Genomic DNA, 72,089 nt, shown 5'->3' with positions numbered 1-72,089 from the left:
AACTCAGCCTTGAATACATTCAATGACATGGACACTATTGCTTGATGGGCAGGAGAATTCCAACCACTAAGAGAGAAAAAAATTGTTTTGAGAAAAGAAATTTCTCCTCATCTTGTCTTAAATGGGACTTATTTTCAAACAGTGGCCTCAGTTCTAGATTCTGGGTTACTCCAGGGGAGGAATCATCCACTTAGCGTCTACCCATCAAACCCCCTCAGAATCTTACATGTTTCAATAGAATCACTTCTCATTCATCTAAATTCCAACAGGTATTCTAACCTGCTCAACCTTTCCTCATAAGACAAGCCTTTCATACTAAGAATCATCTAATGAGTCTTCTCTGAGTTGCTTCCAATGCAAGTATGTCCCTCCAAACTGTACAGACCACTCTAGGTGTGGTCTTACTAATGCCCTGTACATTTGTGGCAAGACTTTCACACTTTTATACTCCATCCCCTTATAATAAAGGCCAACATTTCATTTGCCTTCTAATTACTTGCTGCATTTACAGGCTAGCTTTTTGTGATTCATATCTGAGGACAACCAGATCCTTCCATCCCACAGCACTCTCCAGCCCCTCTCAATTTAAATAATATTCTGCCTTTCTATTCTTCCTGTTGAAGTGGACAGCCAAGGCTGGCATGGTGGCGCAGTGGTTAGCAATGCTGTCTCACAGTGCCAGAGACCCAGGTTGGATTCCAGCTTTGGGTGACTGTGCAGTTTGCACATTCTCTCCATGTCTGCATGGGTTTCCTTTGGGTGCTTTGGTTTCCTTCCACAGTCCAAAGATTTGCAGGTTAAATGGATTGGTCATGCTAAATTGCCCCTTAGTGTCCAAAGATGTATAGGTTAGGTCGTTTAGCCATGCTAAATACAAAGGGTCATGGGTATAGGATGGGGTGGTCGGCCTGGGTGGAATGGTCTTTCGGAGAGTTGGTGGGGACCTGACTGCCTTGATCTGCACTGTTGAATCTCACATTTTACCAAATTATACTCCATCTGCCAATTTTTTGCCCATTCATTTAATCCATCTATATCCCTTACAGATGTTTTGCATCCTTTTCACATCTTGCTTTCCAATATATCTTTAATTCATCAGCAAATCTGGTAACAAAACAGTCGACCCTTTCATTCAAATCATTAATGTATTTCATTAATAATTGAGGCCCCAGCACTGAACTCTGCTAAATAGTTTGCGCCCCAAAACTGTCCCATTTATCCCGACTCCCAGTTTTCTCAAACAAGAGGAAGTGGTAGTTTGTGACAAAGTAAGCCATGGGTGATATTGGGAAGTATGTAAGCTGTAAATCTGGAAAAACAGCTCATTTACTTCATGGTATGGGGAATTGGTTTATTTTGGCTTAAACTGGCAGTCATAATTCATCTAGTTGATTCATCCTGCAAGTTATGTTATGGAGGAATAAGGATTGCACATGGAACAGTAGCAATACTCATGTTTTATGATGACTTGAAAGAAAGAATGAAAGGATCCAAATGTTCATCTGGGAATCTATTAATTAAGCATTCACCCATGTTTAGTTTGAACTGATTACATAGATTTGCAAAACATGTCTTTATAAATCATTCATCTCATAATACTTACTTTCAATTATTCTGTTTACTTGTTAAAGCAGATAACACTTCAATAAGCAAAATGGATTTTTTTGGTTGCAGTAAATAAACAACATTGACATACCACTTGCTGCTAAAATTAAATTTGTAGTGGAAGACAGTATTATCTCAATGTTATCAATACTATCTTTTATATCATACAATTGTACATAAAAGCAATATCTCGCACAGCGTACAAACATGCCCGAAAGCAAGGACACACAGGTATCGCCATGCAAATACATTTTGACACATGACAGGCAAAAGATCCAAAATTGAGGTTTAAACATCAGCTACAAACCAGCAAAGGGACAATTCTATATTAACTGTGGATCTTCTTAATTATCTCTGAATGATTCAAGCAAAGTTCGTCAGCAATTACAGACTTTCCTTTTCTTTGAAAAACAACAACTGAAATTAAACCTGTGGATCACAGAGAGGTGTGATGTAATTGGGACAGTGTGTTTAATATTTAAAGTTAATTTTATTAGTGTCACAATAGGCTTACATCAACATTGCAATGAAGTTACTGTGAAAATCCCCTAGTCGCCACATTCTGGCACCTGTTCGGGTACGCTGAGGGACAATTTAGTATGGCCAATGCACCCTAACCAGCACGTCTTTCTGTTTGTGGGAGGAAACTGGAGAACTCGGAGGAAACCTATGCAGACATGGGGAGAATGTGCAAACTCCACACAGACAGTGACCCAAGTCAGGAATTGAACCTGTGTCCCTGGCACTATGCCACACGATTTCATAATCCCAGCTAATACAAGCAAGTTGTAACCTTGAGGGAAGCACATTACAACATAAACACCTCAATCATTTAGCATCTTTATATTTATAACATAGTGAATTGTGATTCAAATATTATTTTCTGCTTTTTAAAATATCAGTATTTCAGAGTTAATTTCGCATGTTCTTTTCAAAACATCTGCGCTGTTTCAAGCTGTTTAACTATTTCACAAAGGATCTGACACATGGTATGCCAGCATGTTGGCATATTATTAGGTCTGCTTGCATTGGACAGAAAAGATTATGGGGTGCTTTGCTAGAGATGATTCAAATTACAAAAGTTTGGAACTGATAAGATAAATATGGATTGTTTCCAGTGATTGAGGGATTGAGAACAAACGGATTTATATGTACAATTAAAAGTAAATGACTTAAGGGAGAGCATAGGGACAACTCTTTATACAGAGAACTGTGGAATGTGATACCACAGTTAGTGATTAAATCAAAGACCAAGTTAACATTTTAGAATAGGTTAGCTAGGTTGTTGAAGGATAGAGAATAAGAGAACAGAACAGGCCTATTGGTTGAGCACTGTTACTCATGTGGAAGATAAACACCAACACAGACTGGTTGGGGTGAATGGTTTATTGCTGTACAGTAACTTCTATACAATTTAATGTCACTCTATGCAACATGCAGAGACACTGTGGAGTCTAGATGGAGTCTACCATCCGTAACCTACACTGTTGCGATCATCCTACTAAAATGCTGAGCATAAGTTATGCATGTTCTCGAGGTGGGGGGTAAATGAATATCTCAAAGTCTACTTCCTTGCACTGAAGTAGTTTAGACACTGAAAAGGATTAGTTCAAAAGGAAGCAAAAAAAAGATACTAAAAAGGAAAGCAGAAACTTACATGAGGCTTTAAATGGTGCAATATTTTCCTGAAAAGAAAATTCCTTTTGTAAATAGCTTTATTAAGTTTTAAATAATTTCTTTGTAGTTTGCATTCCTACTGAGAGCATCTTAACAAACAGTTTCCCGAAATGCATTACTAAACTTCTAATGCCTTTCAAGGAGATCAGGCCTTTAATGTTCATTAAATGAATGGAATCCCAGTCTGAACACGTCCATTATTTTAGTTCTGAATCCCAGAGGCAGGGGTTGCAGCTGGATGGAGTGGGTTGCTGTGGCAAATCAACACAGCAAACAAGGGCCTACACTGTATGACCTCCAAGAGGAGGCTGGAGATTAGGGTGGGGTGGGATGCAGTGGGAAGGGAAAAAACATATGTGATGAATTTTCATGGTCAGGTAATATAGGGGCAGGCAGTGTATGATAGAAAACAAAACCTCATGGTTGTATGAAAATGATCGCTGCTCAGCCCACAGACTGCTGCATACTTCCCTATGATCTTGTATTACTTACAGATGATCTTGTCTGATCTCTGGTAATGGAAGTGTGTTCAAGTGCTTGCTTTTTAATAAGTTCTACCCTTTACTTCAAACAATGACATGTGATAGGGACAAGAGGTGAAACGGCATTTTACTCCAGTTCAAAGGTAAAACATTAGTGTATCCTGGAACCTATCCTGAAATTCGAATTACTGTGAGTTAATTTACACCAATGCAAATAACAGCAGGTCAGGAACTACAAAGCCTCACATTGCCAATTTAGGAAACTGTGTGTAATTCATTTAATGCAGCGTTAACCCATTTCCCATCTGTCCTTGCAGCTTGATAAATATTGTCAATTTTTCTATAGAGTAAAAGAGATTATAAAGTGACTTTGTCCATAGGTCTAATTTCACCTCCATCACTTGCTATAGGACAAATCATAGCAGAATTGAAGTTTTGTGTTAAAGTAATTTCAGTAATACACAGTAAAATGAAATCGTAGGTTTATGACAAGCAATAAGAGGACTATAAGTGTTTATGCAAACACGTGTGAAGATTGTGTGTTTCGTAATACCAAAAGGTTAGATTGTGTTTCTATTTCCTTTTTGATCTAAGCAAAATACTTCCAACTGCCTGACAGCTGAGTTTAATGGCTTGGATGTAATAGAAATCAATTTATTCTGTGCTTTTAGGTAATGAAGCTACTACCCACCTTGACATGATAAATTACCTCCAGTCTACCAGCAACAAAATGCTCAAAGGGGCTGAAGTTATACAATACAAACTGTCTAGTAGTTGATGCTGTATCACTGTCTGCTTCCGTCTATGATGGACCATTCTGTTGGCAGAGGCGGGCATTCCTGAATATTTGCTAATTCTAACAATCTGGGTAGTGCTCACTAAAAGTAGAGACTTTGCATGTGGAGTTTCCCATTTCAATATTGTATCTTCCAAAAGCAATGCTACAGTGAAGTCATGAAAATTGAATAAAGATGTTGGGCCAGAACTTGCTGGTAAGGCGAACTGTGCTTGCCATTACTTGTGTGCAAATGTGTCAGTAGATGTGTGATTAAATCCAAACGTCCAAAAGTTGCTGTACGGGATGCACCATTCCACAGTATCTTTTGGAAAATGGCATCGCTGTTCGGACTGGAGTTTACGTTTCCCGTCAGTGGATTTGTCCGACCTGACTGTGGTTTTCTGGGTAGATGAAAATGGGTGGAGGTGAGCCGTGAGGCAGTCTCCCCAGCTTTTAGCCTTTTGAGGACTTAAGTAGTCATTTGTAGCATGAAATGGCTTTGGCTGGTAGGATTAAGGAAAATCCAAAGGCATTTTATTCCTATATTAGAAGCAAGAGAGTAGTTAGAGGGAAAATTGGTCCTCTTAGGGACAAGAGTGGAGAGTTATGTATTGAGTCGGAGGGAATGGGGGAGCTCCTGAATGAATACTTTGCGTCGGTATTCACAAAGGAGAGGGGTTCGGAATCGTGCGGTCTCTTGAAGGGAGCTGAGGATCAGTTGCAGGAAATATCTATTGCGAGGGAGGAAGTCCTAGGGCTTTTAGGTAGCGTAAGGACGGATAAAGCTCCGGGGCCTGATGGTATTTATCCCAGGCTGCTTAGGGAGGTGAAAGATGAAATTGCTGGGCCTCTGGCGCAAATCTTTGTCTCTTCTTTGGACACAGGTGAGGTCCCAGAGGACTGGAGGGTAGCAAATGTGGTACCGCTGTTCAAAAAAGATGGTAGGGATAACCCTGGAAATTATAGACCGGTGAGTTTGACATCGGTGGTAGGGAAATTAATGGAAAAAATACTTAGGGGTAGGATGTATGAGCATTTGGAGCGTTGCGATCTGATTAGGGATACGCAACATGGCTTTGTTAGAGGGAGGTCTTGCCTTATGAATCTGGTGGAATTCTTTGAGGAGGTGACAAAAATGGTTGACGATGGGAGAGCCGTTGATGTCATCTATATGGATTTCAGTAAGGCGTTTGACAAAGTCCCTCATGGTAGGCTGGTAGAAAAGGTTAAGGCGCATGGGATACGAGGCCAGGTAGCTAGGTGGATTGAGAACTGGCTGGGTAATAGGAGACAGAGGGTAGTTGTGGAGGGGACCTTGTCGGGCTGGAGGCCAGTGACCAGTGGTGTGCCGCAGGGCTCAGTACTGGGACCTCTCCTCTTTGTAGTATACATAAATGACTTGGAAGAGAGCGTAGGTGGTGTGATCAGCAAGTTTGCTGATGACACCAAGATGGCAGGGTTGGCGGGTACTGAACTGGATTGTCAGGTGATACCACAGGATATAGATAGGTTGGTGCATTGGGCAGATAGGTGGCAGATGGAATTTAATCCTGACAAATGCAAGGTGATGCATTTTGGAAGGAATAATGCAGAGAGGAGCTATGTGATAAAAGGTAGACAGATTAGGAGTATAGACATACAGAGGGACCTGGGAGTGCAGGTTCACAAATCCATGAAGGTTGCGTCACAAGTGGAGAAGGTTGTTAGGAAGGCTTATGGAATGTTAGCCTTTATAGGAAGTATAAAAGCTGCCGTCTAATGCTTCAGTTGTACAGAACGTTGGTTAGACCGCATTTGGAGTACTGCGTCCAGTTCTGGTCACCTTACTACCGGAAGGACGTGGAGTCTCTGGAAAGGGTGCAGAGGAGGTTTACCAGGATGTTGCCTGGCATGGAGGGGCTGGGGTACGAGGAAAGGTTGGAGAAACTGGGACTTTTCTCCTTGGAAAGACGGAGATTGAGGGGGGACATGATAGAGGTATATAAGATACTGAAGGGAATAGATAGAGTTAATAGTGAGAGACTGCTCCCTAGGCTGGGTACAAACACGAGAGGTCATGATTTAAGGGTGAGGGGGGAGAGGTATAATTTGGAAGTGAGAGGAAGGTTCTTTACGCAGAGAGTTGTGGGGGTATGGAACGCGCTACCGAGTAGGGTGGTGGAGGCAGGAACGTTGGACTCGTTTAAGGTTCAGTTAGATAGACACATGAGTGAAATGAAGATGGAAGGTTATGGTAGGGGCTATTAAATAAGGTTAGAACCTCGGGAGACACCAGAAAAGCAGGCTTGTAAGATTAACGTTTTTGTCTTTTTATTCCGCAGGTGGAGGTCCACCTCGTGTCAAACGAGGGGCATGCACACGGTGGGTCGTGCGTGGGCTGCTCTTGGAAGTTCCAGGAGTGGCCTAGTACTTCGTGTCGGTGTGTGTGCTTGATCCTGGACCGGTAGACGGGCGCCGCAACAGCTCGGTGACTAGCACTGCTAGCTGTGCAGATACATGGATTTGGGCCTGTGTCTGTGGGAGTTTGCGCATTCTCCCTGTGGTTGCGTGGGTTTCCTCTGGGCGCTCCGGTTTCCTCCCACACCCCAAAGATGTGCTCTTAGGCTGATTGGTTTTACCAAATTGACACTATTCTCCCCTGAATCTGGCTAAGTTAGGGGTTCCATTCGTAGACACGCAGGGTAGAATAGGTGTAGGGTGATGCGGCGGCGCGGGCTCGTTGGGCCGAAGGGCCTGTTTCCCGTGCTGGGTTGTTCTTTGTTCTTTGTTCTTTTATTTAATGGCCAATTAAGGGTCCCATCCTTTTGCTATCAATATTTACCAGTTTTTGGGGGAGGCCAATGTCAACTGCTAAGCCTGGCAACTTTAGCTGTGGGGACTGGTGTTGAGTAAGAGAGAAAGGACCTTTTTCTCAGCTCACCCCCGCTCCCCCCTTTGGTGGCAACCCCATTCCAAAGTCATTTCTCCCCTTTAGCCCTCTCCCCTGGCCTTTTGAACCTGACCCCTCCCACCACCCACCCCTCCTCAATCTTTCAAGCAGACCCCTAACCCAAACTACCTAGATGTTCTTGGCAAGATGGGACTGCTTGTAATCTCACCAGTGGCCCCCACTCTGGTTGCCGCTGCTGGGGACACAGTGCTGTCAGCAAATTCAATTGGCCAGTAGCTCTCTAAGGGGGACATCCTCCTGAGATAGGGGTGAAAGTCTCATCTTAAAGCTATTAATGCCACTCACAATTTTTAATTGCTATAGAGCAGCCATTGGGGTCATGGGTCAGCTCACTACTGACCTCTGCATCAGGGGGGAAGGGGTGGGTGCAGGCACTATGGTGGCCATAAAATTAATCCTGCTGTTACATTATTGTCACACATTGAATGGTATAAAATTGCTGTAGTTGCACAGCAGATATAAACCCACCATAGAAAATTCTGTTTCTTAATTTCAAAACCCTTTTAATGATGTGGTAATTGTGAATTACTACTAATCAATGTCTGTGCCACTGAAAATGATTACAAGTGCAGAATCTCATTGCATTCAGGTTTTAATTGTTATTGGAGAGTTTTGAAATAACAAATTTAAAATTTACATTTTTTTGGAACTTTTCATTTCTGTCAGTTCTCTCCCTCCTGTTTCATTCTTTATTTCCTTTCCTTTCTTTATCTTTCTATGCCTGGCTTGACATTGCTTTCACTCACTCTCCTTCCTCGGTCCTCTTCCTGCTTATTTCACAATTATTCAATGTAATTGGTAATGGAGATACATCGTCGTCTGTCCTGTCCACTAAGGTCTCAGATGTTCACGTTCATTATGACACTATCAGCTTGCACTTTAAGTAATTTGCCCAGCAAAAAATTTAAACTCGCAGTGACAAATGTAATTAATGGGAGATGCTGTTGGATGCCTTGCCCCTCTTTGGCAAATGGTAACCTGATACTTTTGCAAAAGGACGGTCAATAGTTTAAAGAAATAAAGTTAAAGAATCTTCGGAAAGGGCTCAAGGGGTTCAGGTGGGCTGAATAATTTGTCCATTAAAATCTACACACTTTCTATTGCTCATTGCAGTGCATATTGTATATAATTAATGGAAATGAAATTCTACTACAAAAGGATCACAAACAGTGGATTGGCTGCATGTTATACCCTGCATCTCCCAGCCATCCACACCGGTCTGAATTTTCATTTCCAAAGGTATAAATAGACACCAAATAATTTACAGTCCCTGCTTTTAGAAACTGATCGGGAAGGTACTATTGTCTTCCAAAATCAGAAGTGAGGGGAGAGTATGGGGTGACAGCATATAAAGCTGCTGAGAAGACGCTTTTCAAATTGAACACAGACTTTGAATCTCGCCTGGAATTTGGGAATGTGGTTATGAAAGGAATTCTCCTTCAGTTTGAATTTCAATGGCCAGCTGTGTCAATGGATAGTTCTGTCACTTAATGTTGACATTGTCTTTGGGTTCAACTGAGGAATTCATCTCAGGGTCTTTTAGGAGGATTTACTTTTATCCCAAGTTTGCTGATTTCAGAGGATGAGTCAGCTACCTTGTATTTTGATCATGGAGCATGTCCTCATATTCATGATGTAATGTAATGTCTTTAGCAGGTCTCAAGGTGCTGAGTCATTATCCTTCAGTCAGAATACCTGTAATGTGTTATCAGTGAAAGGCATTGCACTCTCCCATTTTTTACAAAAGGCATTTGATGCTAAATCAGTGTTAATTTTAAAACTGAGATAGATAGATTAGCCAACAGTTAATGCATATGGGGCAAAGATGAACGTGCGCATTGAGATTGTAGATCAGCCATGATCTCATTGAATGGCGTAACAGGTTTAAGGGACTAAATGCTTATTAGAACAAAGAACAAAGAACAACCCAGCAGGGGAAACAGGCCCTTCGGCCCAACGAGCCCGCGTCGCCGCATCCTCCTACACCTACCCTGCCCTGTGTGTATGTGAGTGGAACCCCTAACTTAGCCAGATTCAGGGGAGAATAGTGTCAATTTGGTAAACCAATCAGCCTAAGAGCACATCTTTGGGGTGTGGGAGGAAACTGGAGCGCCCGGAGGAAACCCACGCAACCACAGGGAGAATGCACAAACTCCCACAGACACAGGCCCAAATCCATGTATCTGCACAGCTAGCAGTGATAGTCACTGAGCTGTTGCGGCGCCCATCTGCTGGTCCAGGATTAAGCACACACAACGACATGAAGCACTAGGCCACTCCAGGAACCTCCAAGAGCAGCCCACGCACGACCCACCGTGTGCATGCCCCTCGTTTGACAACAAGGTGGACCGACATCTGTGGATTAAAAGAGACAAAACGTTAACATGTAATTCTACATTTCCGGTGTCATCCCGAGGCTCTGACCCTATTTAATACCCTCTACTATAACCCTCCATCCTTGTTTCGCTCATGTGTCTATCTAAGTAAACCTTAAACAAGTCCAATGTGCCTGCCTCCACCACCCTACTCGGTAGCGCGTTCCATACCGCCACGACCCTCTGCGTGAAGAACCTTCCTCTCATATCCAAATTATACTTCTCCCCCCTCACCCTTAGATCGTGACCTCTCGTAATTGTCCCCAATCTAGGGAACAGCCTACCACTATTGACTCTATCTATTCCCTTCAGTATTTTATATACCTCTATCATGTCCCCCCTTAATCTCCGTCTTTCCAAGGAGAAGAGTCCCAGTTTCTCCAACCTTTCCTCATAACTCAGTCCTTCCATGCCAGGCAACATCCTGGTAAACCTCCTCTGCACCCTCTCCAGAGCCTCCACGACCTTCCGGTAGTAAGGTGACCAGAACTGGACGCAGTACTCCAAATGCGGTCTAACCAACGTTCTGTACAACTGAAGCATTAGACGGCAGCTGCTATACTCTATACCCCTTCCTATAAAGGCTAGCATTCCATAAGCTTTCTTCACAACCTTCTCTACTTGCGTCGCCACCTTCATAGACTTGTGAACCTGCGCTCCCAGGTCCCTCTGTATTTCTATACTCCTAATCGGTCTACCTTTTATCACGTTGCTCCTCTCTGCATTATTCCTTCCAAAATGCATCACCTCGCACTTGTCAGGATTAAATTCCATCTGCCACCTATCTGCCCAATATACCAACCTATCTATATCCTGCTGTGTCACCTGACAGTCCTCCTCGGTATCTGCCAATCCTGCCATCTTGGTGTCATCCGCAAACCTGCTGATCACACCACGTACGCTCTCTTCCAAGTCGTTTATATATACTACAAAGAGGAGAGGTCCCAGTACTGAGCCCTGCGGCACTCCACTGGTCACTGGCCTCCAGCCCGAAAAGGTATCCTTGACAACTACTGTCTGTCTCCTATTGCCCAGCCAGTTTTCAATCCACCTAGCTACCTGTCCTTGTATCCCATGTGCTTTAACCTTTCCTACCAGCCTACCATGAGGGACTTTGTCAAATGCCTTACTGAAATCCATATAGATGACATCAACGGCTCGCCCATCGTCAACCGTTTTTGTCACCTCCTCGAAGAATTCTACCAGATTCGTAAGGCAAGACCTCCCCCTAACAAAGCCATGTTGCGTATCCCCAATCAGACCGCAACGCTCCAAATGCTCATACATCCTACCCCTAAGAATTTTTTCCAATAATTTTCCTACCACCAATGTCAAACTCACTCCTATTCCAGTTCCTGTGGTTTGCGTGTCACACTGGTATGCTGTGAAGACCCCCAAGTGTACCATGAAAAAAAGTTGAAAATGATTAAAAATTCATGTAATTAGACTTCATCTTCAGCTCTGTGGTTGGCATCTCCAGGACCCAGTGAATCTCAGGCCACTTGTGCATGTGCCAGTAGGTAAAGACCGCGCGTGTATCAGCTGCTTGCACCTCGCAATGGGCATCCTCACTGAAATTTGCCACCTATTGCTGCCACTGTTGCAATCTTAAAGTAGGGCAAGGATGGCAATGCCAGTATCTGCAAAGATGAGAATGGCCATGAACTTTTCTGGAATTGGCTGCTCCCATGCTGGAGCAGATGATTTTGTCACATCTCTCAATTTGTTCTCCACTGTTACAGAAGGGAGTTCACTGAGACTCCATATTCCAAGACGGCTGAGTATGTTCTCACTTGCAAAAGAGGAGCAATTGAAGCAAGCACATTGCTTTGCAGGATTGCAGCCTTCTCCTTGGTTCAGTGTGCAGAAGTTTCAAGATATGGGTGTGAGGCTTGCAGCACTGCTCAGCATGTGAGGGTGAGATGGATCTATGAATGTTAGGATCCAGTCGTTATGATACATGTTTGGGCCAACCATATGGGAAATAATAGACAAGAGGTCCTAATGGTAAGTACCAGGAACTAGGAGCTAAATTAGAGAGTAGGGCACCAGAGGTGATAGATAATCTCTGGATTAGTACATGAAAATGAGCAGAGGGCTGAATGGAGTAGCAAGTGGACAGGTATTTAACTGATTGATATGAGGAAGAGGGGCTCCATTTCATGGGATACTGGTATCAATATTAAGACAGGGAGGAAGTGGCACGTCCCACCTGAATTGATCTGGGCTAAATGGATAAATAGGGTGTTTGCAAGAACTTTAAACTAGTAACTGCTGTTGCAGGTGGTAGGGACGGGATGGAGGAAAAGGTGATATAGACAACAGTCAGAAATTTTACTTTAGCATCAAGGTAAAAGCAAACTAAAAAGATGTAAAATAATGAAAGCAGGAGAGAATGAAGTAGGGAAAGTGCTGTAAAACATTAGAGCAGATGGTAGATTAGATGTGGGGGAAAACAATAGGTAACTGCAGCTGTTAGATCAGATGAAATTGTGGAACCCAAATAAGCACTCTTTAGACAAACACACAGGCTGGGATTCACTGTCCTGTGGCTGGCATTTTCCAGCCCCGCTGCAAGGAATGGGCATTTGACTGAGCATCAAATTCTCCACTCATGCTGGCAATGATGGTGGGGCATGCGAGACTGGAGAATTCTGGCTGTGGAATGTAAAGAAAAATTGAAATTAATTGCAGAAGCAAATTCAACTTGAAGGGCATGACCTATTAACTATTACTATGGAAAGACTGCAAGATGGTCAGGACTGGGAGGCAAACATTCCAGACTATAAGATCTATAGGAAAAATAGGGAAAATGATAGATGGTGCCTTAGTCGTTAAGGATGAAATCACTTGAAGATAGGAAGAGATGTAACAAGATATGATTGTCAGTGGAGATTTTATGGTTGGTATTCAAAAATAGAAAATGATTTAGTGCAAGCTGTGTATAGGCAGCCTGGTAGTGGCTGTGAATTAATAGCTTGTATAAATGCTGAAATGTGATAAACATGTAGTTCAGGTTTAAATGGGGGATTTAAATTTCATATAGATTGGGATGAGCTGACCAGCATGTGTAATGTATTATTGACCTTTTCTGGGATAGTTTCCTGCAACCACGGCCGAGATTTAGTGCCTGTGTTTGCTGCACGCACAAATGGTAATGCAGGGGCCAAATCCCACCAGAGTGAAAAAATAGGAATCTCACTGGTGAGATCGCGCAATGCAATTGTCCCTGCGCCATGCCACTGTCATGAAGAAGTTCCTGCCCGGCAACACTGGGAACCTCATTTAAATGGATTAGGATGTAATTGTAGGGCTTCCCTACTGGAAAGTCCCCCCACATCGGGATTCCCCCCTCTTTAACATGACGTCATAATGACAAGGTTTACAATCTGGAGCAATGTAAACCAGGCAAAGCGGGCATGCCGAGATGCACAGGTAAGTACAACCCTCAGGGGCAGAGGGACAGACCCAGGCAGTGCCAAGGGGCAATGCCAGAGGTCAATGTGGGGGGCACTGCCAGGGACTTGCCCCTTTGGACAGATCCATGTGCGAGGAGGTTCCCTTTTCCTTTTTGGGGGCGGGGGGGGGGTGGGTGTTCGGCGTTGCCGATGTCCCATGGGGAGGGCAGGGAGCTGCGGGGGCGTGGGATCTCTGAGCTCATTTTTTAACCTAAGATTGGGGCATCCTTTATAACGGGCCCCTGATCTCTGGAAACCCGACATTTCGGGTGTTTTCATGCCCTGCCCAGCGGTGTGATAGTGTGGGACGTCTCTCCAGGATGTTTTATCTTCTCAAGCGTTGGACAATACACCGAGAAAAGTTGGCTGTGCAGCCGGTGAGCTGCTTGCTGCTTTTCTTGCCCGAGTCGGCACTCAGAAAAGGGAAAATTCTGCCGTTTGCATCAGTATTTACAGTAGAAGAAGAAAATTTTAAAACTGCCAGTTTTAAAATTTTGCGAACTAAAGTTATTAAGGTATATGGGAAAGAGGGCAGTATATGGTGCTAAGTCGCAGAGCAGCCTTGAACAGCAGAACAGGTTTTCTCCCACACTCCAAAGATGTGCGGATTAAGTTGATTGGCCACTTAGTCAGGATAAATATGTGGAGTTATGGGGATAGGTCTGGATGGGATTGTTGCTGGTGCAGGCTGAACGGCCTTCTTCTGCAGTGTCGGGATTTTATGATATTAAATATAACACCACAATACATTCTGCATTTAATAAAAAGTAAAGCATTTCTGTCTATAGTTAATTGTATTTATGTCAGATTTTATAAAATTATGCAAAGTGAGTTGTTAGCTGTGGCTCCAGCTACTAATTGTGTGTGGAGGGATTGGCATCTCACCTTAACACAGGCTATACTGCCTAGGCATGGCTTTGTTGTAGCAGTGGTATATTATCAGGAGACAAGGTAAGACTGAATCTCAACAGAAACAACTTGGACAGATATCTTAAGTCATTTGCCACCAAAATGTGAATAGTGGTAAGTGCAAAGCAATTCATCTTTGTTTAAAAAGATATAAAAAATTTACTCCATATGCATTCAGAATCTGGAATTGAACTTATTAATAAATTCATGTATGCACCTTGTGAAACAATAAAAACAGATCAGGAATGGTTGAAGTAAGTTTCTCAACACAACAGCAGCCAACTGATTGAAATAAATGACTGAACAGTTCAATGGATACATGGATGGTATCAATTCAATGAGATTCTTTCATCAAATGGAATGCATATGTTATGGAAGAAGTGTATTAACCGCTTAAAAATATCTTCCTTGGAAATGATAATCATTAACTGAAAAGAGAAAAAACATGGCCGACAGCTTAGTTCATTTGATGGCTGATGTGTTGGAGGGCCGAGGGGAGAATGAAATGTTGAAACAAGGTAGCACTGTTCAATGAGGTGGGCGTTGAAATGCTCATGCTACTAACTGAAGAAGGCTCTTGGTGTCCTTACCAACACTTAACCTGCAAGCAACAGCTCCCAAAGTAAATTTTTTGGTCCTTTGTCTTAGGCTATGTATGAAACATCTGCTACATCTTTCTATGCAGCTATCACTGCATTTCAATATCCTGTAATTGTATGTGAGCTTAAATGTTTTTGACAAATATTTTTGATAGATCTGAAATAAACAAAGGTCAGACAAACAGATTTCAGTGTTACTTGGACCTTTATTGTATTGAATAGGAGAATGTTTAAGGGTCTATAGCCAGGGCACTGAGTCCTCTGTGCAATGAATATCAGAAAGTTGGGTGGATGAGAATGCCACTGATAATAAAACCTGCCCACTTTCCACCATTCATGGAACAATTGTCAGAGAATTTCCTTTACAAGTCAGTGCTCCTGCTCTGTGCTCTCTCCAGGACCATGGGCACTGATTCAACATAATGGCCATTAACAATTTGATTAACTGATGATTTGTTCCTTCACTTATAGAATTATTACACACCTTGGTTTTGATTTTTACTAGGACTGGAGTGGGAGGGGAAGGAGTTATGGGGCTGGATTTTCATACCCTCCATGCCAACCTACATTCCTCCACCCACCCCCAATGGCTCCTCATGTACTTCTTGCTGACCAATGCCATTTCAGTGCCCATTTACCAAGCGTACACTCTGTGCAGACCAAAGGGCACAATAGTATTAAAGTAATGTGTAAAAAAGCTTTAAAACATTAATTTATTCATAACTTTCTTACAAGAGCTTCCTTTTATTACAACCCCATAATGGTGCCAGCCAATCAGCCCTTTACAGTATCACTAGCACTTGACACTTCTTTACCTTGTGTAAATAAACATTGAACAATCAATAAATGTAAGCGAGAAAGCTGCCATTCAAACAATTTTTTTCCCTCGGGTGCAGCTGTTTCAATACAAATAATGTCTGGGTTCTCAGCCAAGAATGCATAAGCTTGGGTAATGCGGGGCAAGGATTGGACCTTTTGAACTTATCCAGACTTTGGTTAGTTTGATGCCTGAGGGGCTGTGAACCACAAGACATTGAAAAGTGGGACCAGTAGCATGAAAACTGGAGAGGGCTAAGAGGTGCCTCCCTCTGAAAGAAGCCATCCAGGTCAAATGGACAGGATGCAGCCTTGTGATCTCCATCCATTGGGACCTTTATCCCGCTTTGATGAAAATTGGGAAAGGGCTCATGAATCCTGGAATTGAGTCCAAGCCGCCATCTTTGAAGGTCTGTGGAGTCTCCTGGAGTCTTAATAACTCCAGCCCATGATCTAAAAATACAAAAAGTGCAGCTTTCTTTAAACACTGAGGAGATTTAGTTCCAAAGCATATGACATTTTCTTTGTTCTCCCGAGTTATCCTGTCCAAAAATCAGCCCAATTGATAGGCTTGGCTGCCAGTTGGACAGGGACACCTATGACACTAGGCCTCAGCTCAGGAGTAGTGGTGAGGAGAGGGATTTCAGGCGATAGATTGTGGGGTGGGCAAGGGAAGAGATGGGGGAATATATAGAGTCATGCAGCACAAAAACTGGCCCTTTGACTCACCATGTCTATGCTAACCATCAAAAACCAATCTATACTAATCCCATTTATCAGTACTTGGACTTTAGCTACTCTGCCTTGGTGATTTAGGTGCTTGTCCAGATGCTTTTTAAATGTTGTGAGATTACTTGCCTCCACCATCATCTCAGGCAGCATGTTCCATATTTCCATCACCCTCTGGGTGAAAAAATGTTTCCACAGATCCCATTTAAGCCACTTACTCCTCACCTTAAACTTATGCCGGCTGGTCTTAGTCACCTCCGTCATGGGGAAAAGATTCTTAAGTTCTACCCTATCTATGTCTCCCATTATTTTGTATACTTCTATTAGATCCCTTTCAGCCTCCTCTGCTCCAGGCAAAACAAACCCAGCCTATCCAGTATCTCTGCATAGCTGAAACTTGCAACATCTTGATGAATCTCCTCTGCACCCTCTTGAGTGCAATCACAACTTTCCAATAGTGTTACGAGCAGAACTGCACATGCTACTCCATCTGTGGCTTAATGAATGTTTTATAAAGTTGTACCAAGACCTCCCTGCTCCTATTTTCTATGTGCAGTGGCTAATAAAGACAAGCATTCCATATGCCTTCTTCACCACCCTATCTACCCGTGCTGTCACCTTCAGGGATCCACAGACTTGTACACACTTTGTTCCTCATTACACCGGAAGGAACTTTCATTCATTGTGTATATCCTATCCTTACTAGAACTCCCAAAATGCATCACTTCACACATATAAGGATCAAATTCCATCTGGCATTGCTCTGGGGGCTGATGTGAAGGTGGACGTATACCATATAGCTTGTTGGGCCATGTGGAAAGACTTCTGCTGCCACTGGCCCACAAGTAATGCTGTAGAGGTTGTAACCTTCTGCACTCAACTCTTCTTGCCTCCTTTTGCCTGCCAGCTTTCCCAAGGCCTGGTTAAAAATTAAAACCTTGTTGAAATGGAAGCGCACAGTCTCCATAAAATATTTCAATGACTGATTCATCTCATGAAGACATTTTTGCCACCTGCCCCACATCTGTCTCCCTTATTGTGTGCAAGTGAGTGAGCTTGAGGTGGGTTGGATTCGTTTTGAATTTTTTTTGCATTGTTTTCTTCCCAAGTGACAAAAACCCACCTGTTTCTGAGTATTAGAATTCCCCTTTCTCTCTCATGTCCTTATTTGAATTCAATATGAAGAGAAAGTAAATCATTTGACCAGAATTACATATATTTTACTTTCTGGTGGTGCTAGATATAGTAAAAGTAACTCTCCCCGATAGAGAATGGCAACAGTATTTTTTTTCACAGCTTTGCAATTAGGATGGAGTAAACGTGTAGAATGAATGATCAGCTTGGAGTTGTAACATATAGCTGCTCAGAATTCAATCTGTTGTAATCTCACAATCTTTGAGATAGTGAGCAATATGCACAACCTCATTGTTTTCTCTAATATGACACGTTCAATATTGAGAAAACATGCAAGGAAAATATGAGGAAGGAATTCCCTTTTAAATGGGAAAGTCAACAGCTGGTGAGTGACACTTTGGTTTAAGAGATTTTGTTACTCCCCCCCAACCCCCCCACCCCCCCACCCCTCCAACAAACATTTCTTACTTCTCCACTAGGACAAGTTGGCCTCTTACATGTTTTCTTTGGGCGAGTAAAGTGCATGGATGTGGCATGGACTCTGCTCACATGACTGGCATATCAATTCTGCCGTGTCCTCAGCTAGTGGGAGGTGTACTCAGTGCAAAAAGAACTGGGAGGACAATCCATTGCAATAAGTGTCAGTTTGGTGCAATGTGAAACACAGACCTCTTGGATACTGCTCTGTTAGCTAATGGCATTGGATGGATATTATTTCTGAAATGCGCCGGACTGTTGGACAGCTTGAGAGGTAACATTTCTATCATTGCTTATTCGAGCCTTTTAAGTACGATTCAAACCTTATGTGAATGCACTTCCTCTGGCAGCGTACAATAGAGGGCCGAGAGTGCTTTTGGCATTTCCCTGACCTGCGGTGACTTCTGCTTTATGCACCCTGTCAGCTGAAAATAACCAAATCGAGGAGTTTGCATTTTCATTTGGGGCAAAGCTCTCATGAATGAGCTAAAATATGTTGATGTCACAGAGGTTCAGTGAAAGGCAGCAAAAGAACTTGAGCATCGTTGTGGAAAATATCAAATGGGCAATGGACCCCTAGCTGAGTGAATGTAGAAGGAAAACAACAGTAGGTTCACACTAAGGTCCTGACAAAATACTGCAAGCATTTTCCCTCTTCCAACAGCAAAGCAAATTTTAAGTAAATTTCACATTTACCAGTGCTTGAGTTATTCTGATGCCAATGCAAATACTTTTAAAAGTCCTGCTTTAGAAATAAATAAATATTTCTTCTTACCTTAAAAGTTAATTATTGTGCATTGAATCTACCAAAGTAAACCAATAAAATATTAATATTGCATTCAGAACTCTCTGAACAAGTACTAAGAGGATTACCCGAGTCTTCTAAACTTAGAAGGCACTGCTGCTGATAGTAATGGGTGCATTGTACCATACGCCTTGGTTTATTATTTTAACTGAGGTTAATCCATTTACTGGAGAAGGTTAAAGAACTGCATTACACTTCTGGCTGCTAATATCACAAATTATAATTTCTGAGCTAGAGGGTTTAATTACCCTCTTGCCAACTAACTGATTGGCACAGTGGCGGCACGGTGGCACAGGGGCAGCACGGTGGCACAGTGGTTAGCACTGCTGCCTCACAGCACCAGGGACCCAGGTTCAATTCTGGCCTCAGGTCACTGTCTGTGTGGAGTTTGCACATTCTCCCCTTTGTGTGGGTTTCCTCCCACACTCCAAAGATGTGCGGGTTTGGCTGATTGGCGATGATAAATTGACCCTAGTGTCAGGGGGATTAGCAGGGTAAATATGTGGGGTTATGGGAATAGGGTCTGGATGGGATTGTGGTTGGTGCAGACTGGATGGGCGGAATGGCCTCCTTCCGCACTGTAGGAATTCTATAACTTGTGGGGGGTGGGGGGTGGAGGCGATGGCCTAGTGGTATTATCGCTAGGCTATTAATCCAGAAACTCAGCTAATGTTTTGGAGACCTGGGTTCAAACCCCATCACGGCAGATGGTGGAATTTGAATTCAATGATCTGGAATTAAGAATCTACTGGTGACCATGAAAACCATTGTTGATTGTCGGAAAAACCAATGTGGCTCGCTAATGTCCTTTAGGGAAGGAAATCTGCTGTCCTTACCTGGTCTGGCCTACATGTGACTCCAGAGCCACAGCAATGTAGTTGACTCTCAACTGCCCTCCAAGGGCAACTAGGGATGGGCAATAAATGCTGGACAGCCAGCGATGCCTGTGTCCCACGAATGAATAAAAAAAGGACAGAACATGAAAAGACCTCACTGTCAACGTGACAGCGATAGGTCTGTTTTTTGACTCTGTGCTGTTAGCAGGGAACCTCACCCAACAGAATTCATATTGGAAATTTGGGAGCATGTTACTGGTAACTTTATGACCATGTAATAGTCAGAAATCATACACGTACACAGTGTTTCCCCACTGGCACCACTAAGTCAGACAAGAAACAAAACCATCAGCAAGTTCTTAATCCTGTTCCTGCTGGTAAAAAGTAGCACACAAAGAAATGACATTTATTTTGTGAAGTATTTTTTACATGAAATTTAAGAATAATTTTTTTTACTTCAGTGCTGATTAGAAAGAAAATCGGTATCCATTGCTAAAGTCCATCAGAAAAAGTTGAGTTACAATTTCAACACAAATCTTTCTCATAAAAACATTGATGGTGTTCTATGTTTTGCAAGTCTGTCCTTGGGTTCCTGGACTAGAAAAAAAACACACTGTACCCAATTGAGAATTAAAGAAACGTTATCATTTATAGTCACCATGAAGCTGTCCGATTAGTGACAAATTCATTGCTGACTGAAGCTCTTGTGGGAAGAAACCTGCCACCCTGAACTGGTCTGGCCTATATTTGACTTGGGTTTCACATCAACATGGCTGCCTAACTCCCCTCGGAAGCGGCCGAACTCAGGCTGAGAATAAATGTTGGCATTGCCAGTGATGTCAAAAGAAATAAATATTTATCCATATAAACTCATTAACAGTGATGTGAAAGCTGCACACATGTAAGAGTTACATTGAAACATGCCCTTTGACATTCAGGGAAAGTGCTGAAGTCTCATTCGACTGACTGCAACATGAAAAGTGAAAATGAAGTTTCTGAATATTGGATGTGAAACATTAACTCTGGGAGGAATCTGATGAGGATTTGGCAGCGTGTTAGTACTGGTGAGAAAACTGGCGTGGAACTATCCAGCCTCATGGCCAGTTTTCTCTCCAAATCTTGCCATTTTAACTGCCTAGAGAAAGTGTGGGCATGGTTTGCACTCTGGCAAAGCAGGGACCCTTAGCGCCAGGAACTCCCTTTAAAAACACTGATCACTGAAACAAGAATTAATCTTTCCCTTCCCCTGGCCTTCCCCCACCCTCTGATCATCCCCAACATCATCTCTTCCCCTCCCCCCCCCGATCATCGCTAACATCACCTCTTCCCCTGATTGTCACTGGCATCACCCCCTTCCCCCCACACCCCTGATCATTACAGACATCATCTCTCCCTCCCCTCCCCCGATCATTGCTGGCATCACCCTCTTTCCCCCCACTCCTCACGATCATCGCTAGTATCGCCCTCTTTCCCCCCACAGCCTGCTATCATAGCCAGCATTTCTCCCTTTCCCCCCGATTATTGCTGACTTCGCCCCCTTTCCCCCCATTCCCCCAAATCATTGCTGACTTTGCCTCCCTTTCCCCTGATCATTGCTGACTTCACCCTCTTTTTCCCCACCCCCACTCCCCTCCGATCGTCACTGGCGTTGCCCCCCACTTCTGACTCCCATTATTGCCAGCATCTTACCTTTCAATGAAAAATGACTATTGACTTCACTGAACTGGAAAATGGATTGTCAGTAATTCCTCCAGCCTGATTGGCAAAGCCTAGTTCAAAATAGGTCCCAATTGTTTTGTCAGATACTGGGACACATATTGAGGAAGTGACCTTACCAGAATTTGGCAGTGTTGGTTCTGATGAGAAAAATGGAGTGAACCGTGCCAACAGATCTGACGTGAGATCTGACAGATCTTAGTCTCATTGACAAAACGTTAAATGGCTATGAGAATAACGCCGCACTCGCAGCAAACTCTCTCTGATTCGCCCATCGTGGCTCCACTTAACTGCAGCAATCACTAGTGAGTTCCATATAAATGGATCCCCAGCACTTGTTCCACAGCAACTGTAGGAAGCCCGCACCATGTCTCTCAAACAGAGCCCTGACAGGCTTCTCAATGGAGTGCAGCAGAGGCAGGATGCACATTACCCTTGCTCCAGGAAGATCTCCCACCAAGGTGACCAACCCTGCCTGGAATGGCAGCCCTGGTGAGTGCAAGCCCGCTGCAGAAGAGGATGGGGCACCAGTGCCGCAAGAAGATCTTCGCTCAGCAAGAGTAAGTGAGACGAATGCCGTCTTTTTCAATACCCCCTTGCAAATCCCTCGCGCCTCCAAATTCATCTTTCACCCATTCATCTTTCACCCCATTCACTATACTTCTCTCCATTCACTGCAATGCTCCTCACACTCCAGCTCCTACTCAATACCCACACCTGACACACCTCATTGTTATCTTAAATGCCATTCTTGTCGCCTTTACTCTCCCTATCTGTACCATTCGACAAATTCAACCATAACAAGCGCGGGCAAGTGTGCCCAGCCAGACTAATGCTGGAGCCCAGAACCCTCATATCATTTGGGGAGACAGCGCTCAAACTGGTCAGGGAGGAGTTCAAAGTTTAAAAGTTTAGTTTGTTAGTGCCTCAAGTAGGCTTACATTAACACTATGATGAAGTTACTGTGAAAATCCCCCAGTCGCCACACTCTGGTGCCTATTCGGTTACATTGAGGGAGAATTTAGCATGGCCAATGCACTCAACCAGCATGTCTTTCAGACTGTGGGAGGAAACAGGAGCACCAGAGGAAACCCATGCAGACATGGGGAGAATGTGCAGATTCTGCACAGACAGTGACCCAAGCTGGAGGTCGGACCCAGGTCCCTGGTGCTGTGAAGCAGCAATGCTAACAACTGTACCACCGTACCATCTGCTGCCCCCCACTGCACTGGTAGTGAAGTGGGGGCAGCAGACAACCGTGAGAATCCTCAAGCCATGCTGTCATTCCTCCAGTCTCAAGTGAGTAATCAATCTCCCTCCTTATCTCCTGTGATGCATTAATTCCATTTCCCTTCTCTTGCAGGCACGATCATTTCTCATCACTCCAATGGCAAGGTGAGCTCAAAATTGGAAAAAGCGATCTCGCTGGCACGAGTCATGCTTTTCCGAACTCTCAGCATTTTGAGCCTGTGCCGCCAATCCCGTGGACGATGAATGCGAGCTCAAGATTGTGTTCTGGGTCTTTGGCTGAAATCTGTGTACATTCTTCACAGTAAAGTCCGTCTGAATCCATCAATTTGTATCAACCTCATTCTTCTGTTTTTGATAGATTTTGGTGTTCTTTTTTAGGGCATAATCACACTGTAAACCTCCCTTTCCAAACATCAAACCTAAAATATCAAACAAAATAACCAATGGCAGGAAGTAGGAGTACTTACCCAACTGAGTTTTCTGAATTTTGGCAGTTAAAAACTGGGGAATTGGACATTAGTTAATGAAGCAAAATACTGCGGATGCTGGAAATCTGCAATGAACACAGAAAATGCTGGGAATACTCAGCAGGTCAGGCCATATCACTGGAGAAAGGAACAGTGATAATGAGCGGATTTGACTTTTACACAAATGGACAGGTGTTCTTCCTGATCCTCTGTAAAAATCGGACGTGCCGATGTTGGGTCAGGTTCTCAGTGTCAGCACACCTGACTGGAGTATCGCAGAAGGCAAGTGGGGCAGAAGCTGGCTGGCCTTTCTGATACAGGATAATTAAAAAGCTAGCTGTGGAAACCAGTTCACTGCGGTTTCCATTTCCTGAGTGGTTATAATGGCTGCATGGCTGGGAGAGAACTTCGGTAGGGTCACCCACGGAGCATGAGTGGGGATAAAAGGCTTCATCAGGGAGGAGTTTGAGGCTACAGCTGAGACTGCCTGAGAGGTGAGGGAAATTATTACCTGAGCTCTCTAATATTGAGCCAGTGAAATGTTCAGCTGTGAGCGGGTCACTGGGTCGAGGGGATTTAGCCAAAGAGGCACCATCAGAGGGCAGGCTGAAACAAAACGGTTGCAAGGGCCTCCGATGGACTCACTTCAAATGAGAACAAGGGAAGGAGAGGGAGAGAGAGGGAAGAAACTGGCCAGGGACAGCAGCAACCAACTTAGTAGCCCTTATGTGTGGCATGGTGACCCCTCAGAGAGGAACTTGGGCAGGACCACCCAAGGAGAAGATGATCCTGAAGGAGGAATGTGTAGATAGTGCTCAAATGACTTCCAGATGACAGGACTCCAGTGTTGTAGAGAGCTGCTTCTCTCCAGGGGGGAGATATCACATTCATTAGTGAGATGCTCGCAGGAGAGATAAATTCTAAGTGCATGGGTGGCCGCAACACTGAAAGTGACCTAACATTTCTACGCCTCGGGATTCTTTCAAGGAGCAGCAAGAGATCTCTGCAGCACATCACCATCGTCAGCACACCATTGTGTCACAATAGTCACTGCTGTATTGTTCAAAAGTGTGGGCAATTTTATAATGTTTAGCATTGATGATTACAGCCAGACAGCAAGGGGTTTTGGGGCAGTTGTGTGAATCCCTAAAGTCCAAGGGACCATTGGTTGGCATTTACACACTAGTCAGGGGCATCAGTGAACGAGAAAGACTTTCATTCCCAGAAAGTGCAGATACTGTTTGATCTGCACATCCTGCAGATGTGTGCACGGTATCCTGGAGATAGCCATGACGCTTATTCTCTCCCAGCTTCCACAAGCTGTTCACATCCAAGCTGCAAATAGGGGGCTGGTTAATTGGAAACGAAGACTCTCCATTAATGAAGTGGCTTATAATTCCAGTCAGGTCTTGCTCTGGGGCTGAGGAGAACTACAACGCAGGAAGTGCTTCCACCAGAGTAACTATAGAGAAGACCATTGGTCTGCTAAATGTGATTCCACCAGCTCCACTGATCATCCAATTGGATTATTGGCATGTGGCTGCTTGATCGCTGCTGTTTTCAGTGTGCTGCACAACTGGAAAATGCCAAGAGAGGAGAACTAGCAGGTGAGGACATCATTGACTCTGAGTCCCACAAAGGTTCAGAAGAGGAACACCTGGGTTCAGAGCACCATGAGAGCTTGCAGAGAACAGGTAGTAGGGAGACATGAGGAGAATGTGTAAACTCCACATAGACAGCGACCCAAGCTGGGAATCCAACACAGGTCCCTGGAGTTGTGAAGCAGCAGTGCTACGCACTGTGCTACTGTGCTGTTTGTCAGAGGAATGGCATCATCACCCTCATCTACAAGTGGGAGAGGGAGGAAATTGTAAGTCACAGCACTCTACAATGTCATAAAAAGTGACAATGTCATATTTACAAGGGATCTCAATGTTCCTATTAGTTCTAAGGGTGGCAATGTTATAATCTTTCCCAAAGGAATTCAGAGGCCCATCTTACAGAACTGCTTAAAAGGTGTAGACAGAAATGACATAGTGTGCGGAGTTTTACCAGTTCACCCTACCCATCGCTGGCCGGAGCAAGCCAGTAAAATCGTGCGAGAGTTGAGTAATCAGAATCACGCCCAATTTCTAAGTCTCGCAATCTTATGGGAACTAGGTTTCCAGCAAGGTCAGTCTCTCACCCATTTCTGGCAGGAGGCAGAAAAGTGTATTTAAATGAAGATTTGCATGTGTTTAGCAGGCCCGGCACTCCATCCTCCCGGCTCACTTGCCTTCACGGCCTCGCTGGGAGAGGTTCTCTCCAGCGAGGAAAACACCTGCTCCCCATGAATGGGAAACAGCGTTGACTTCATTGGTAGAACTGGAGGCCATTGAGGGCCCCTGGGGAGGTCAAGAGCAAGGGAAGGGGTGTCCTTTGGGCAGTGCCAACCTAGCACTGCCAGCTTGATACCTTGGTAATACCCACTGGGCAGTGTCGGGCATAGGGCCTATGGGGTAAGGCCTGGAGGGATGGGGCGAGGTCAGGGCAGCTCAACCAGGGTTAGGGAGGAGGGCCCTCTGCCACTCTGCCTGTGATCGGTATGGGGGAGACACTGCCACTCTTATTGCAATGGGGGGGCGTTGATGAGGGAAGGGAGATCCCGCTGACACTCTGCATCAGATTGATGGGGGCGTTTCCTCCAGGTACTCTGGTTTCCTCCCACAGTCCAAAGATGTGTGGGTTAGTTGATTGGCCATGCTAAAATTGCCCCTAGTGTCCTGAGCTGCGGAGGTTAGAGGGATTTACGGGTAAATGTGTGGGGATATGTGGGTTGGGCCTGGGTGGGATTGTGGTCAGTGCGGACTTGATGGGTCAGATGGTGTCCTTCTGCACTGTAGGGTTTCTATGATTCTCTGATTCTAACTGCCAGTCAGTAGCATAAATTTGCAGCAGGTCTGGGTCGACTCAATGACATAGAACAGAATCCAAATCAGGATGTAAGTAATGGCTTCCATTTGGCTTGAAGAACTTGATGGCCTTAGATAGCTCTTGCAGTTCGTAGTTTGTCCAGACTCTCTGTTGTCACCATCAGCTAGACCTCCATGAGGTTTTATGGGTGGCACAGTTGTTGGCATTGCTGCCTCACAGCATCAGGGACCCGCATTTAACTCCAGCCTTGCGTGACTGTGTGGAGTTTACATATTCTCCCTGTGTCTGTGTGAATTTCCTCCAGGTGCTCCAATTTCTTCCTGCCTTTCAAAGATGTGCAGGTTAGGTGGATTAGCCATATGAATGCATGGGGTTACGGGGATAGGGTGGAAGGGGTGGACATGGGTGGGATGCTCTTTCGAGGAATAGGTGGAAACCTGATGGGCCAAATAGCCTCCTTCTGAGCTGTAGGGATTCTATGGACTGAAAACAGGAAGGATTGGAGAGGGTACGCTATTAGTGATCATATAAGAACATAAGAACATAAGAACATAAGAAATAGGAGCAGGAGTAGGCCATCTAGCCCTTCGAGCCTGCCCCGCCATTCAGTAAGATCATGGCTGATCTGTCGTGGCTCAGTTCCACTTTCCCGCCCTCTCCCCATAACCCTTAATCCCTTCTCTTATCAAAAACCCATCAACCCGCTTCTTAAAAATATTTAGCGAGGCAGCCTCCACCACTTCAACGGGCAGAGAATTCCAGAGATTCACCACCCTTTGAGTGAAGAAGTTCCTCCTCAACTCCGTTCTAAACCGCCTCCCCTTTATCTTGAGGCTGTGCCCCCTAGTCCTACTGTCTTTTTTGAGCGGGAAGAGTCTCTCCACCTCTATCCTATCCATCCCATTCATCATCTTATACGTCTCAATGAGATCTCCCCTCATTCTTCTAAACTCTAACGAGTACAAGCCCAGTTTATTCAGCCTCTCCTCATAGCTCAATCCCCTCAACTCATAAAATGATTTGCTCAAAATATCAGACTGTGATATTGTCACAGAGCTTTCTCTGTGTACCTTTTGGAAGAAGAAATGAGAAAAAAGTTCATTTGTTCCAAAGAATGGATTCTGGATGAGGAGGTGATCCTGGAGGCCTTCACAGCAATGAGAATCCTGCTGCCTTTTCACCTCTTAGAGACTTTTCTTGACAATCGACTCCCATCAACCGTAGCCGGAGCAGATTCTGCAAGCTTTTCCTGTTGTTTCCCTATCACCTTCTGAACTCCTCTGAGGATGAAGATCCTCTTGACATTTGGCTTGATAGTTTTTCCACTTGTGCATCGGGGGCTCAGGGAGGGTTTCACAATTCTCCAACCTTCTCAGTGAATCTTGAGTTCCGCGATATTGTCTGGGGTCAGCGAACTCATGCTGAGCTTCCATGTCCCCCTGTCAACCCTCAGGACTTACTGTAAGTGACAGTTGGCGTGAAGGATGCCATGGTCAGAGGAAGATACTGGCATGACACTGATGGATTTGACTGTGAATGCCTGGAGTACAAACAGGAAGTCTATCCTGGAAAGGACAGACTCATCCCAGGCAGGGTTGCTGAAAACATCATGCAACCCGACATCTCTGATGGTTTCCATAAGCAGCCTGGATGTGGCAGTCATTTTGCTGATGGCCTTGCCGGATTGTCTCACTGCATCAATGATGCAGCTGAAATGACGGGCTAGAATGACTGGCCCAGAAGTGGTTGGCAGCAGTGGGAGCTGGTAAAGAAGTGTCAGTCACTTGCCTAAGGCCTGGTGCTACCTCACTAGTCAAGTAGCCTTGCGTTATTGATCTTCCATCTGATTTTATTTTGTCCTTTTCCCCTTTCCCCTGGGAAAGTGTCTCACCTCCATTTTGAACCTTAACAACAGCTGGCTGGATTCGATCCACGGACTTACATAGAGGTCATTTGAAATGCCAGAGTGCTTTGCCAACATCACATTTATTTTTGCCATGTAAGGAGATGCTATTGCTTTCATGCTTGATAGGGCATGCTGGGAAGAATTCTGTAACTGGAACCATCTTGTGCTCTATAATTGTGTTTATAGATAACCATTTTCAGAAAATTTGGCTTATTAACAAAATAGATATTTAGTTTAATGAGGAAAATACTGTGGAATGTTTTATACTGAGCTATATTTTTGTTGCTGAAAAACATGACCTTGATGAGCACTTAACTTGAGGGAAAGAGGTACAGGATACACACAGCTTGGAGTAGATAAATGAAGAGCCTGTGCACTCAGGCCTGTAGCACTTACCTGAGGTGGACCTCCAGGAGATACACTGCTGAGAGTACATAAATAAAGCCTGAGGAATGAGGCCTACACACAGAGAGAAGTCCAGGAATGCCCTGAGATTGAAAGGAGTGAACAGACATCACATAAAATTCATAAATTGATGGGTTAGTTAATATTGAAGCTTAGGGACCGAAACTAAAAAACAGAGAGTTTGAAAAGCGTTAAAGTTATTCACTATTAATAACAAATGAGAAGCTGGTGAATCTTACACTTGATTCTTAAGTAAGTTTTGTTCCCACTATAGACCATTCTAAGTATTACTAGGGTTTTTAAGTATTAGTAAGGTTTATTAATAGTATTAAGTTTTATTAGCATTGGTAAAGCTTGATTAGTATTGGAAACATTTATTACCAGTAGTAAGGGTTTATTAGCGGTAACAAGGTTATCAGTTAATAAATAGAGAAATGGAAGCACTGCTCAATACTCGAGAGTGCACATCCTGTGCTAGGTGGGAACTCCAAGGTGCTTCCCATGCCCGGTTAATAATTTGTGCAGAAAGTGTATTCAGTTGATGTAGCTTGAGTTTTGGGACTTGAACAGCAGCTCGCGTAACTGCAGTGCATTGGGGAGATTGGAAACTTCATATATAACACGTGCATGGATGTGGTAACCCTTCAGTTTAAGATTGTGCGGGATAAAGAAAATGGTTGACTACTAGACAGTCAAAAAAGAACAGGGAAGAAGTAAAGGAGTTCCCTGAGTGCATTCTGAATACTGATGAGATTGATTGTTTACCTGAGTCCATAATACCATGGGTGGTTCAGCTGAATTGAGGTGTTTTTTTTTAATTCATTCACAGGATATGAGTGTCACAAGAGGGCTAACATTTATTGTCCCGCTATTGCCTTTATGAAACTTTTTTGAACTTATTTCTATTACTATGGCAGTCACTGTAGTGATAGTACACCCACAGTGCTGTTTGGGAGGGAGTTTCAGGATTTTGATCCAGTGACAATGGGAATGGTGACAAGGTCCCGAGTCAGGAACATGTGAGGCTTGGAGGGAATCTTGCAGGTTGTAGCGTTCCTATTTGTCTGCCAGGTAGCATAGATAACAGACTTGGAAGGTGTTGTTGAATAAGTCTTGACAAGTTGCTGCTGTCCATCTTGTAGATGGTGCACACTGTAGCTATAGAGTGGGATTCTCTGGCGGCGCTCGCCCCAAAACTGGAGAATCTCACCTGAAGTCAATGGATATTTGCGTGGTCCGCCCTCCACCCACCCTGATTCCCATGGCAGGTGGGATGGAAGAATTCCCTCCATGGTGTTCTGATAGTGGAATGACTGAATGTTTAAGGTGGTGCATAGGGTGTCAACCAAAAGAATTGCTTGTTGTTGGATGGTGTTGAGCTTCTTGAATAATGTTGGAGCTGCAATCATCCAGATGAGTAGACAGTGTTCCATCACACTGATTGGACTGAATTGCCAGTTGTGGTTCCACATCTCTTATGAAAATGTGTAATTTATCTTGCAGGGTAAAGGAACTACCATGACTAAAGGATGAAAATTCTTTCTCTATTATAAAAAATCTTTATTTTAATCATAGAAAAAGAAAATGTACTTGAATCCTTTACAATGTCAACTCTCTGCTCCAAAAGAGGGTTCCCTAGTGACTTTTCTCTGTTTCTTTCACTCTCTATTCCTCTCCATTTCAATCGTTCTTTCTGTCTCTCTCTCTTTCTATTCCTCTCCATTTTGATCTTTCTTTCACTTTCCAATCCTTTTCATTCCTTTCTTTCTCTCTTCCTTTCTGTATCTCCTCTCTCTCCATCATCTCTGAAGCAAGAAAAATCCTACACATTCATTTTCCAAAAGAATTAATGCAACATGCATATAGTTCATAAGCCACTGCGCAGCATGAACCTAATGATAAATGCATAGTAATAGGAGAAGACTTCGCCTATGAACAGGACTTAGAAGGCTTTCGCTGGGGTTTGGGAGTTGCCATGGTTAGGAGGGACTAAGGCCTAAATCTTCTAGTCTCGTTTGCCCTGGGAATCATTGTGGGTGGGATGTTTGCATATATCGGACAAGTTAAAGGTGCGTTGACCTTGATCCCGGGGTGGGTTGCGGCTGGACTACTCTGTCCTAAGTTTCTCACTTGAGAATAAGAAAGTTTAAAAAAAATTAAGATGAGACACAGCATACTCTGTTCCAATAGTAAACAGAAAGTGCCAGAAATACTCAACACCTGTAGGGAGTTAATATTTCGAATCGAATATGACTCTTCTTCAGAAAATTTCAATTGGCCTCCTTTCCTTCACCTTAACGAGCTGTTAATGAACCAAAATGGCTATCTGCCACCATGTCGCCAATCTTGTCTCCACATTAGTAGTTTTGGGGCAGGAGGAGGTCAGGACAAACACACTGGCTGGTTACCAGTGTTTTCAAGTTGCTGCTGTCCATCTCATAGATGGTGGGACTCTCTGGCGGTGCTCGCCCCAAAACCAGAGAATCCAGGCCCCAGTAGGGCCTAAAATCAAGTCTCCGGGGTCTGTAATCCTGAAAGTTATCCTCAGTTCTAGCAAAAATAACTCCTGCACGGGCGAGGGTCTTTCACATCTCACCATATTTGCACTTTGAAGTTTTGACTAAGGATTTTCAATGAAAATAAACCAAGTTTGAATACAGAGGGTTCATATATATTTATACTATAGAAACATAGAGTCATAGAATCTACAATGCAGAAGGAGGCTACTCAGCCCATTGAGCCTGCACTGGCAACACCCCCATCGAGGCCCTGTTACCACAACCCCATTTATGTAGCCTCCTAATCCCCCGACACTAACGCCAATCCAAATAACCTGCACATCTTTGGACTGTGGGAGGAAACCGGAGCACTCAGAGGAAACCTACACAGACACGAAGGGTAGGATTTTACAGCCTCGCTCAGGTCACCAGAGGTCAAAAGAGATTTCAGCTATCAGACCCTCATCCGTGCTGATTCCATGCTGGGTTAGGTGGTGGAATTCTGGTCAGGGAGAATACACAAACTTAACACAGGCAGTCACCCAAGGCCAGAATTGAACCCACGTCCCCGACGCTGTGAGGCAAGTGCTAACTACTGTGCCATCCAAGTAAGCTTGAACAAGCCCACCACACTCCAGAACAAGTAGAATTTTTTTTTTGTAACAATAATGAAATCATACCAAAATGTAGTTTGGAAGAAATCCACAGTAGGGCGCATCTTAATGGCTTATATTTCACTTTCTGTCAGTGGTGGAGACAAGCACTCAGATTGAATGTAAATCAAACAATTAAAGCTGGAATAATATCTTATTACATGATGTCATTAACATTTGTTCAATAAAGGAAGATGAAGCTGTAATGAACTTCTACATGGTGACAGTTTACATATAGGTGGATATACAGTGAGAGGGGCCCTGCATCATCTTCATTTCTGTGAGTCCTCCCCCTAACCTCAAGCCCCTCCCTACCCACCCTCACCTCACAGAATGCAAAGGCAGAAACCACAAAATACATAAATTGATCACTGCATTTATACTTGTATGAATAATTGTTGGATTGCTTGTTCAAGCTTTGCAAAAATGGGATTTATCTTTTAACTCTGAGGCTGAAATTCTGATGATAAACTTAAAACAACACTCACTCTGTTCCCCTCCTGCCCATTTCTCTCCCTTCCAAACTCACAAACGCTCCCGCCCCTTTCCACCCGGCAACCCCATCACAAATTCTCCCTCCGTGCAAGTCTGCAACCCAATCCTCTCACACTTTCTCCCCTCCCAAACTATCGCATTCTCTCCTCCCCACAAATCCTCACACTCTTCTCCCCCCCCCTGCCCCACCCATCACACTCTCCCATTCTTACTCATCTCGCTCGCCTGGGGTCTTTGTTGTAGCCGTTGTATTTCCCCCTTGCCTCATTGCATACCTGTTGCTGGCCTGTGGAGGGGTTTCCTCTACTGGGGCGAACCTCAGCACCTCACATCAGTGTGGCTGGTCGCCACACCACTCCCTTGCTTTGTGGGCTTATGCGTGCGTCTGCTGCCCACATCCACTATCTTCCTGTTCTTTGAGACTCACCCAATCAGTGATTTTGCTCCCGATTGGTTCAATCAACAGCCAATGTCGAGTAAATCATCGTCTGGTTGGATGCCGTGTTAGCTGTCGACTCTGGCCGTGTCGAGCTGATGCTTACCAGATCCGCCCCTCCCCCCTTTCCCCTGTTGGTCGAGACCCAATACTGAGGCACAGTGTGTTTTGCCATGAATCTGCCCCAGTACTGGGCAGTATCTAATGCTGCTCCCAGGATTGGGAAACAAGGTGGGTAGGGGCACCTCATTGTGCAGCAGGTGAAAAATCAGCTTCCGATGGCAGGATTAAAATTGTGAATTCAGTTGGCAAGTCCGTATGAGAACCGTTATCGCCAGTTGGCCCTACTTGCCAACATTGACGCATAATTGAGCCAGGGAAAAGGAAGTATTCAAAGAAGATGGTGAAGATAATGTATTTTTCACAAGAGAATAAAGTTCCGACTACTGTTGCGAATGTTAAACAAGCCACAAGAAAATACCTTGAGTCGAGTGATTGACGTCATCCGGAAGGGAACATCTTATTACAAGAAGGAGCCAGAGTTGAGGCCCTATTTGAACCAGCAGTGTGAAATCTCAGTACAGGACGGCTGCTTGTTGTGGGGTATTGGGGCCATTATTCTGACTGCATTGAGGAAGGAAGTACTGGAGCAGCTGCACCAAGGGCACCTGGGGTTGGTACGGATGAAGGAGGTGGCTGGGAGTTACGTATGGTGGCTAAACATTGATGCCAGCATAGAAGAGAAAGCAGAAGCATGTGCAGCATGCTCCCAAATTCGGAAAGCGCTATCAGCATCGCCACTTGAATATGGCTAAAAGAACTGTGAAAATGCATCTATATTATTTCATTGGGCTAGTAGGAAACTACATGTTACTGGTGGCTGTGGATGCATATTCCAAGTGGCCGGAGGTGATAAGCTTGAAAACAACTACCACAGAGGTGATCTTGGGCAACATGTTCTCCAGGTTTGGTTACCCGAAACAAGTGGTAAACAACAAAGGGCTGCAATTGGTGCTGCGGGAATTTGAAGAGTATATGGACCTGCAAGGCATTTGTAAAGTCTGCACCATATCATCCGGTGACGAATGGTCTAGCTGGGCAACTTGTGCAGTCGGTAAAACTCTCCTCAGAGGCTCCAAAGAGTGAGGGGTGGTTGAGGTGAGGAGTGAACCAGTTTTTAAATAGAAACACTCTGCATGCAATGCCAAAGTGTCCCCGCAATGTTAATGCTGGGAAGACAGTTAAGGACAATGTTCGATTTACTGAGGCCGGAATAGTCCAGGTGAGTGGTGAAGAGCAGTAATAGAAGCAGTTGGACCGGCGAGCTGAGCATGCAAAAATGAGAACCTTTCAAAAAGGTAATCTTACATGTGCAAGGAAGGAAATGGGTTCTCTCAGTAGTACTGGCAAAGACTGGACCGTTATCCAATGCTGAGGAGATCTGAGACAAGTTGGTTTGGTGGAGACGTGTGGATCAATCACTAGTGGCACCAAAGCAAGGAGTGGAAACCCCAGCTGGGGAGATGGAGGCAGTTCAGCCAGAACCGGCAGAAGTTCTAGAGGAGGGAAGCAGGGAACACACAGCTACACCTGATGAGCCGGGAACACCGGGAGTGGTGACTGATGATGTGTGGATGGAAAAATCCCCGAAGGACTTACAGGAGCCATGATCATTGGAAAGGAACCGAAGGCCGGTTCCAGCTCCCAGGAAACAACCTCCACAGAACTGTCAGCCTCCAGACTGATTGATCATGTCTGTAAAATGTCAAATGAATGTTATTACAGCCTGGAAATTCATGACCATGTATGTAAATAATTAATTGTCATTTCTGGGTAAGGATTGTTATTTTGAAGGGAGCAGCCCCTTTAAGAGGCCTGGTGACACAGGGCGAGGGGTGTTTTACCCTGAAATCCACCCCTACAGGCCATTGAGGGCTGGACTGTGAGAAGAACAGTTCATCAATAAACCCCTATTGTTCCTGTGGCTTGCCTCTGTGTGCATCCTTTGGAGCTACCTCTGCCTGTGCCCCTCCCCTCACCCCATCCATTCTCAAAAACATCCATCAACCATTACCATTTGCTTTTCTGTCACTGAGTTAATTTTGGATCCAACCTGATACCTTCCCCTGTGTCACATGTGACCTCACTTTGGAATTGTGGGATTTTGTCAAATGCTTTACTGAAATCCATGTAGATAACATCCACTGCACTACCCTCTTCAATCCTTTTTGCTAGTTCCTCAAAAAATTTTATTAAATTTATAAGATATGATCTTCCCCTAACAAAACCATGCTGACTATCCCTGATCAATCTATGCCTTCCTCAGTAACAGTTAATTCTGTCTTTTAGAATTGTTTCAAATATCATTTGCCCACCACCAAAATCAGACTGACTAGTCTATAGTTTTCTGGCTTATCTCTTGCATTGTTTTTAAATAATGGCACAATACTTGAAGACTTCCAATCCTCTGGGACTTTGCCTATATCAAGTGTAGATTGGAAAATGAACTTCAGATTATCCAATATTTCCTCCCTGACTTCCTTCAACAGCCTGGGATACAATCTATCGGGCCCTGGTGATTTATTCACTTCCAAGGATCCAGTCCTTCCAGTACTTCCTCTCTCACTATACTCATTGGCCAGAATTTTACCGTTCTGTCCACCACGGGAATAGGAGGGTTGTGGGATGGACCATGGAAAGGTCCGTTGACCTCGGGTGGGATTTTATGGTTTCGGGACACATGAGGCATTAAAATCCTGCCCACTTATCTAATAATTCACACCCTTCATTTTCTATAATATCCTCCCTGTCCTGAGTGAAGATAAAGGCAAAGTGTTCATTAAGAACCCTGCCCACATCTTCTGAATCGACCCACAGGTTACCATTTACATCACTGATGGGCCCTCTCCTCCTTAGTTATTCTCTATGCACAGATAAACCACTTTAGGATTTTCTTTGAATTTATCTGCCAAATTTTTTGTATCCTCCCTTCGCTTTCCTAAATTCCCTTTTTTATTTCACCCCTGTACTTTCTATACTGCTCTAGGCTTTCTGCTGCATAGTGTTAGGGGGATTAGGGGGGTAAATATGGGAGGTTATGGGAATAGGGCCTAGCTGGGATTGTGTTCAGTGCAGGCTCGATGGGCCGAATGGCCTCCTTCTGCACTGTAGGGATTCCATTCCATTCTATGATCTCTTCACGTCATTTACTTAGAAAAGAATGGATAAAAGACCAGCACTTACATAGTGCCTTTTATGATCTCAGAATATTCCAAAACACTTTACAGCCAATGACATTTTGGAGTGTAGCCACTATTGTAACATAGGAAATGCAGAAACACATTTGTGCCCAGTATGATCCCACAGACTGCAATGTGATGATAACCAGATAAATATTGGCCAGGTCACCTAGCATATCTAATAATTCACTCCCTTGCTCCTCCATAAAGCAGTGCCATGGAATGTTTTACATCCACCTGAGAGGGCAGATGGACTCTCAGTTGATTTAACATCCCAGTTGAAAGACAGCGGCAGAATTCACAGCCCATTGCCACTGCCAGAGAGGATGGAGAATTTGGTGCTCAGCCAAACCTCCCTTCACTGCAGCAGGATCAGAGAATCCTGCCGGCATGAAAGCTTGGAAAATTCCAGCCCACATCTCCAACAATGTCACTCTGGGATGTGAGCCTAGATTTTGTACTGTAGCCTTTGAAGGGGACTTGAAGCAGCAACTTTCACACCCAACAGGAAGAGTGATCGTGAGAGCCTAAAGAGAAAATCATTCTGATTTTATAAGTGAGGAATAAACTTGGGCTAAACTGGGAAGAGCAATTAATTGGCTCCTACTTTAAAAGTGAGGCTTCATCTCTAAATGTATTTTTTCATGTTTGAAAAATTTAATAGCTTTTTCAAGATAAAATTTTGTCCGCAATATACTAGCTGTTATACTAGTTGTAAGAAATAATTATTTCATACCGTTCGCCTCTCTGGCTGGGTTTAAAATAGTTTAGATGGAAATTAGGTTAAAATTAGATCAAATACCAACAATGTCTTCAGACCATTATAATCTCTCAGGGCAATGCACAAGGGGCTCTAAGGGAAGCAATTACTTCAATGAATACACAAATAAAGGCAGACATTAATTGTTTGGTGACTTACAGAACCCATTGAAGATTGTCAAAGGTCAATGCAGGCAGTTTTGTTCAATTCTGAATGAGAAGGGTCAAAATGATATGGATTGTTGCATCACCGGAGAAATATGTTTAACTCAGAAATGCTCAGATTTTTGGCTTTGAGACTGGGTACATATGCTAAACTACTGAATAAATTGTATATGTTTACACAGTGATACAAACTCCTAAATGTAGCAAGTAAGACCTCCAGAAGTCATGAAAGGATCCATCTGCTATTCCTCCTCATTTTCTTTCTTTGGTCATTATAGTGCTCCTTTGCTCCCATTCATGGCAGCGCAGTGGTTAGTACTACTGCCTCAGAGCGCCAAGGACCCAGGTTTGATTTCCAGCTTGCGTCACTGTCTTTGCGGAGTCTGAACATTCTCCCCATGTCTGCGTGGGTTTCCTCCTTGTGCACTGGTTTCCCCCCACCGTCTGAAAAGATTTGCTGAGTAGGTGCATTAGCCATGCTAAATTCTCCCTCAGTGTTCCTGAACAGGCGCCAGCGTGCGTTGACCAGGGGAGTTTCACAGTAAGTTCAATGCAGTGTTAATGTAAGCCTACTTGTGACTAATAAATAAACTTTATTCCCTCCTGGCCAAAATGTGGCTCTTTTGTCCTCCTCAAGAATTCAACATGCCTTTATAAAGAGGAGGACACCTTTAAGAATATAATCCTTCTTCAAGGCAGCAGGAACCATCTGGCTATAGGGCCATTAACACAGTATGGACAGCAGAAGTGAATACTTCACTTCTACTATTGCCTGTTGGAGTACTGGAAAATATGGCTCCCCATAGATTAATACCCACCAATCATGGAGCAGTCCTCCAGGCTTTTAAACAGCTTGAAATTGCTGAAGTCAGATTTGTGCATTGTGCAAGGAAGCTGAGGACCACCAGCAGCTTTGTGGTGAGGATCGCTGAAGCTTATAAGTTCTCAGTGCCTTCATGTGCCTCAGCGACATAAGTAAATAGCTTAAAGGGGCACTACCTTCACAAAGAAAAGCATTTGGAAAATTACTTGATTACCAAGGGTAGAGAAAATGCAAAGTGACATTTGATTGTGCTGCAATTGGGTGATATCATCATGGTGAAAATTACACATGATTGTTTTAGTGCTTCTCCTTCCTAAAGCAAAAGAAACAGATTTGTATCGTTAATAATAAACAAAAAATACTGGAAATATTCAGTAGGGAAGCAGCATTTGTGAAGAGAAAGAGCATTAGAGTTTCTGGGTGAGAATCCTTTGGTCAAAACAACATCTACAATATTTTGCCGAATCTTTTCTCCATTAGGCAATGTTCTTTTAAAACAATTTGGTTTGCATTCACCCTTAATTTGGGTTATTAATGGAACTTTCACACTGCTTAAACAGAGCATCAGTATTTAAAAGAAATCTTAAAGAAAGTATGGGCCTTCAGGTGGAATCTTTTATCCCTTGTTTAGTGGGTCTGTGCACAGCAAAATCCGGCACTGATTTATTGAGAAGGTAAAAGTGAAGGCTGTTTGTCATCTGATCTTGACAGGCTAACAGCTCAAGAATATGATGAGCCCATGCTTACACAGACAAAAGTACCCCACGCTGGTGTTTGTACAGAGACCACCATATGGGTGAGCATATGTCACACTCTGGGAAACAGGCCGAGCCACTTCAGGGACTCAGTGTGTCAGCTATCCAGAACCGGAGACCTGTCAGACTGGATTTCTGACTCTTGAAACTACAGACTCTCAATATCGCTTAAAAAAATGTTTTGTATGACATGCCTTAGGTTCTTAGGTAAAATTTAGTTTTCACTGGTGGTTAAGCACTTGGCAACAGTGAATCAGTTGCCCATTATACATTACCTAATGGTACATATAACGTATGGTTAATCTGCCATGTTAGATTTGCTGCTCACCAGCAAAAGTTAAAATCTACTTTTAGACTCATTTACAATTATTAGAACATTTGATTACCTCAAGAATGATGGAAATCTGTTCAAATTTCATGATCAGGTTACGTTAAGTACATTACATGAATAGACTTATCCCCTATTCCTTAATTTTTCCCTCAAAATCCTAATTAGAGCATTTTTACTTTGTGGGGTGAGAAAAGAATAAAATGAAATTTCTGCAGACTTTTGGCAAATGCATTATTTTATATTATTTGTCCTCATGAATACAACACAGCTTCGAAAATCCTGAACTGATAGATAGTCACGAAGTGTTGGCACGGTGGCACAGTGGTTGGCACTGCTGCCTCACCGTGCCAGGGATCTGGATTCAATTCTTGGCCTTGGTTGACTGTCAATGCGGAGTTTGCACATTCTCCCTGTGTCTGCGTGGGGATGCTCCGGTTTCCTCCCACAGCGCAAAGATGTGTGGGTTAGGTGGATTAGCCATGATAAATTGCCCCTTAGTATCAGGGGGTTAGCCAGGTAAATACATGGGATAATGGGGAAAGGGCTTGGGTGGAATTGCTGACAGTGCAGAGTCAAAGGGCTGAATGGCCTCCTTCTGCACTGTAGGAACTCTGTATGCTTCTGTAAGTGTGTGTGAAATACTAAGCATGTACAAACTCAAGTTGTTTTCTTGATCATTCTGACACAGGCAACTGAGTTAGAACAAATCGCCAGCAGTCTAACTGACAGGATCTGATGCCCAGCCACTGTAGTACAATATGATATACAGCAGAGTAGAATCACAGAGTAAAAATTCAACACAACATGAAGCAGGCATCTTGCTTAATGGATAGCATCTTCCATGGAGGGAGGGAGGCATGTCAGATGGATCTCTGGTGGGGGGGAGCAGGAAGGCGGGTCAGATGGCTTTCTGGTGGGAGGAACAGAGGGGTCCACTGCCACTGTCTGTGAGGGCCAGAGGGAGGCATTATCTGGTCTGGGAGCAATGTGGCGGGGGAATGTTTGTCTATTTTTTTCACTATGCATGCACAGTTGAAGGCTCCGATCGGAGCTACAGTGTTTTGGGCATGTTAAACCCCACCCACAGGCTTCTGCAGCATGATTCAGAATCGCTGCTTTTTTTTCAGGCAGAGTGCATATGGGGCACCTAAGGATGGATCTACAAGTCAGATCTGAAATACTCCCAATTTCAGCACTTAGAATCATAATGATAAAATCAGGCTCATTGACTCTGATACAAATTGTGGCTTTGGAAGTTTAATATTACAGCAACATTTATTATTTTAGAATGTACAGTTGTACATTCTACTGGATTTCTCTGCTGGATGAAGCTTTGAAACATTTTAACTCCCACACCACATTTATATGCCACTGGCTGACTTCCCTGTCATTCCAAGGAGGAAGTCAGGGGGAAAATCTCATGGGCCTGAGAGCCTCTCACTGAGATTGTTTAAGTGGTGAGATTGGCCACCAGGGCAGAGGAGGATTCCTCAAGAGCAGAAACCAAAGTTTTCCTTATGGAGTCCCACTGGAGTACTCTTGCTTCTCTTGAACCCACAAGGAAAATAAACATTCAGGTTTCAGAAGTTGCCTTTCTGGGTCTATTCTGTCTCTGAAATACCCGATTGATTTGGCAGGGAACTCAGTACCACTTTCCACTCAGACCATTGATTTAAAGTAGTTCTGAGGTTCTGATAACATCACTGGGATCCATCAGACATGCGCTAAAATAGGATCACACTACTTTCAGTCTTCTTTGCTTGCCCAGTTGAGCAATTTGTCGAATCATAAAATCCTTACAGTGCAGAAGGGGCCATTGGCCCATCAAACCTGCATTGACAACAATCCCACCCAGGCCCTATCCCTATAACCCCTTATATTTACCCTGCCAATCCGCCTGACATGAAGAGTCAATTTAGCATGGCCAATCAACCTAACTCGCACATTTTTGGACTGTGGGATGAAACCGGAGCACCTGGAGCAAACCCACTCAGACATGGGGAGAACATGCAAACCCCACACAGTCAGTCACCTGGAATTGAACCCAGGTCCCTGGCACTGTGAGGCAGCAGTAATAACCACAGTGCACCATGCTATGATTAACACGGAGGCTCACAGATAAGGAGGTAACCTGGGTGTTTTTAAATGTTCACCTTCTGGGTTTAAACAAGGGCTAGGGATAGGGTTAAATTCATACCTAGTCTACCTCTGTCCAATTTTCCCTTCTGCCTTGAAGCCTTGTTGTCCCACTGGATCGATCAGGCCATGAGTTTGGTGTATTTCTAGCAGTAAAACCTGACAGCACACACAGAGACCTGGTAGCACAGTGCATACCAACAACCAGGGCTTGTTCATAAAAGTGTAGACATTGGGTGGAATTCTCCTGTCCGGAGATGATGTCCTGTGGAGGGGTGGGAACATGGAGTGTTTCCCACCGCATTGGTCTTTGGGAAACCAAGCCAAATCCTCTGGCCCTGACCTAATTAATTATGCATGCAAGTGTTTTGCACCATATTTCATGGCAGGACAGGCATGTAGTCCACTGTTGTATCTGCGTGCCATATTGACAAAGCACCCAACATCACTGAGCCACTATTGAAGAACAGAAGGGGTCTCCTGGAAATGAAGAAGGATCTTTGGGAACGCTCTGAGGCTGGAAGGTGGACCTCGCCAATGCCACTGCAGTTGGGAGATCCACCAATCGATGCTGCTCCCACCCACGTGTGTCCTAGGGTCTGGAGGCCTGCATTCCTAACTTCAGAGGCAGCTCAGGCATTATGCAAGCGAGTCACAATGTCTGCACGTTGCGGTGTTTTAGACCAATGCTTTTCCCTGCTGGTGTGCTGACAAATTGAGCATGAGTGGAAGATTCCAGCCGAGCCTTCATCTTCATTCCATTAGTGGGATACAAATCAGTATCACACCAGCCTCCAGCGGGTTTTCCATGGTGGGCACCAGCAGGAGAACTCGTGGGAAATTCCATCCTGCATGAACCCGGTATTTGAATTTCTTCCGAATTTCTCCCCCATCCCCTCACTCCCACCCACCATTAAACCTGCCTGCGGAGCCATGGGAGAATTCCACCCATTGTGACCACATTTATTGCTACAAACAACATTTTATCCCTAAACTTTCTAAGACCAGTGAAAATTGGTTAAAACTACAGAAAAGTTCAAACAAGTTCCTCCTTCTGCTTTCTGTTTAAGGTCACTGTATTAATGGGATCCAGGTTTTTGCTCAAGGTAAATGGGAGTTGAGATATTGACAGAAAGACAATATCACAACCCTTATTCATGAGTTAAACGCAGGCCTGTTTTGCTGACAAAATTTGGACAAATAGTGGAACTAACAGGTCTGACAGTATCTGTAGAGAGAGAAAAACAGAATTAACTTTACAGATCAACAACTTGTTTAGCTGAGGGTGGCCTTGGTACTGCATTTTTATGATTTCCCAACCTCAATAGTGTTATTAGGGAGATGCAGTAAAGGTAGTTATATTCTTTCTCACTGGGGCAGGAAAGATAATTATTGTGTCAGCCACTCCCATGCCCGACTAATGGCAACCTTCAGAGAAAAACTGGCTGACCTGGAACCTCTTTCCCTTCTGGGCTCTCAGGCGAAAGTATCAAAAACAGCAGAAGGAAGAAGAAAATTTAAAACAATTTAATTATAGTTAGCCGTCAAAGAGTATCACATTTCTTCTGGATTTATATTGTTGAAATTTGGTTGATGTTAAAAGGCACTTTTATTTAACGTGAATGTCTGGCATTTTTACATCAGACTCCTCTTAAGGCTGACCAGCAATTTCCAAAATGCAATTTAAATACTTTTGTCACGTCAGTTCTTTGAAGAACAAAGATCAACACACTCAAACTTTTAGCTATCATTCAGTACAGTTACTATTTAATTGCTTTAGGGAATGCATCCATTTAGCACAGGCCTGTTGTTGCATCTTAATGATTATTTTTAAAATTTGGAACATTTTCTCAGATTGGTTTGGAACAGTATAGATTTTTGGAATATTCATTTTGAATGACGATGATCTTTGTGTTTTGAGGAAACCTACATTTTCACTTTGCTCCATACATGCTAACTGAGGGGCAAGGGGATTTCATTTGGAGGCCGGTTACTTGTCTGCCACGCCTATAGAAGCCCCAGGAAAAAGGGAGCACATTCCAACCAGAGAAGATGCAGCAAATGTGAAATGGTAATTAGATGGATGGTTCAACCAAATGATAAAAGCTGACTATATTGTCTGTTCTCAACCCTCTCTTGACATGCTGTGTCTACTCTGTCACACGCGCAGCCTAAAACGCTTACTTTTGTAATGATTTACTTCAGGCAGTGGCAGACATTCTCCTGACATGGAATTATTTATCTTCATCCTGCAGACAGTTTGGAACATATTTTCTTTTTTGAAAAGTTAGGGTCAGGCGAAAGGAAAATATTAACACGGACTCAACTAGAGTTCTGGGATTTGGCTTTTTTTTTAATGTTGAAGCGTTCCCAGAAAAAACACAGCAGATGATGTCATAGCAGCTGCTGATTGCCTGACAGACAGTTTCCGTAGCACAACATGAGGCCCTTTGGTGTTCATGCCAGGCTGATTGACACATGAATGACACCAATGAGAACTGATCTATGTACCCTCTGGGAATGCCAGCGTAATTGATAGACAGAATGCAATGAGAAATAGTGTCTTTGAACCTGAAAAGAATTTGTTTTTTTTTCTCTTGGAGCTCACGCCCCCACTCTCTGTGGCCTTTTTTTTTAGCCTCTTTTAGGTGTTTTGTTCTGCAGGATTTATTGAGCTTAATGGAACTGAATGACTTTTTTTTCCACAATCTGTCAGTCAAGTAGCACAACTCCAGGGCTTGTAAATGAAGTCCTTTCAGAGGCTGACAGAAGAGGAATGTGTCACTCATGCAACAGTCCCTGTTGTGTTCCAATATGCCACAGGGGTGATAGGGGAAAGCATTTGGGCTTGCCTGGGGCACATTCCCAGTGGTACCTAAGAGGCCCTACTACATCCAGGTGGCAGAGCTAGAACTGGCCGATCACACGGGTCTTAAAGGTGCAGGAGCCTCAGCCTGAGGGGCTCATACTGTCTTTGAAATAGCTGTAACACAGGCTGAGTCACTGTGCTACCACCCTCCCCAGCACCGAATCTATCATTACTGGGGGGTTGTTTTTTGAAAAAGCTTTGCTTTTATTTTCACAGTTTCTCCTCAGAGGCAGTACTATTTGTTTCCTAAGGTAGCTTATAGAGCACTTTCAACCTCTACTGATTTTATCAGAAAGTATTGGTGAGAAAGCCTCTGGGTCCAGAGCAATGCTGTGTACAATCTGACCGCACTTTTAAACAGTGTGGGGCCAGCTTCCAAATGGATACCAGCCTTGTAGGGGTGTGTGTTACTTCAAATTGTCTTGTATATGCCATTTGTGCAATTGTCATGTCATGTTTTTTACATTTTACCTCACGGATTTTAGATATTTGCCGACATTGTGAAGAATAATTCTCTACCTTTCCTTTCTCCCATAGTAGGTTTTATGCAAATCAATAGCATTGCATCTAATATGTGCTGTGCTGGTGATGCATTGCTCTGCAAATGTCGAAGATGTGTGAAGATGACTAATTATGAATCTAGCCTCTCCTGTATGTGAGTTAAACAGATTGAAAAATTATCAATCAGCGTGAGAGAGCATTTGGACATGTGGATTTTAAAATCTCGCAATAAATTGGACATATAAACGCACATGCTTAGTGAAATACGTATGCTTGATAAAGTTATTCCAATTACACTTGGCTTATGGACCATTTTTTCTGATTTATCGAAGAGCAGGTCTGAAAGGAACATGTATGTTGTGTACAGAACCTTTGAGGCACAGAATTAGGGCTATTTTTCCTTCTCATGTGATAGTGTAAACATGAAAGCTCGCCTATTAAAATCACGGTCTATTAAAATCAAGGCACAAGACAAACTTTGCGAAGGAAGATACAGCCCTGGCAGCTTTCAAAGGGGAAAATTGCAAGTTTGACTCCTCTCTGTAACATCATTTAATTTTATCAATGGCAAACCAAAACAATAAAATAGAAGGGTATAAAAATTTAAAATCGAAGCTACGGAGTAAAAGCTAGAGCACGTGTGTGCAAAAATTAATAGAAAATTGTAACAAATCCAATTTCAAATCATAAATCTTGAATACAATTTTTTTTATTTTTAATGAGCGTATATAAAATGTTATTTATTTCAGATTCAACTCAAAACTGCAAAAGGTAAGATGAAGCAATGGTACTAACGTGCCCAAGTAAAAAAAAAGAATAAATGTCACATAAAAGGTGTTTATTACAAAGCAATTTCATGTTGCATAACTATGAGATTTATGAACTGGTAGTGCTGTATTTATAACTTTTAAAAATCTAATGAAGTGTTTTAAAGACTTCGTCTGATAGTTTTATTAGTTAGGATGTGACAATTTTGTCGACAACCATGTATTAATTTTTGGAACTTGTGTTATCTATTTATTAACTGCAGTTTTTGAGGCTACAATTTTCCTTGACTTGTTTTGTTCGTTCTCAGTAGCATGTGGATCAGATTCGAAAGTGACGGTAGAATGGTTCTTTTGTCTTTTTAGTGAATATGTTATATACGTATAAAAAATCTTATTTATTTCAGGTTCAACTGCAAAGAGAAACATTCAACAATATAAACATGGGCTTCGGTGCTGCCCAACATTTAGAAAATCAGTATGACAAAGTGTTGACATTTATTTCCTTTCTACCGGAACTGTATCATCTGGGGTGAGTGACAATTGTACTGCTGTGGTTCACTGCTCCCACCTTGGTGATTCAGCTGGGAGCTGCAATCTAGCGTCTGTTGAACTGCAGATACAAACCTGTACCTTATTGCCACTGTTAAGGTGAGGAAAATAACATCCGATCCTCCTGGTCTGCATTTAACAGCAACTGTTCAGCATGTTAAACTCTACACATTGTACAAAACACTTATAAAGGAGAAAGCATACTGCGTCTTATTTGTTCAAAGTTTATGAGTCAATTATTAGCACTGATGCAACACTTTTGTTCTTGCGCCCAAAGAATGGTAGAGCGTAAATAAAGTTTGACAGAAAGTTCAATATTCCGGCTTTGTGACTATTGTTTTGTATTTTCACGATGTTTATGACTTTTGGGTCTTTTGTAACAGAACTGACTTTTTTTTGTAGGTACTTTGAGAGCGAAGAAATTCTAAGCGTCGAATGAACATGAAAACAGGGAAGAATTGGGGCGGCATGGTGGCAGAATGGTTAGCACTGCCAGTGCCAGGAACCTGGGTTCAATTCTGGCCTTGGGTCACTGTTTATGTGAAGTTTGTACATTCTCCCCGTGGAGAATGTTTCCTCTGGGTGCACTGGTTTCTTCCCACAATTCAAAGATGTGTGGGTTAGATTGATTGGCCATTGACCCCTGTGTCAGGGGATTAGTGGAATAAATATGACGGGTGACAGGAATAGGGCCTGGGTGCGATTGTGGTTGGTGCATATTCAATGGGTTGAATGACCTCCCTCTTCATTGTAGGGATTCTATGATTCCATGATTCTATGAGAATAACACCCCTTTATGGGCACAAGGCAAATTTCACCAGCAATTCAGTGCCAGTAACATTGCGACAGGTGAACAATAGGGTGCCAACCCAGTTTTTCGCCTCACGCCTGATCTTATAGGCTTGCTGCAATGATTGACTTGGTGAGGTGAACCGATAACTTCATCCCCTTTATCTTTACCATCAACTTTCGGTGAATATTGTATGTATTCTGTGTTTTGTTTAAATGCTTAGTCCTGAAAATCCCCATGATCATGCATACCGAGGTAAGACCAGCCAAATCTTAATGAATAGGTGACAGTGCCACCATAAGTGGACTACCATCAGGGGTGCCACATTCCACTAGTCAAACAACTGTGAATCATTATATCAATGATGGAAGGTCTGGTACATTTGATCCAGCTGGTGGGGAGGGAATGGTGAAAGGGCCAGTCCCCCAATGTTTAGATACTCTCAGAAGCCTGTTACGGTAATGATTTTTTAAAAATTTGAATTTGGTCTTTTGCGTTGCAAGACATGATGCTGGCCTGGATGAGGTGATTCCCATGTCTGCATCAACAACCAACTATTTATTACCTGGTGCTACTGAAGGCTCCAGGGCAAGAAAGCAGAAAGTCTTAATGCCTCTTTACAATGAAAGGCATCCTGGATTCTTTGACATCAGGTAAAAACACAGTATATCTGAAGCCCAACCTATAGTTCTTGCCAATTGTACCACCAAAGTTCCAATGGCAAGCATTCTGGAGCAGCCATGAATTTTCATTTTTTATAACATTTATTTTACAGATTTAAATATATATATATTTCATTGAGGTGACATACATTTGTGCTGAGGAATGGAACTGTATCGATTTGAAACATCCTGTACTAGCACCAATAGATGCCAGGTCAAGTCTAACATGGCAGTGTTTAACCCGCTGATCCATCTCAGTCTTCCATCTTGCATTTCTTTGAGGTAGTGAGAGCAAATAGAAGTGGGTGTCATGCACAAGTATAAGAACATAAGAACATAAGAAATAGGAGCAGGAGTAGGCCATCTAGCCCTTCGAGCCTGCCCCGCCATTCAATAAGATCATGGCTGATCTGTCGTGACTCAGTTCCACTTTCCCGCCCTCTCCCCATAACCCTTAATCCCCTCTCTTATCAAGAACCCATCAACCCGCTTCTTAAAAATATTTAGCGAGGCAGCCTCCACCACTTCAACGGGCAGAGAATTCCAGAGATTCACCACCCTTTGAGTGAAGAAGTTCCTCCTCAACTCCGTTCTAAACCGCCTCCCCCTTATCTTGAGGCTGTGCCCCCTAGTCCTACTGTCTTTTTTGAGCGGGAAGAGTCTCTCCACCTCTATCCTATCCATCCCATTCATCATCTTATACGTCTCAATGAGATCTCCCCTCATTCTTCTAAACTCTAACGAGTACAAGCCTAGTTTATTCAGCCTCTCCTCATAGCTCAATCCCCTCAACTCCGGTATCAGCCTAGTAAACCTCCTCTGCACTCCCTCCAGGGCCAAAATATCCTTGCGCAGGTGCGGCGCCCAAAACTGCACACAGTACTCCAGCTGCGGCCTCACCAATGCCCTATACAGCTGCAGCAAGACCTCCCTACTTTTATATTCAATCCCCCTCACGATGAAGGTCAGTATAGTAGGCTTGTTCCTTTAATTAACAAAACCTGACCTCGACACAATGCCCTAAAATACTTGCAGCCTGCCCCCCCAACGCAGGGAGTGGAGAGAGAATGGAGATGTGTTACTGATCTCACTGTGGATTGACTACATCCTTGTTTCAAGATAGTGTCAGAGCATGGTAACTCTTCGCGACTTATGTTATGCTATGGTTTGTGTGGATAGCCCGCAAAACAATACTTATCAATGTATCTCGCTCAGTACATGTGACAATAATAAATCAAATCAAATCAAACTGGGGTCTCCTCCATGTCCCGCCTATTTTCATTATTCTGTCCAGCTGTTTTAGATTTGCTAACCACATGGTGGCACTGCCTCACATAATCGCCAGTCACCTATTTTTGACAACATCACATCATTTGACAGTCCAGGTCATGGTCCCAATGATATTTACCAACATTCATCTTGCTCTTCAAAAAAAATCCCGACCATATACTGAGTAAACTGCATTGTAGAGTTCGAGTATGCCAGTTATTTTGCACAACCTCTTTTGTTCCCATCCATCCCTTCTGCCAATCGTCACGCATGGGAATAGCCAGGCCAGCGAGCCAAACCTTTTATTTATGACTGCAGAAATGGCAGAACAAGAGCTAATGAAAAATACCACAAAAGCACCAGCATGGAACCCCTGATGTTTTAATTTGTCTTCAGTGAATCACACAGATGTTTATCTCTCAAATGAACACAAATAAACTAACTTCTTGCAATCTAAACTCAAGCATGCCGGAACTTTCCCCACTATTGTTAATCTCCTCTGTTTATATCCATATCCTTTGAAACTTTCTTCTCTGTAAACATACTCAAGAAAGTTTCCTGTGGGTTTCTGTTTGATTGGCAGACATTTAACCACAATGTTACTGAAAGCAATATGAATGCTTGTTTAAACAGTGACAGGGATCCCCATACAGAGTGTATTTTATGATGATTAATGGTGTAAAGTAGGGCTTTCATCATACCAGATTCAATTTCTTCAAATATTTTTTAAAAATTGCAAAGTACAGCCACATTTTCTTTCTCTCAGCAGTTTACATTGGTACCTGATGCCAACTACTGCCAATCCAATTCCCTGCCAGTTTTCCCAACCCCAAAATGTGAAATATTACAGAAAGTTCTGGGACCTTATGTTTGGACATCAGGAATGTGTCTGAGATTAATGGAATTTGTCAGTCCCTGGCAAGGTTCTTATTTTAATGACACTCAAATTCTAATTTTAGTTTTTGGGTATCATGCTCACCACTTTCACTGAAACATATTCCACACAAATATCACATGACTGTCAGGCACATAAAAGATGGACTTCTGCACGATGACATAATGGTTAGCATTGCTGCCTCACAGCTCCAGGAACCAAGGTTCAATTCCAGTCTCGTGTGGAGTTTGCCCATTCCCCCTGCATGTGTTGCCTCCAGGTCCTCCAGTTTCCTCCCACGCTCCAAAGATGTGCAGGTAAGGTTGATTGGCCATGCTAACCTATCTCTTAGTATCAGGGCGATTAATATGGAGATAGGGCCTGGGTGGGATTGTTGTCGGCGCAGGCTCGATAGGCCAAATTGCCTCTTTCTGCAGTGTAGGGGTTCTATGATTCTATGATTTTAAGCAGACATACATCTTCTTTAGAAATTACAAAAGGAAAAGAAATGAAAGAAGGGATAAAGAATCCTGGTTGTAAAAGGGGTAAAGCATCCTGGTTGTAACATGAATTAGCTTAGATCTTAAGGCCTCAGAATCAGCATCAAAAATAGCATAGTAAATCTACATTCGCTGATGAGTGGAGCCGGTCCAATCGTGCTTTCAATTCCTGACACTTGTAACCTTTCTTCTATGTCACCAAGAGCTGATTTTTGTTCTAACTGCAGCAATAGGTAGAACACTGCCATCATGGTACGGGGTACTCGAGGTATTTGGCAGCTGTTAAGAACTGGAGAAAATTAGGATGCAAAAACACCAAGTAAAACGGGGAGTTGATTAGAGGCAGACAACTGGAGAAATGATAAGATGTGAATTAACTTAGCAGTGGAAAACAAATATTTTACATATTCAATGAGGCTATAGAACAGATGACTTCAAAGTGAAGAGGTAAGGAAATTGCCATGTATCTGCCAAAAACTGACCCCACAGGGGGATAAAATCAAAAGGAAAGAAATCATATAACTGTGGAACACCAAGAAGAAAAAGGAATGAGACAGCTAAGCTCAGAACTGTAGCAAGTTGTAGCTGTATGCCAAAAACCACTGTGCTTGACAATGGCTGGGATCCTCTGGTGCCGCTGCAGTGAATGGAGTTTTGGCTGAATACCACATTTTCCATTTTCGCTGGCAGTGGGGCTGCCCCAGTTGAGATTGGATAATTCCACCCATAGTCTCTGAGAGAAACAATCAGTTTCCACCTTTGCTGAACCTGAAAACTATTTCCCAAACTTGTATGCGGTAGTTGTTGGATTTAACTCATACAGTTGCATAATAATGGATTTGTTTGGGAAAAGGGGTGTCTCAGAGTTCGGGCAAACATAGGTCATTTGGGGACCAGCGTATAGTTTCATGTAAACCTAAGTGTGTGTAGCCATCAGTATCTTTAAGTGTCAGAGAATATTATAATTCTTTTTTGTCATGTGTGTTGTTGTCTTTCTTTTAAGGTAATAAATCTATTTTATTAATTTTATTAATTTTATTAATACCAAAAAATTACAGACCCACTGTGAACCAGTGTTCCAAGTTACCCTGAGAGTTTTGGAGCACCCTTGCATTTAACGTCATTATACAGCTAACATCGAGCTTTGATTGGTGCAGTGAGATGACTACTAAGCTATATTGTAAAGAATCCAAATAAATGCTGATATGAAACAGAATTGTATAGACGCTGATGATCTGGTGCTGATAAATTAGCCTGAATATGTTACACTGTGGAAATCAGGTTCTAATCACATCGGAAGTCTAATCTAGTTTAACCCATACCATGACTCTCCCAGTTCTTTTTGCTGCCTATTCCCACTTCCTGTTACAAGTTGTGAAGTTCCAGTTCACTTCAGTGGAATCCAATCACTTCATCACTGTTAGTGCCACTTTTTCATGAGTTTTTACATATCTACACAATGTGATATCTGTATGCAATCTCACCTTGTGCTAAACAGATACGGACATTAATTTCACCAAAATTATCATGTGGAGTGAATTTCAACAATAAATTTGAATTTGTCATTAACCTGTCCCACATCACACTGTTTATTAACTAAAATAATTAATTATTTCTTTAGTTGGGAAAATAATCTTAGTATATTGCCTAAATCAATAATTTGTTTGAGTTGAATTGCTAATGATTGAATCATTCAATCAATGTATGAATCTGGTGAACTGGTGTGACGACAATAATCTCTCCCTCAATGTCCTTGTATTAACTATCTTGCATTATGTTAATCTTTCTCTAACCTAGCTATGACTAACACTAAATTCTGCACTCTCTCCTTTTCTTCCCTATATACGGTATTCTTTGTCTGTATAGCGCGCAAGAAACTATACTTTTCACTGTATGTTAATACATGTGACAATAATAAATCAAATCAAATCAAAAATCCCTGGTTATAGAGCCTGATTTCTGTTTGACCATGACAACACAAAGGTTTTAGTTTCTGACATTATTGGATAATTCTGTCTGATTAAAGTTTATAGGATTCCTCATGGCTCTCTATTGTTCAAATATAGCCAGAAGAACTGTTAATCCTTTTTTGTAAGCTTTTGGCATAATGGACAAACCTCATGGGCTGGAGTTTATGAGATTGATTCTAAGTGTCTAGTTCTCGTAAAAATAGGAGGGTTTCTGATCTGTTTTTGGGCGAGTTTTCATGCCCAATCCTAGTCACTGAAAAAATGGGCTAGACTGTTTCGAGCTGCTGCAGGCAGTGGGCTGGGCTTAATTCACCAGCCAGCCTGTAAAGGGAGCTACTGTGCATGTGCCATCATCTGATTCCGCACATGCTCTATAGCAGGGGTCTGACAGAGAGCTCAACCAACTCCCTTCACCCCCCCAATTGCCCCATGGCTGATCGCAAGCCCCATAACACATGGGCATCTAGGCCCCTTCCCCTCCCAATTCAGCCCCTTTCATGCCCTGCCCTCATAGTCCCTGCGCCCTAGACCCTGCCCCTAGGCTCTCTCCTCACAGGCCCCACCCACTGTAGCCTCCTCCTCAGCACTGCCTGGTGGGCAGTGCCAAGGTGCCCACTGAGCATTGCCCAGCTGCCAGGCTGGCAACACCAGGATGCCAGGTTGGCACTGCCAGGCTGGCGCTGCCCAAGGGTTCCCACATTGCCCTCAGTGGCCCCTAGTTTCGTCGGCAAGGCCAACAGGACTGCTCCCCATTTGCGAGGCCTTAAAGGCAAGTGTGCCTGGATGATTCATCGCTGGTTCACGAAACACATGGAAATTAAGATCAGAATGTGTTTAAATAATTTATTCAGCCTCTCGCCCATTTCTGGCAAGAGGCTGACCTCGCCAGAAATCCGGCTCTCATAAAATTGCGAGAGCTGAGAAATCAGGTGCGATTCTGATTTCTCTGCTCTCGCTCGATTTTACCAGCTCACCCTGTCCATCGATGGACAGCGCAGAATCTTAAAACATCCCGGTAAACTTCTGTCCCATGGGACCAATCTGCTAATCAAAATGATCCGCTTAGCAACATACTTGATCACTAATAGTAACTCAATATATAATAACCAGAACAAATTTCCAGTGTGATGGCTAGTTTCTCAGGACTGTTAACTAGTGTTACCCAATTTCTGGAGTTTATCACCTAGTTGTTGAGTAGTGCACTTGTCTTGTCACATTGCTAAACCGTTAGTGGTTATCTGAGATACCAGGTACAAGTTAAACACCAAGATTTTAACCTCCTGTGCTCCTGGCATGGGTTTTCATGGCTGAGGCACACATTTCACCAAACTGAGTATAATTGTCAGTTCATTTAAATGATTGTATTGTTGGTGCTGAACCCAATATTACTATTTGCTGCCCAAGTAAATGAAACACTGCACTGGAAGTGTTGAAGGTAAGGAACTTATCCAATATTCCAGCATTCCAGTGAAAGTATTCAAACCTTCCCAGCAGAGTATAAGTATTTATCACTCCAGCTATACACTATTAGTCTACCTGACTCAGAGATTATTCTGTCAATTCCTTTTCCGCTGGGGGAGGGGTGCAGTGGGCATAATGGTATTGTCACTGGACTAGTAATCCAGAGACCCAAGGTAATGCCTTGGAAACCTGGGTTCAGATCCCACCACAGGGGGCAGATGGTGGAATTTGAAACCAATAAATATCTGGAATGAAACGTCTAATGATGACCATTCTCGATTCTTGTCCTTTAGGGAAGGAAATCTGCTGTCCTTACCAGGTCTGGCCTACATGTGTCTCCAGACTCTGACACTGAAATGGCTGAGCAAGCCATTCAGTTGTATTGAACCACTATGAAGTCTACAGAAACTGGATCGGCCGCCTGGCATCGACCTAGGCATCAGAAATGGCAATGACAAACACAGCTCTGTTGACCCTACAAAACTAGTATCTGGGGACTTGTGCCAAAATTGGCAGAGCTGTCATAGAATCATAGAGTCATAGAATCTCTATAGTACAGAAGGAGACCATTCAGCCCATTGATCTGCACTGACCCCAATTCCACCAAAGCCTTATTCCCATAACCCCACACATTTACCCTGCTAATCCTCTTGACATGAGGGTCAAATTAGCTTAGCCAATCCACCTGACCCACACATCTTTGGATGCAGGCTAGTCAAGCAACAGCCTGCCAGAGTTATACTCACAGAACTCACATACCTTACCGATAACATCCCAGACACCATCATCACCGACAGGACAGACCCAGCAGAGGTGGCAGCACAGTGGCACACAGTCAGGAGGGAGTTATCCTGAGAGTCCCCAATTTTGACTCTGTCCCCCATGAAGTCTGAAGGTATTAGGTCAAAAATGAGAAAGGAAACTCCTGCTAATTTCCAAGTACTATCCCCTCAGCTGATGAGTCAGTATTCCTCCACACTGAACACCAACTGGAGGAAGAACTGAGGACGGCAAGTGCACAGGATGTATTCTGGGTAGGGGACTTCAATGTCCTTCCACAAGAGTGGCTCAGCAGCATCACTACTAAAGTGTCCTAAAGGACATAGCTGCTAGACTGGGATTGCTGCAGGTGGTGAAGGAAGCAACAAGAGGGAAAACATACTTACCTCATCCTCACCAACCTTGCCTACCAAAGATGCATTTGTCCATGAGAGTAGCAGTAGATGATCCATCTTTGCCTCCTTTGGAGGACCCCAGCATCACAGATGCCAACCTTCAGCCAATTTGATTTACTCTATTTGATATTGAGAAATGGCTGAAGATACTGGATACTGCAAAGGCAATGAACCCAGATAACATAGTACTGAAGTCCGGTGCTCCAGAACTTGCTGCTCCCTAGTTAAGATGTTCCGGTATAGTTACAACACTGGCATCTACCCAGAAAGATGGAAAATTGCCCAGGTATGTCCTGCACACAAAAAGTAGGACAAATCCAACCTGGCCAATTACTGCCCAATCAGTCTCCATTTGATCATCACTAAAGTGATTGGAGGAGTCATCAACAGAGCTACCGAGCATGCTTTGCTTATCCAAACCTGCTCACTGACACTTAGTTTGGGTTTTGCCAGGGTCACTCTGCTCCTGACCTCATCACAACCTTGGTTCAAACATGGACAAAGAGCTGAATTTCAGAGGTGATGTGAGAGTGACAGCCTTTGACATCAAGGCATCAACCCCGCTCCTGCCCCTCCGCATCCCCACTCCCCACTCCCTATCCCACAGCTGGTTGGAGACGTACCTAGCACAAAGGAAGATGGTTGCCATTATTGAAGTCAGTCATCTCAGCTCCAGGACATCACTGGTGGAGTTCCTCAAAGGAGTGACCTAGGCCCAATCATCTTCAGCTGTTTCATCAATGACCTGCCCTCCATCATAAAGTCAGAAATGGGGATGTTCGCTGATGATTGCATAAAATTCAGTACCATTCATGACACTTCAGGTACTGAGCAATGACCATCTCCAATAAGGAAGAGCCTAACTATTGTTTCTTGGCAATCAATTGTATTACCATCACTGAATCCCCCACTATTGACATCCTAGGGTTTTGCAACGACCAGAAACTCAACTGGACTAGTCATACAAATACTGTAGTTACAGGACCAGGTCAGACACTAGGAATCCTGTGGTGAGTAGCAGATGCAAGGGAACACCACCATTTAGAAGTCTCCCCCAAGTCACTCATCATACTGACTTGGTAATGTATCACCACTCCTTGGAAATATATCGCTGGGTCAAAATCCTGAACCCTCCCACCTTACAACTGTGGGTGTACCTAAATCATACGGATTGCAGTGGTTCAAGAAGGCAGCTCACCACCACCTTCTCAAGGGCAATTAGGGATGGGAAGTAAATGCTGGCCCAGCCAGTGATGTCTACTTTTAAAAAAAACCTACCCAGCATAGTCTTCATAACACACTAAAGGCCTCTTTAGCTGTCTGCTATAATGATCATCTCTGGTCACTTATTTTATATTCTGATTACATTTAGTTGATATTTAAATTCCTAAGGTTCATCTTCATTTGGGTTTTGTCTTGTCTCTTCACGTTTGAGCTTTGCTATAGTGACTAGCTTGGTTGGATTTATCTTGTGGATTTTCTCACTAATTCCCTGCATTTCCTTTCTCAATCTTTCATTCCTCTTATAACTTTTAGGTTTGAAAATCTAAGCTTAATGTGTGACCCTTCCCTGATTATTATTGCTTCATCCACCTCAACTTACCTCAGGTGACGCTCTGCTAAATAATCCTTGGCCCTTCACCTTGGTCTCTCGATTAAAAAGATGTTCAAAATCCCTCCATTGATAGACACACCATTCCAATCATTGCAGTGATAGCCATTGCAACGAATGGCTGATTCATTATCGTTGGGCCTGTTATTACAATATAATTCTTCTTGAGAGGAAACAAACATTTCTTTGCAAATGAGACTTATGACTGTCTCTTTCCTGCTTGCCATCATTCTTCAACAAGTGAACTGAAAGTGACACTAAACAGGAAACTGGTGCAATGTGCAAAAACATTGCTCAAACATTGCAGCACCCGTCAAAAGTTTTCATCTGATATCTATGTGGTCAGCTTGTTTATCTTTAATATTACAGACTGTATGTTATTTCATTCATGTATTAATGAGAATTCCTGCCCTGGATCTATTCAGTCATCAGCAATCTCCTCAGAAATGGCTCGAAGCCTCCTTTTGGCATGTTCAACCACATTTCAAAGTCTAAAGTATGAACAATGAGAAACAGAAGTGATATTACAGGTGATATTCATCAGGAAAATCTTGAACTCAAACTTGAAATTCCTTCCATTTTGATAAATGTTAAATTTACCAGAAAGTTAAGTTTCATCACAAATACCCAACAGAGATTATATTCTCCATTCTTTAATACAACTACTGCAGCTAAAGAATATAGCTGCAAAGCCAAAGGTCCAGAACTTACTGCGGCTCGTAGGAGGGCGGGGGAATAGTTTCACCTGAAGACATGCTGAGAGCTGTTCAGTTTTAGCCGAGGAATCCGGTAATGTGCTGGAAATCCAGAAGTGCGACTGTCAGTGCGTTTTAACTCAGTCACTGCGATTTGCACGTCTTCTGAATTTTCTGACCGATTGCTTCTGAGCAGACACGGTCAGTAGGTATTTAAAGGGAGATTGAAAAGAAGACGGTCGATGGATTCTGAAGATGGGAGAATCAAAAGAGAAACTGTCAAAATTAAGTCCTCGCTTAATTTTCAAGTCTATACTTTGCCTTTGTGATCTCTGACTGGATGTGTTGTTGGGGGTTGCTGAGGGTGTACAGGGACATACTGTTCCTTACTGCACAGAGAAAATAGTCTACCAGTTTGGATCCTGCCAGGGTTACTCATCCACTATCTCATTACAGCTTTGGTGCAAACATGGGCAAAAGATCCGAACTTCAGAGGTGAAGTGAGAATGACTGCAGATATCAAGGCAGCATTTGACCGAATATGGTATCAAGGAGACCTAGCAAAACTGGAATCAGTGGGAATCAGGGCAAAACTCTCCATTTGTTGAAGTCATACCTGGGAAAAAGGAAAACGGTTGTGGCTGTTGGAGGTCAATCATCTCAGCTCCAGGGCATCACTGCAGGAGTTCCTCAGGCTAGTGTCCTCGGCCCAAACATCTTCTGTTGCTTCATCAATTACCTTCTTTCCATCATGAAGTCAGAAGTGGGGATGTTCGGTGATATCAGCGCAATGTTCAGTACCGTTCATGATTCCACAGATAGAGCCACAGAGTCGTAGAGGTTTATAGCATGGAAACAGGCCCTTTGGCCCAACTTGTCCACGCCACCCTTATTTTTTAAGCTAATCCTAATTGCCCGCATTTGGCCCATGTCCCACATAACCCATTGTACCCATTTAACTATCTAAATGCTTTTGAAAAGACAAAATTGTACCCACATCTACCACTACCTCTGGCAGCTTGTTGCAGACACTCACCACCCTTTGTGTGAAAAAATTGCCCCTCTGGACACTTTTGTATTTCTCCCCTCATCTTAAACCTATGCCATCTGGTTTTAGACTCTCCTATCTTTGGGAAAAGATATTGACTATCTAGCTGATCTGTGCCCCTCATTATTTTATAGACCTTCATAAGATCACCCCTCAGCCTCCTACTCTCCAGAGAAAAGAGTTCCAGTCTATCCAGCCTCTCCTTATAACTAAATCCATCAAATCCCGATAGCATCCTAGTAAATCTTTTCTGTACTCTTTCTAATTTAATAATATCCTTCTTATAATACGGTGACCAGAACTGCACACAGTATTCCAAGTGTGGCCTTACCAATGTCTTGTACAACTTCAACAAGCCGTCCCAACTCCTGTATTCAATACTCTGATCAATGAAACCAAGCATGCCGAATGCCTTCTTCACCACTCTGTCCACTTGTGACTCCACTTTCAAGGAGCTATGAATATGTAGCCCTAGACCTCTTTGTTCTGTAACTCTCCCCAGTGCCCTACCATTAACTGAGTAAATCCTGCCCTGGTTCAATCTACCAAAATGCATCAGCTTGCATTTGTCTAAATTAAACTCCACCTGCCATTCGTCAGCCCACTGGCCCAATTGATCAAGATCCCGTTGAAATTGGAGATAACTTTCTTCACTGTCCACTATGCCACCAACCTCAGTGTCATCTGCAAACTTACTAACCATGCTTTCGATAATTTCATCCAAATCAATAACATAAGTGACAAATAACAGTGGACCCAAAACTGATCTCTGAGCGTACCGCTGGTCACAGGCCTCCAGTTTGAAAAACAATTCTCCACAACCACCCTCTGGCTCCTGTCAAGAAGCCAATTTTGTATCCAATTAGCTACCTCACCCTGGATCCCGTGAGATTTAACCTTATGCAACAACCTACCATGTGGTACCTTGTCAAAGGCCTTGCTAAAGTCCATGTGGACAACATCGAGTGCACTGCCCTCATCTACCTTCTTGGTCACCCCTCCAAACAACTCAATCAAATTTATGAGGCATGATTTTCCACTCACAACGCCATGCTGACTGCCCCTAATCAGTACTTGCATCTCTAAATGCCTATAGATTCTGTCTCTCAAAATATCTTCCAACAATTTACCCACCACAGATGTGAGGCTCGCTGGCCCGTAATTCCCAGGCTTTTCCCTGCAGCCCTTTTTAAACAAAGGCACAACATTTGCCACTCTCCAATCTTCAGGTATCTCACCTGTGACAATCGATGATTCAAATATCTCGGCTAGGGGACCCCCAATTTCCTCCCTTGTCTCCACAATGTCCTGGGATACACTCATCAGATCCCAGGGATTTATCCTTCATGCATTTTAAGACTTCCAGCACCTCCTTCTCTGTAAGATGTACACTCCTCAAGACATCACTATTTATTCCTTCTCCAAGTTCCCTAACATCCATGCTTTTCTCAACAGTAAATACTGATGAGGAATATTCATTTAGGATCTCACCCATCTCTTGTGGCTCCGCACACAGATGACCTTGTTGATCCCTAACAGGCCCTACTCTCTCCCTAGTTACTCTTTTGCCCTTTATGTATTTATAGGAGTTCTTTGGATTCTCCTTTGCCTTATCTGCCAAAACAATCTTGTGTCCCCTTTCTGCCCTCCTGATTCCTCTCTTTACTTTACTCCTACACCTCCTATACTCTTCAAGAGAGTCACTTGATCCCAGCTGCCAATGCACATCATGTGCCTCTTTGTTCTTCTTGACCAGGGCCTCAATATCCCGAGTCATCCAGGGTTCTCTACTTCTACCAGCCTTGCCCTCCACTCTAAGAGGAAGGTGTTTAAGCTGAACCCCTAGTTAACACATTTTTGAAAGCATGCCACTTACCAGACGTCCCTTTGCCTTCCCACAGACTCCCCCAATTAACTTTTGAAAGTCCCTGCCTGATATCATCAAAATTGGCCTTGCCCCAATTTAGAATTTTAACTTTTGGGACAGACTTATCATTCTCCAAAACTATCTTAAAACCAATAGAATTATGGTCACTGGTCCCAAAGTGATTCCTTACTAACAATTCTGTCCCCTGCCCTTCCTTATTTCCCAAGAGGAGGTCAAGTTTTGCTCCCTCTCTAATCAGACCATCCACATACTGAATGAGAAATTCCTCCTGAATACACTCAACAAACTTCTCTCTATCCAACCCTCTTATGCTATGGCTGTCCCAGTCAATGCTGGGAAAGTTAGAATCTCTGACTATTATCACCCTATTTTTCTTGGAGCTATCTGTCATCTCCTTACATATTTGCTCCTGAATTTCCTGCCGACTATTGGGGGGCCTATAGTAGAACCCTATCAAAATGATTTCCCCCTTCTTATTTCTTATACAGACTCAGTGGTTGAACCCTTGGATATATCCCCTCTTAGTACGGCCGTGATGTTTTCCCTAATAAAAAAATGCAACTTCCCCTCCTCTCTTACCTCCTGTTCTATCTTTCTTATAGCATCTGTAGCCTGGAACATTGAGCTGCCAGTCCTGTCCCTCCCTTAGCTATGTTTCAGTAATTACTATAATATCCCAGTCCCATGTACCCATCCATGCCCTGAGTTTATCTGCCTTGCCCATCAGGCCTCTTGTATTGAAATAAACGCAGTTTAATCTGGACTTCCCTTGCTCTCTGTCCTGCTTTTGCCTGATCTGTCTAGTACTAGGATTACTGACATTGCCTTTACTACTTAATGTGCTCTCTCTAACTTCTGTTCTCAAACTTCCTTCTGTCTCCCCAACTGCTTTGGATCCCACCCGCCTGCCAAATTAGTTTAAATCCTCCCAAGTGGCTGTAGCGAATTTCCCCACCAGGATGTTAGACCCCCTCCAGTTTAGGTGTAACCCATCCCTCTTGAACAGATCAGCCCTTCCCCAGAAAAGATCTCAATGTCCAAAAATCTAAATCTCTGTCCCCTGCAACAGCTCTCAAGCCACGCATTCATCTGCCTAATCTTTCTATTCCTACTCTCACTGGCATGTGGCACAGGTAGTAGTTCAAAATTGCTACCTTTGAAGTCCTGCACTTTAGCCTTCTGCCTATCTCTCCACATTCACACTTCAGGACCTCATCTCTTTCCGTACCTATGTCATTGGTACCAATATGTACAACGACATCTGGCTGCTCACCCTTCCCCCGTAAGAATGTCTTGCAATCGCTCAGAGACGTCCTTGACCTTGGCACCAGGGAGGCAACACACCATCCTGGAATCTCGATTGCAACCACAGAAACACCTGTATGTGCCTCTAACTAGTAAGTCCCCTATTCCTACTGCTCACACTCTTTGCCCGACCCTGTCCCACAGCAGAACCAGCTGTGGCGTCACAGGCCCGGCTGCTGCTGGTATCTCCCCCTGACAGGCTACCCCCCTCAACAGTATCCAAAATGGTATACCTGTCTGAAAGGGGAATAGACACAGGAGAATCCTGCAGTACTTGCCTGCCCCTCCTGGCAGTCACCCACCTACCTGTCTGAACCTGTGATGTGACAACCGCCCTGTAACTAATGTCTGTCACACTCTCTGCCTCCTGTATGCTCCGCACTGCATCCACCTGCCGTTCCAAACGAAAAATGCGGTCTGTGAGGAGCTGCAACTAGGCACACTTCCTGCAGACAAAGTTGTCAGGGAGACTAGATTTCTCCCTAATTGCCCACATCTGACAGGAGGAGCATGCCACTGTCCGAGCTGCCATATTGCCCTCATACAAGTAAAATGATAAAAGAATCTCAACACACCTTTTCCTTGCTTGTGGTCCTCCTGCCGACTTTTGTCTTGGTTAGAGGAGGAGCTAGGGAGAGAAACACTGAAGCAGTGTTTGGGGTTTAACTGTCCCTTCTGAAACAGTCCGTGCAGCGCAGTGACATGGTGGCACAGTGGTTAGCACTGCTGCCTCATGGCACCAGTGACCCGAATTTGATTCCTGCTTGGGTCACTGTCTGTGTGGAGTTTGCACTTTCTCCCTGTGCCTGTGTGGTTTCCTCTGGGTGCTCCGTTTTCCTTCCACAATCCAAAGATGTGCAGGTTAGGTTGACGCGCCATGCTAAATTGCCCTCTAGTGTCAGAGGAAATTAGCAGGGTAAGTAAATGGGCTTATAGGGCTAGGGCCTGGGTGGTATTGTTGTCAGTGCAGGCTCAATGGGCTGAATGGCCTCCTTTTACACTGTAAAGATTCTATGTCCAAATGCACCAAGACCTGGACAGGCTGACAAGTGGCAAGTAACATTCATGCAGCACAAGTGCCAGGCAATGACTATCTCCAACAAGATAGAATCTAATCATCACCCCTTGACATTCAATAACATTACCATCAGTGAATAGCCCACTATCAAGATTCTGGTGGTAACACTGACCAGATAAGCCATATAAATACATAAGCAGATCACAGGTAGGAATCCTGCGGCAAGTAACTCACCTCCTGACTCCCCAAAGCCTGCGCATCATCTACAAGGCATAAGTTAAGAACTTAATGGAATACTCTTCACTTGCCTGGATGGGTGCGGCTCTAAGTATACTCAAAAAGTTCGACACCATCCAGGACAAAGCAGCCCACTTGATTAGCGCCCCAATCAGAAACATTCACTCTGCCAATCACCACCGAAGAGTGGCAGCCATGTGTACCATCTACAAGATGCACTTCAGGAACTCACCAAGGCTTTTTAGGCAGCACCTTCCAAACCCATGACCACTCCCACCTAAAAGGACAAGGGCAACATACACGTGGGAATACCACCATCTGGAAGTTCCTCTCAAAGTCACTCACCATCCTGACTTGGAAATGTACCTCTGTTCATTCACTGCCACTGGGTCAAAACTCTAGAACTCCCTCCCGAACAACACGGGCAAGGGCAATTAGGCATGGGCAATAAATGCTGCCCTAGCCCATATCCCACAAGTGAACTTTTAAAAATATAAAATTAAGAAGACAAGGCTGGAACAGAAAATGCTGGAAAATTTCAGCAAGTCTGACAGCATTTGCAGAGAGAGAATGAAGCCAATGTTTCGAGTCTAGATGACCCTTCGTCACAGCTAAGAGCAAAGCAAATCAGCAGAGGTTTATACGATTGGGGTGCGGGGGTGGGGGGGGATGCGGGGAACGGATGTGAAATTGGACAAAGGGAATGTAAATGAGGATACAGAAGGCTGAGAGGGTGCTAACAGTGTCAGAGTGTGATCAGAATGGCACAGTGGTTAGCACTGCTGCCTCACAGTGCCAGGGACCCGGGTTCGATTCTGGCCTCGGGTCACTGTCTGTGTGGAGTTTGCACATTCTCCCCGTGTCTACGTGGGTTTCCTTTGGTTGCTTCAGTTCCCCCCATAGTCCAAAGATGTGCAGGTTAGATTGATTGGCCACGCTCACTTGACCCCACTGTCATGGGATTAGCAGGGTAAAATAGATGGGGTTACGGCAATAGGGCCTGGGTGGGATTGTGGTCAGTGTAGACTTGATGGGCCAAATGGCCTCCTTCTGCACTGTAGGTGTTCTATGATTCTATGAGCATGCAAGAATGGCAGAACATAGAACTGCCTGAGGAATGTGGCATTGCGCTGAAGAGAGGAGGGGTGAGGTTGGAACCAAGGCTGCCTCCAACTTCTGTAGCCAAAGAGGAAGAAGGCACTGGGGAGGACATCAATCCTGAGCTGGTGAGTTTGCCTTTTGCTTCTGCAGGTCTGGATTCACTGGCTGCTGAAGCACGATGTACAGAGTTGCAGCATTTTCAGGAGTCCAGAACTCTCCAGACTGACTGACTTTGTGAATAGACTTTTCTTCAGCATCCCTAATGCAATGTTATGTGTGTCCGTGTGTAATGGTGTGTCTCATCTGTTTTCACTCGTAGGTGGACTCAAGTGTTTGGGCAGGGAAGTGTGTGGTGTTGTGATCCTGTTTTTTATTAAAAACTTTTGATATTTCTTTGAATAAAGTACTAGCAATCAGGAGGCGCTATGACAGCACAGATGTTAGATCCAAGCGTGATAATATCCAGACAGAAATTGCTTTCTCGAACGTGATTCCTTGCCCTTGACCTGACACGGACCCCATGCCTTGGAGATTGCATTGCACTCCCTCACCCCCCCCCAGTGACCATGTCACACTCCTTCCCCTGCCCCTGCCCCGAGTGAGCATGTGACGCCCCCCCTCCCCTCCTCGCCCCCGTGGCCATGGATCCCAAATTCTGTCTTAAACTTCTTGAAGCCTGAGTCGCAAAGTTATTGCTTGTTAAGATTCTCAGCTCCTGTTAACAAGTTGCTACTAGATTGTCCAACGTCCACAAATAGCTGCTTAAAAACAAACTCAGTCACCCTCGGAGCTGGCAATGCCTCTGTGTCACTGACTACCTCCATTGGGGCTGAAGAGGACATCTTGGTGATCCTTGGGGGAGGGGGGGGCATCACCATATGGTGGCATGAGAGGTCTCTGAGCAAGTCCAAAGGGGGGTGGCAATTGCCCTTTAAGGGTTAATCCTTTGTGGGCCACACAATTGGGCTGGACCATATGGAGCGGGAAGCCAGGCCAATCAGGAGCAAGTCCTGGTGACTGGGAGGAATTCAGTTGGAGCCCGGGAGGAGAAGAGAGCAGACCTGTGCAATATTTCAGTCAAAGCTTGCAGTGTAAGTAGTTATCATAGTTTAATAATCCCCTTGTGTTGTTGGAGTGACAGTGAGCTGCCTTTAGTTATTACAACACCATAAATACCAGCTTAATAGTAGGATTGATGAAAGCTTAGCTTTGGCCATTTACTGCCTCATTGATTTGCAGCAAAGTGCCCTCTAGCTCATTGCTAATTTAGTGTGCGGAGCCTGAGAGGAATGATGGCGAAAGGGGACGTGAGAGTGGGACCTCAGATCAAAACATTTTCATTTCGCCCCCATTGACCACACTTCAATCCGAGTCTTACACACTGTCTCTAATCTCAATGGCTGAATCTGCCCCTACACAGCTGGAGGTGGACCCCATACTGGTTCCAAGAGCATCCCAAAACACTGAAGAAGCTTGACACCATCCAGGACAAATCAGACAGCTTGGTTGGCAGCCCTTCCACAAACATCCACTCCCTCCACCATCAATGAACAGTGGCAGTGGTGTGTACCATCTACAAGGTGCACTGCTGCAACACACCAAGACTCCTTAGGCAGCACCTTCCAAACCCAGGACCATCACCATCTAGGGGGACAAGGACAGCAGACACTTGGGATCATGGATGTTTCCCTCCAAATCACTCAGCCTCCCGACTTGGAAATATATCGCTATTCCTTTGCTGTCTCAGAGCCAAAATCCTGGATTTCTCTTCCTAACAGCACTGGGGGTGTACCTACACCAGAGGGATTGCTGTGGTGCAGTGGCTACCTTCGCAAGGAAAATTAGGGATGGGCAATAAACGTTAGCCTAGCCCGCAATGTGCACATCATGTAAATGAATAAAAAATCTATCAGAGCAGCGATCTGAACAGTTTGTTTCCAGCCCAGTGGAAGCCATAGGGTTGCAACACACAGATGTGTTAAAAGCAAGAGTATAGAATTGTAGTTGCACAGAGTAACAGATGGGTGTGCTACACAATGTTAGATTGGTAAGCTTCTGTTTCATTTCTCAGCCACAAGAATATTCTTCATTTACACCATTGACAATCAGACCTCTAACTTGTGAGAATTGGCACAGTAAGTAGTCTCCAAACACCAGGTTAAAGTCCAATAGGTTTATTTGGTAGCATGAGCATTTAGAGCGCTGCCCCTCCATCAGGTGACTCACCTGAAAAAGGGGCAACACTCCAAAAGCTTGTACTACCAAATAAACCTACTGGACTTTAACCTGGTGTTCAGAGACTACTTACTGTGCCCATTCCTGTCCAATGCAGGCAACTCCACTTTGTGAGAATTGGTAAGGCAACAAATGATGGCAAGCGATGAGTATCTCTGACAGGGTTTATTTGCTGATTGTAGAACTGCTTTGTGCTGATAGATTATGGGGGTGAAAGGTGGAGTGTATTTCGTTCAGGGATCCAGAAGGTCAGATTGATAAATCTGGACAGGATCTCATCATAACCAGATGCTGCTGCTGCTGCCGGTGTTGCTGCTGCCGGTGTTGGTGCCGGTGTTGCTGCTGCCGGTGTTGCTGCTGCCGGTGTTGGTGCCGGTGTTGCTGCTGCCGGTGTTGCTGCTGCCGGTGTTGCTGCTGCCGGTGTTGTTGCTGCCGGTGTTGTTGGTGCCGGTGTTGCTGCTGCCGGTGTTGCTGCTGCCGGTGTTGTTGGTGCCGGTGTTGTTGCTGCCGGTGTTGTTGCTGCCGGTGTTGTTGATGCCGGTGTTGTTGCTGCCGGTGTTGTTGCCGGTGTTGTTGATGCCGGTGTTGCTGCTGCCGGTGTTGTTGATGCCGGTGTTGCTGCTGCCGGTGTTGTTGGTGCCGGTGTTGTTGTTGCCGGTGTTGCTGCTGCCGGTGTTGCTGCTGCCGGTGTTGTTGGTGCCGGTGTTGTTGGTGCCGGTGTTGTTGGTGCCGGTGTTGTTGGTGCCGGTGTTGCTGCTGCCGGTGTTGTTGGTGCCGGTGTTGTTGGTGCCGGTGTTGTTGGTGCCGGTGTTGTTGGTGCCGGTGTTGTTGGTGCCGGTGTTGCTGCTGCCGGTGTTGTTGGTGCCGGTGTTGTTGCTGCCGGTGTTGCTGCTGCCGGTGTTGTTGATGCCGGTGTTGTTGCCGGTGTTGCTGCTGCCGGTGTTGCTGCTGCCGGTGTTGTTGGTGCCGGTGTTGTTGATGCCGGTGATGCTGCTGCCGGTGTTGTTGGTGCCGGTGTTGCTGCTGCCGGTGTTGCTGCTGCCGGTGTTGCTGCTGCCGGTGTTGTTGGTGCCGGTGTTGTTGATGCCGGTGTTGCTGCTGCCGGTGTTGCTGCTGCCGGTGTTGCTGCTGTCGGTGTTGTTGGTGCCGGTGTTGCTGCTGCCGGTGTTGCTGCTGCCGGTGTTGCTGCTGCCGGTGATGTTGCCGGTGTTGTTGCTGCCGGTGTTGCTGGTGCCGGTGTTGTTGGTGCCGGTGTTGCTGGTGCCGGTGTTGTTGGTGCCGGTGTTGCTGCTGCCGGTGTTGCTGCTGCCGGTGTTGCTGCTGCCGGTGATGTTGCCGGTGTTGCTGCTGCCGGTGTTGCTGCTGCCGGTGTTGCTGCTGCCGGTGTTGCTGCTGCCGGTGTTGCTGCTACTGGTGTTGTTGGTGCCGGTGTTGCTACTGCCGGTGTTGTTGATGCTGGTGTTGCTGCTGCTGCTGCTGCCGGTGTTGTTGCTGCTGGTGTTGCTGCTGCCGGTGTTGTTGGTGCCGGTGTTGCTGCTGCCGGTGTTGTTGGTGCCGGTGTTGTTGGTGCCGGTGTTGCTGCTGCCGGTGTTGTTGGTGCCGGTGTTGCTGCTGCCGGTGTTGTTGGTGCCGGTGTTGTTGGTGCCGGTGTTGCTGCTGCCGGTGTTGTTGGTGCCGGTGTTGTTGGTGCCGGTGTTGTTGGTGCCGGTGTTGCTGCTGCCGGTGTTGTTGGTGCCGGTGTTGTTGCTGCCGGTGTTGTTGGTGCCGGTGTTGTTGGTGCCGGTGTTGTTGGTGCCGGTGTTGCTGCTGCCGGTGTTGTTGGTGCCGGTGTTGTTGGTGCCGGTGTTGCTGCTGCCGGTGTTGCTGCTGCCGGTGTTGTTGCTGCCGGTGTTGCTGCTGCCGGTGTTGCTGCTGCCGGTGTTGTTGGTGCCGGTGTTGCTGCTGCCGGTGTTGTTGGTGCCGGTGTTGCTGCTGCCGGTGTTGCTGCTGCCGGTGTTGTTGCTGCCGGTGTTGTTGGTGCCGGTGTTGTTGGTGCCGGTGTTGCTGCTGCCGGTGTTGCTGCTGCCGGTGTTGCTGCTGCCGGTGTTGCTGCTGCCGGTGTTGCTGCTGCCGGTGTTGCTGCTGCCGGTGTTGTTGGTGCCGGTGTTGCTGCTGCCGGTGTTGCTGCTGCCGGTGTTGTTGGTGCCGGTGTTGCTGCTGCCGGTGTTGCTGCTGCCGGTGTTGTTGGTGCCAGTGTTGTTGGTGCCGGTGTTGTTGGTGCCGGTGTTGCTGCTGCCGGTGTTGTTGGTGCCGGTGTTGCTGCTGCCGGTGTTGCTGCTGCCGGTGTTGCTGCTGCCGGTGATGTTGCCGGTGTTGTTGCTGCCGGTGTTGCTGGTGCCGGTGTTGTTGGTGCCGGTGTTGCTGGTGCCGGTGTTGTTGGTGCCGGTGTTGTTGCTGCCGGTGTTGCTGCTGCCGGTGATGTTGCCGGTGTTGCTGCTGCTGGTGTTGCTGCTGCCGGTGATGTTGCCGGTGTTGTTGTTGCCGGTGTTGCTGCTGCCGGTGTTGCTGCTGCCGGTGTTGCTGCTGCCGGTGTTGCTGCTACTGGTGTTGTTGGTGCCGGTGTTGTTGCTGCCGGTGTTGTTGGTGCCGGTGTTGCTGCTGCCGGTGTTGTTGGTGCCGGTGTTGTTGCTGCCGGTGTTGCTACTGCCGGTGTTCTTGATGCCGGTGTTGCTGCTGCTGCTGCTGCCGGTGTTGTTGCTGCTGGTGTTGCTGCTGCCGGTGTTGTTGCTGCCGGTGTTGTTGGTGCCGGTGTTGCTGCTGCCGGTGTTGTTGGTGCCGGTGTTGTTGCTGCCGGTGTTGTTGGTGCCGGTGTTGTTGGTGCCGGTGTTGCTGCTGCCGGTGTTGCTGCTGCCGGTGTTGTTGGTGCCGGTGTTGCTGCTGCCGGTGTTGCTGCTGCCGGTGTTGCTGCTGCCGGTGTTGTTGCTGCCGGTGTTGTTGGTGCCGGTGTTGCTGCTGCCGGTGTTGCTGCTGCCGGTGTTGTTGGTGCCGGTGTTGCTGCTGCCGGTGTTGTTGGTGCCGGTGTTGCTGCTGCCGGTGTTGCTGCTGCCGGTGTTGTTGCTGCCGGTGTTGTTGGTGCCGGTGTTGTTGGTGCTGGTGTTGCTGCTGCCGGTGTTGCTGCTGCCGGTGTTGTTGGTGCCGGTGTTGCTGCTGCCGGTGTTGCTGCTGCCGGTGTTGCTGCTGCCGGTGTTGCTGCTGCCGGTGTTGTTGCTGCCGGTGTTGTTGCTGCCGGTGTTGCTGCTGCCGGTGTTGTTGGTGCCGGTGTTGCTGCTGCCGGTGTTGTTGCTGCCGGTGTTGCTGCTGCCGGTGTTGTTGGTGCCGGTGTTGCTGCTGCCGGTGTTGTTGGTGCCGGTGTTGCTGCTGCCGGTGTTGTTGCTGCCGGTGTTGCTGCTGCCGGTGTTGTTGGTGCCGGTGTTGCTGCTGCCGGTGTTGCTGCTGCCGGTGTTGTTGCTGCCGGTGTTGTTGGTGCCGGTGTTGTTGCTGCCGGTGTTGTTGGTGCCGGTGTTGTTGATGCCGGTGTTGCTGCTGCCGGTGTTGTTGATGCCGGTGTTGTTGGTGCCGGTGTTGTTGATGCCGGTGCTGCTGCTGCCGGTGTTGCTGCTGCCGGTGTTGCTGCTGCCGGTGTTGCTGCTGCCGGTGTTGCTGCTGCCGGTGTTGCTGCTGCCGGTGTTGTTGGTGCCGGTGTTGCTGCTGCCGGTGTTGTTGGTGCCGGTGTTGTTGCTGCCGGTGTTGTTGCTGCCGGTGTTGCTGCTGCCGGTGTTGTTGCTGCCGGTGTTGTTGATGCCGGTGTTGCTGCTGCCGGTGTTGCTGCTGCCGGTGTTGTTGCTGCCGGTGTTGTTGCTGCCGGTGTTGCTGCTGCCGGTGTTGTTGCCGGTGTTGTTGATGCCGGTGTTGCTGCTGCCGGTGTTGTTGATGCCGGTGTTGCTGCTGCCGGTGTTGTTGGTGCCGGTGTTGCTGCTGCCGGTGTTGCTGCTGCCGGTGTTGCTGTTGCCGGTGTTGCTGCTGCCGGTGTTGCTGCTGCCGGTGTTGTTGGTGCCGGTGTTGTTGATGCCGGTGATGCTGCTGCCGGTGTTGTTGGTGCCGGTGTTGTTGGTGCCGGTGTTGTTGCTGCCGGTGTTGTTGGTGCCGGTGTTGTTGCTGGTGTTGTTGTTGCCGGTGTTGCTGCTGCCGGTGTTGTTGATGCCGGTGTTGCTGCTGCCGGTGTTGCTGCTGCCGGTGTTGCTGCTGCCGGTGTTGTTGGTGCCGGTGTTGCTGCTGCCGGTGTTGTTGGTGCCGGTGTTGTTGCTGCCGGTGTTGTTGCTGCCGGTGTTGCTGCTGCCGGTGTTGTTGGTGCCGGTGTTGCTGCTGCCGGTGTTGCTGCTGCCGGTGTTGCTGTTGCCGGTGTTGCTGCTGCCGGTGTTGCTGCTGCCGGTGTTGTTGGTGCCGGTGTTGTTGATGCCGGTGATGCTGCTGCCGGTGTTGTTGGTGCCGGTGTTGTTGGTGCCGGTGTTGTTGCTGCCGGTGTTGTTGGTGCCGGTGTTGTTGCTGGTGTTGTTGTTGCCGGTGTTGCTGCTGCCGGTGTTGTTGATGCCGGTGTTGTTGCCGGTGTTGCTGCTGCCGGTGTTGCTGCTGCCGGTGTTGCTGCTGCCGGTGTTGTTGGTGCCGGTGTTGTTGATGCCGGTGATGCTGCTGCCGGTGTTGTTGGTGCCGGTGTTGTTGGTGCCGGTGTTGCTGCTGCCGGTGTTGTTGGTGCCGGTGTTGCTGCTGCTGGTGTTGCTGCTGCCGGTGTTGCTGCTGCTGGTGTTGTTGGTGCCGGTGTTGTTGGTGCCGGTGTTGCTGCTGCCGGTGTTGCTGCTGCCGGTGTTGCTGCTGTCGGTGTTGTTGGTGCCGGTGTTGCTGCTGCCGGTGTTGCTGCTGCCGGTGTTGCTGCTGCCGGTGATGTTGCCGGTGTTGTTGCTGCCGGTGTTGCTGGTGCCGGTGTTGTTGGTGCCGGTGTTGCTGGTGCCGGTGTTGTTGGTGCTGGTGTTGTTGCTGCCGGTGTTGCTGCTGCCGGTGATGTTGCCGGTGTTGCTGCTGCCGGTGTTGCTGCTGCCGGTGTTGCTGCTGCCGGTGATGTTGCCGGTGTTGTTGCTGCCGGTGTTGCTGCTGCCGGTGTTGCTGCTGCCGGTGTTGCTGCTACTGGTGTTGTTGGTGCCGGTGTTGCTACTGCCGGTGTTGTTGATGCCGGTGTTGCTGCTGCTGCTGCTGCCGGTGTTGTTGCTGCTGGTGTTGCTGCTGCCGGTGTTGTTGCTGCCGGTGTTGTTGGTGCCGGTGTTGCTGCTGCCGGTGTTGCTGCTGCCGGTGTTGCTGCTGCCGGTGTTGTTGGTGCCGGTGTTGCTGCTGCCGGTGTTGCTGCTGCCGGTGTTGTTGGTGCCGGTGTTGCTGCTGCCGGTGTTGCTGCTGCCGGTGTTGTTGCTGCCGGTGTTGTTGGTGCCGGTGTTGTTGGTGCCGGTGTTGTTGCTGCCGGTGTTGTTGGTGCCGGTGTTGTTGATGCCGGTGTTGCTGCTGCCGGTGTTGTTGATGCCGGTGTTGTTGGTGCCGGTGTTGTTGATGCCGGTGTTGCTGCTGCCGGTGTTGTTGCTGCCGGTGTTGCTGCTGCCGGTGTTGCTGCTGCCGGTGTTGTTGATGCCGGTGTTGTTGCTGCCGGTGTTGCTGCTGCCGGTGTTGTTGCTGCCGGTGTTGTTGCTGCCGGTGTTGTTGGTGCCGGTGTTGTTGCTGCCGATGTTGTTGGTGCCGGTGTTGTTGCTGCCGGTGTTGTTGCTGCCGGTGTTGTTGGTGCCGGTGTTGCTGCTGCCGGTGTTGCTGCTGCCGGTGTTGTTGCTGCCGGTGTTGTTGTTGCTGGTGTTGTTGCTGCCGGTGTTGTTGCCGGTGTTGTTGATGCCGGTGTTGCTGCTGCCGGTGTTGTTGATGCCGGTGTTGCTGCTGCCGGTGTTGTTGCTGCCGGTGTTGTTGGTGCCGGTGTTGCTGCTGCCGGTGTTGCTGCTGCCGGTGTTGCTGCTGCCGGTGTTGCTGCTGCCGGTGTTGCTGCTGCTGGTGTTGCTGCTGCCGGTGTTGTTGGTGCCGGTGTTGCTGCTGCCGGTGTTGCTGCTGCCGGTGTTGTTGGTGCCGGTGTTGCTGCTGCCGGTGTTGTTGCTGCCAGTGTTGCTGCTGCCGGTGATGTTGCCGGTGTTGTTGCTGCCGGTGTTGCTGGTGCCGGTGTTGTTGGTGCCGGTGTTGCTGGTGCCGGTGTTGTTGCTGCCGGTGTTGTTGCTGCCGGTGTTGCTGCTGCCGGTGTTGCTGCTGCCGGTGTTGCTGCTGTCGGTGTTGCTGCTGTCGGTGTTGCTGCTGCCGGTGTTGCTGGTGCCGGTGTTGCTGATGCCGGTGTTGCTGCTGCCGGTGTTGCTGCTGCCAGTGTTGCTGGTGCCGGTGTTGCTGGTGCCGGTGTTGTTGATGCCGGTGTTGCTGCTGCCGGTGTTGCTGTTGCCGGTGTTGCTGCTGCCGGTGTTGCTGCTGTCGGTGTTGTTGCTGCCGGTGTTGTTGGTGCCGGTGTTGCTGCTGCCGGTGTTGCTGCTGCCGGTGTTGCTGGTGCCGGTGTTGCTGCTGCCGGTGTTGTTGCTGCCGGTGTTGTTGCTGCCGGTGTTGTTGCTGCCGGTGTTGCTGCTGCCGGTGTTGCTGCTGCCGGTGTTGTTGCTGGTGTTGTTGCTGCCGGTGTTGTTGCTGCCGGTGTTGTTGCTGGTGTTGTTGCTGCCGGTGTTGTTGCTGCCGGTGTTGTTGCTGGTATTGTTGCTGCCGGTGTTGTTGCTGTTGTTGCTGCTGGTGTTGTTGTTGTTGCTGCTGGCGTTGTTGTTGTTGCTGCTGGTGTTGTTGGTGTTGCTGCTGGTGTTGTTGTTGCTGCTGGCGTTGTTGTTGTTGCTGCTGGCGTTGTTGTTGTTGCTGCTGATGTTGTTGTTGT

This window comes from Carcharhinus amblyrhynchos, chromosome 2, assembly GCF_965287045.1.
Source record: "Carcharhinus amblyrhynchos chromosome 2, sCarAmb.v2.hapA, whole genome shotgun sequence".
NCBI lineage: Eukaryota > Metazoa > Chordata > Chondrichthyes > Carcharhiniformes > Carcharhinidae > Carcharhinus > Carcharhinus amblyrhynchos.
This window is presented reverse-complemented; position numbering follows the sequence as displayed.